Genomic DNA, 70,326 nt, shown 5'->3' on the forward strand with positions numbered 1-70,326 from the left:
AGACACAGGCAGAGGGAGAAGCAGGCTCCATGCACCGGGAGCCCGACATGGGACTCGATCCCGGGTCTCCAGGATCGCCCCCTGGGCCAAAGGCAGGCGCTAAACCGCTGCACCACCCAGGGATCCCTTAAATTTTTTATTAAAAATAAATCTAAATAAATAAATAAAACATGAAAACATCTGTAGCTGATTGTATTATTGTCCCCAGCTATCCACGCTCCCTTCTTGAAAGGGGATTATACAACCCTGCCCACTGCCAGGAGACCTAGGATGCCTCCCTGGGGGGGACTACTCACCCCGCCCCACTGACTTTGGCCTTGAATCCCTGATTGTTTTTGCCAGTGGTTGTGTGTGCCTGCAACATGGTCATGGTCAGGGCACGTGGGAGCAGAGACTTTAAGAGCCATCGCCTATTTCCATCTGATTGCTTGCTCTTGTCCTCTGACAAAAGACTGACTGACATGTCCCTGGTGGGGCCTGTTCCTTTAGCTTTATTCTAGAATGAGGAAGAATCAAGCCATAACCAACCCACAGTCAAAAGGAGCCACGTCACAACCAAACTGTGAAGGAAATGGACGGCAGGCATGGCTGTGAGCTTCAGAGGTGTTAGGACACTTGTTACTGCAGCAAAATCTATAATGAAAGCTGAGTGAAACTGTCCTAGAGACACAACTGGCTGAATAGAAAACGGTGCATCCATACTCCCATGTGTTCATGGGAACACAGCTAGCAAATTTAAAGTTACATTTTAAATTATATTAATTAAAAAATAATAATAAATTATATAAATTATATAAATTATAATTATATTAATTTTAAATTTATACTTAGATGTATAAAGCAACTGGGGTGCTTGGGTGGTTCAGTCAGTTAAGCATCTGACTTTGGCTCAGGCCATGATCTCCAAGTCCTGAGACTGAGACCCACATCAGGCTCCATGCTCAGCAGGGAGTCTGCTTCTCCCTCTCTGTCTTCCTCTGCCTCTTACTCTCCCCCTGCTCAAGTGCCTCTCTCTCAAATAAATAAATAAACAAACAAATAAATAGTATCTTTTTAAAAATATAGGCAGCTATTGAAATTATATGTAAGGATATAAGTAATTGCTCAAAATATCATTTTTAGTAAATAAAGGCAAAATTTAAAACTAAAAGTACAGTGGGATCCCCATTTTGAAACTAAAAATTTTTTTAAAGATTTTACTTATGTATTCATGACAGACACAGAGAGAGAAAGGCATAGACACAGGCAGAGGGAGAAGCAGGCTCCATGCAGGGAGTCCGATGTGAGACTCGATCCCAAGTCTCCAGGATCAGGCCCTGGGCTAAAGGTGGCGCTAAACCGCTGAGCCACCCGGGCTGCCAAAAAAAATATTTTTAGAAAGTATATAACTCGTATATATTGATTAAGGTAAGCTGGCTGATAACATCCCCTAAGAAACAAAAGAATTTGGGGGAGAAAAAGACACCTAAATATTTTCACAGTGTTTATCCCAAAGCGGTGAAGTTAGAGTGATTTTTCTCCTTACTTTTCTGAACTTTCCAACTTGTGTATAATAACCATGGCATTGTTTTATAATTTAGAAAAATAATTATACTGCACAAGTATGTTTAAAAGAATCAGGGATCCCTGGGTGGCTCAGCAGTTTAGCGCCTGCCTTCGGCCCAGGGCGTGATCCTGGGGTCCCGGGGCTCCCTACATGGAGTCTACTTCTCCCTCTGCCTGTGTCCCTGCCTCTCTCTCCTCTCTCTCTGTCTCTCATGAACAAATAAATAAATAATCTTTTAAAAATAATCAAAGAATCAATAGCTGAGGGGCACATGAATGGCTTTAGTCAGTAGAGCGCAGGACTCTTGATGTCAGGGCTGTAAATTCGACCCCATGTTGGGTACAGAAATTACTTAAAAATAAAATATTAAAAAAGAAAATAATTGGGACACCTGGGTGGCTCAGTGGCTGAGCATCTGCCGTTGGCTCAGATCATGACACCAGGATCCCCCGAGCAAGTCCCATTGGGCTCACTGTGGGGAGCCTGCCTCTCCCTCTGTCTATGTCCCTGCTCCTCTTTCTGTGTCTTTCATGAATAAATAGAATCTTTAAAAAAATCAATAGCCAATAGCAGTGCAGAGGGCAGGGAGCCCTGGGAGGGAGCAGGACCAGGGTCCTGGGGGTCTTGGTGGGGCGTGGAGGGAGAAATGGAGAAGCACCAGTCACACTGTCTGTACCCCCAGGCACACATCTAAACTAGCAGCTTCTGAGTCCTGTGAGACTTATGCATGACTTTAAAAAGAGATGAATCGACTACAATATGAAAATAGAAGTGTGTATTCTTGAATTAATAAATATTTAATAATAAAAGCCAAATGTTTAAGTGTTTACAAATTATAACCTAATGTCCAGAAGTCAAATGCAGTGACTACTTGACGGTACAGGTTGCCATTTGGGGGGATGAACAGGATCTGAAACTAGATATGGTGCTGGTCGCACTACACTGTGAATGTACTTGATGCTGCTGAATTGCACACTGTAAAATTATTAAAATGGTCAATTTTATGTGTATGTATTTGACCACCAAAAACAAGCCTCCAGACTCAACTGCAATGCAAGTCATTTTTTTTTTAACTTTATTTATTCATTCATGAGAGACACACAGAGAGAGAGGCAAAGACACAGGCAGAGGGAGAAGCAGGCTTCTCAAGAGGAGCGGATGTGGGACTCGATCCCAGGACCCCAGGATCACCACCTGAGCCAAAGGCAGACAGATCAACCGCTGAGCCACCCAGGCGCCCTGCAAGTCAACTCTTATATAATTTAGATGGAACTCTCATTTAGTGGGGACCTTCAGTGCATCTAATATGATGTGAATGAGACCCCAAAACAAAATTTCCCCAGAGGAGGCGGTGGTTGCTAATGATTCATGTTCTCCTGCCGCTGGATGCTTTGTGGAGTGACAATGAGTGTGTAGCTTTTGGGCGTGAGGTATGGAGCACAACATTGCTCCCTTCACGCTCCGCAGTGGGGTCTGGGGCTCAGATCCAGACCCTGAAAGGGATCAGCCGCCTATTGCGGGGAGACGGGATCAAGAGGGGGCACCCTCCTGCGATGCCACAGAACCAGCACTAGGGGGCAGCAGAGAGCCAGGTCAGCTGGAAGGGCGCCTGGAGCGTCCCCGCCACCCGCTCTCCCCAGGGGTCTCCCGCCGGGACCATCCCTACCACCACGACAGTCGCCACAGCTTGATCTTCAGAAGATGGTGCCATTTTTCAAAGGGAAGTTTCTTTGCAAGTAAAACCTGTTTCAGGGCACCTGGGTGGCTCAGCGGTTGAGCGTCTGCCTCCAGCTCAGGTCGTGGTCCCAGGGTCCTGGGATCGAGCCCCAGGATCGAGTCCCACATCCAGCTCCCCGAGGGGAGCCTGCTTCTCCCTCTGCCTGTCTCTGCCTTCCTCTGTGTTTCTCATGAGTAAATAAATAAAATCTTAAAAAAAAAAAAATCCTAAGTATGTCACCGGCTCCTGCCAGTGGGATATTCAAGAATATTCAAGAGATCATTTTTTACATGTGGCACCTAGCTATCTATCATGTAGAACATTTACTCAATTCCACTACAGCCAGTTTGTGGCTACTTTGGGGGACTCCCCTAATAAAGCTCACATCCCATTTTTGTGGGCTAGCAGTTTAAGATCTTTTTCACCTAGAAAAAAAGGCTAGAAAGCTTTTCACAGCAGGACTGGCAGCAAGAAGGATTTTGCGGTAAAACTGTGAAGGGTACAGACAGCAGCATCCTGAAAAGATTACTCTGTAGAAAGCAGGGACAGTCCTCAGTCTCATCTAATGTGACTTTTTTACTATGTAACAAACCACCTCAAAACTGAGCGGTAAGAGCAGCCCGAGTGGCTCAGTGGTTTAGTGCCACCTTCAGCCCAGGGCATGATCCTGGAGAGCCAGGATCAAGTCCCATGTCAGGCTCCCTGCATGGAGCCTGCTTCTCCCTCTGCCTGTGTCTGTGCTTCTGTGTGTGTGTGTGTGTGTGTGTGTGTGTGTGTGTGTCTCATCAATAAATAAAATCTTTAAAAAAAAAAAAACTGAGTGGTCAATTATTACCACTATCACTACTATACCTGAGGGGCTGGGCTAAGCAGAGTGGTTCTTCCGCTGGGCTTCTGAGCATTCACTATGTGGCTGCAGTCAGCAGGCAGGTGGGCTGGGAGCTGGTAGGTCTGGGTCCCACATGACCCCACTCCCGGACCTGGTGTTTGGCTGGGGTGATGGGGGGCAACTGGGCCACGTTAATCTCATCATCAAACAGGCCAGACTTCTTCACTTAGCAGCTAGGCTCCAAAAGGAGCAAGAGAAGCCAAGCCCTGGTGCAGGAACACTTTTTAAGCCTCTGCTTTATCTTGTTTCCTACTGTCGCCTTGACCAAAGCAAGTCACATGGCCAAGCCCTGATCAGGGGGTAGAGAATAGAGGCTCCATGTTTTGACAGGAGGAGCTGCAAAATACCGTGATCTCCAAAATAATATCTACCACACGCTCTTTCTTCTCTCTGCCACTACCAAGCACATCCTTATACAAGCAGAGGTGGACGGCAGCCCCAGCCTCTCTCCCATCACCCCTCTGATCAAATTTAAGTCAGATAAATGTGCCTTTCCCCAGTTGTGTCTGTGAAACACCAGTCCCATGGAGTTAGATATTATGGGCTGAATTATATCCCCCCCAAATTGGTCTATTGAAGCTCTAACACGCCCCCCCAGTGTGATGTCATTCAGAGATAGAGCCTTTAAGAAAGTAAGACACATTAAAAAAAAAAAAGAAAGTAAGTAAGTAAGACACACGCGCACGCACACACACAGAGTCCTATATGCGCAGCTGGATGAATGTGTGGATGGGGGTTTTGTTTGCTGGACAGAGGATTTTTTTTTTTTTTAGATTTTATTTATTTATTTATTTGAGAGAGAGACAGAGAGCACCAGCAGGGGGAGTGGCAGAGGGAGACAAAGAAGCCGACTCCCGGCTGAACAGGGACCCCAATTCAGCGCTGGATCCCAGGACCCCAAGATCATGACCTGAGCCAAAGGCAAATGCTCAACCGACTGAGCCACGCCCAGGCCCCTGGACTGGGGATTTTTAAGATCTTTTCCTTTTTGTTAAATCAGAACACAGATGTCAGCAGATTGTATTTTCTGAAAAATGGCCACAGCAACATTTCCAGTCCTGCATGCTGTTCCAGAAATTGTCACTCTCTCATGAAATGAGGCCTAACAAAACCAAAATACAGACTCTGGGGGTGCCTGGCTGGCTCAGGAGATGGAGCATGTGACTCTTGACCTCGGGTTGTAAGTTCAAACTCCATGTTGGGCATGGAACCTACCTAAAAAAAAAAAAAAAAAAGAATACGGGCTCTGGAGCCAGACTGCCCACATACAGATCCAGCACCACCGTGTTCCAGCTGTATGATCTCGAGCACGTTGCTCATCCTTTACGTGTCCCTGGATTCTTCATCTGCAAATGGGATGATAATAAGACCATCCTCAGGGGGTTATTTTGAGGATTAAAAAATACATAAAATTAGGATGCCTGGGTGGTTCAGTCTTGCATCTGCCCTCGGCTCAGGTCATAATCCCAGGGTCCTGGAATCGAGCCCCTCACTGGGCTCCCTGCTCAGCGGGGAGCCTGCTTCTCCTTCTCCCTGCTGCTCCCCCTGCCTGTGCTCTCTCCCTCTCCCTCTCTCTCTCCCCCTCCCTCTCTCTCTGTCAAATAAATAAATAAAATCTTTTAAAAAAAATACATAAAACTCATTTTTTTAAAAAGGGACTAATTAAGGTTAAATGAGGTCATAAGCATAAGACCCTAATCCAAGAGGACTTGTGTCTTTACAAGAAGAGGAGGAGGCACCAGAGTTCTGGCTGGCTGTGTGTACGCACAGGGAAGAGTCCATCTGAGGACACGGCAGGAAGGCTGCCAGCAAACTTACCAGAAACCAACCTAACACCTCGATCTTGGACTGGTGGCCTCCAGAACTGTTGTCCAAACAGCTAGCCTGGGTGTTCTGTTATGGCAGCCCACCTAAGACATCAGGGTTCCTTGATTAATTATGTTTGGGAAATGGGTGTTCATACTGATCCGCGCCCTCCTTGGAAATCCATAAGTCTCTGAGGCCTCCTTGCACAGGCTCCGAGCGGTTCCTCAGCCCAGAAGCCTATAGTTTATCACAGTGTTGCCCAAAATCACTCAAACAGGAGATCCTTTTCCTACATCTCCGATCACCGTATGAAGCCACGTTAGTTTCTAGGGGCTGTTGTCATAAACTACCACCAGCTGGGTGGCTTTATTCTCTTCACTGTTTCTAGAGACGAGATGTCAAAAACCAAGATGTCAGCAAGATTGGTTCTTTGTGCTTTGAGGGAAAATTCGCTCCATGCCTCTCTCCAAACTTCTGGTGGCTGCTGGCCACCCTGGGTGACCCTTAGCCTGTAAGATGTGTCATTCACTTCACTTCCACCTCTCCATCTTCATTTGCCAACACCCCCCCCACACACACACACCCATGTCTCATTCTCAATTACAATTCTTACAATTACATCTACACCTTTATTCCCAATAAAGTCATATTCTGAGGTTATGAGTGGACATGTCTTGGGTTGGGGGGGGGGGCACAGTTCAACCTACTACAGAAGCCGAAATAGTAGGTGGCTGAGTGAGTGTGGGCTCAGAGCAGAGTGAGTGGGATGCCTCTAGGAGTCCACCCTCCAGGAGATACACCAGGGAGAGCGCTGTCTCCTCTTGACAGTGCTGGCTTCCCAAATCCCCATTTCCTAAACCCCTTACTGACCGTCCCCCATGAACACTTTCCTGTCTTGGGCACCTCAAGACTTACTGATCTAGTCACCCAAAACCTGATAGGACTTCCTGCTCCTGCTCTTCCTGCTGTGTCCTGAAAGACAGGGCCAGTCTTTTGGGGGAACATTTGCAAAAATGATGTTTGTGTATGGTGGCAATATGGCAGGCAGGCTGGCTCTTACAGCACTATGCTTCTAGGGGCCTTCTCCCAAAGTCTTCCCTAAGCCCTGCTTCCTCCATGCCTCTTTCCTGCCCAGAACCTTCCACCACTGGCTTGGCTTCTAGGAGGAAATGAGAGCTCTTCCTCCCTCTAGGGAGACCCTTCCAGAATCGTCCAGGGGCCACCCCTTCCTGCCTTGGCATCTTTCTCCCGGATTGCATCCCTGTCCCACCTCCCTCCACCTGTCCACTCCTCTGTTTGCCTACAAGCCACAGGGCAGGTGAGTTTCTGGCATCTGCAGGTCCCTGGAATGCAAATAACCAGAAACAGCTCAAATCTCAGAGGGAAGGCTCCGGGAGTCTGTGCATGTGCATTTTTCTAGGGAGGGACCCAAAACTTTTCACTGCTACACCAAATCGTTCTTTCTTGACCTAAGGAGGCTCTAACTGAAAGTTTAGAGCAAGAGAGCATTGAGTAGCTCTCCCTTAGAGCAGTACCGCTGGGGACACCCGCTTGGAGGTGGAAAAACCCCTCACCCAACTCACTTTGTGTTACAGGGCCCAGTAGGAACAGACAGCAGGCACAGCGTGTCCCGACAGGTCAATCATCCCCTGGGTCAGATGTGACACCACAGCCTGCAGGGTGCCCCACGGACAGGGCAAAGCTGGCTCCATGCAGAGTGACAGCTGCAAGCCGGAGGGGTGGCTCAAGGCCGTGTCCCCTCCACATGCACCCCCACTCCCCAGCCCTGTACCCCATAGATGACTAGCAGATGGCTGGGACCGGCAGAGAGCTGGGAAGCCTGAGGGCAAAGCCCTGTGACCCACCCACCCACCCCAACCACATCCCATGGTTTGGCCTCTGACTGGCCCTGTTGGTGAGTTTTGCCAACATCCTAGATTCTGGGAACCTGCACACTCCTGGGAAGGTGCGTTTGGCACACGGGGCTGTGTTGCGACGACATGTAGGTAATTTGTCTCTCAAATGGGGTAATACAGATTTTGCAAGCAGACATCTATCTTTAACCTCTTTGAGAATCTATTTGAGAGCCTAACCCTATGCTCAAGGATTCTCTATTCATCAGCGGGGGCTGCCATAGCAAAGTACCACGGACTGGGAGAGGTCTTGAACAACAGAAATATATTTTCTCACAATTCTGGAGGCAGAGTCAGAAATCAAGGTGTCAGCAGAGTTGGTTCCCCCTGAGGGCCAGAAAGGGAGGGCTGTCCCCCATCTCTCCTTGGTTTTCAGATGCCCTTCATGTTCACATTCCCTCCCCTCAATGTGTGTCTGCGTCCAAATTTTCTCTTCTTATGAGGACACCAGTCATATTGGATTAAAGCCCACCCTAAGGGGCGCCTCTGTGGCTCAGTGGTTGAGCACCTGCCTTTGGCTCCAGTCGTGATCTGGGTTCCTAGAATCAAGTCCCTGCTTCTCCCTCTGCCTATATCTCTGCCTCTCTCTGTGTCCCTCAAGTATAAATAAATAAATTCTTTAAAATAAAATAAACCCCACCCTAATGACATCATTCTAACTTAATTACCTCTTTAAAGGCCCACTGTCCAAATACAGTCTTGTTCTAAGCTACTGGGGGTTAGGACTTCAACATGTGAATTTTGAGGGGATATAATTCAGTCCAGAACAGACACCCAGGAGTAACATGAGGATGGATGGTGGGACTTGTAGGCAGAGGGATCATAGTTTGATTCTGACCTCTCAAAGCTAGTCTACACCAGAGCCCCTCAGGACACTGCATGGCCACCAGGCCAGCATCTGAGGGTCATGGGTGGCCCACTCCCTCCTCCCTGGTCCCTCAGGCACTTGCCCAGAGTCCTCTTACAGCAGCTGGCCGGCCAAACTTGAGGGTGGAGAGGCCTCAGGGTAGACCCTGGGGTGGCCTGAGGGGGTGTACGTGTGGTTTGAGGAGGGCTAAAGTACCCTTTGTTTTGGAGATGGAGGTGGGAGGCAAAGGCTCTCAGTTCAGTTGGCCTTCCAGCTCAGGAGTGGGTGTTTGGGTAGCCCCAGGAATCCTATTTGCATACAGGGCCCAGACTTCCTGGGAGGTTAGGAAGAAGGAATTTATTTTAACTTGCAAATTTGTTCTAATACTTAAAGTGATATTTACTTGTTGCTGAAAGGATGAATGAATCATATAAGTTAAAAATGCACAAAAGCTTGAAAGAAAAAAATTTGCCCATGATCCACCAAAACTAGAAGTCTCCGACGCTGGCTAGTCATATGTCATTTGACAGTATCATGTGCTTTCAGGATCTTAATGCAAGTAATAAATGTTACTATAGAAAATTTAGAAAATGCAGTTCACCAAAAGAAAGCAATTTTATTAAGTCATTTATAATCCCACTATCTAAAAAGACCTTAGGGTTTTTTTTACCATATTTCTTAGACTACTAATACAGTCCAATATTTTCCCATGTTTATTGGTTATTTAGATTTCGTTGGCAAATGGTCATTTCTTGTCTTTTGCATATAGTGTTATTGGGTATTAATAGTATCTTATCAATCTGTTTGGAAGCTCTATATAATAAAAAGGTTCTGAACAATTCTCCCACAAATGTGCCACTTTTGCACATGGACTATTTTGAGCTGAAGGCAATTGAGACACTGTGAGTTCAAGAGAAAGTTTTGCCCCTTCCTTAATTATCTAGAAGATCTAAATTGGGGGTCTTTCCCAGAATAAGAGTCATTGCCAGGGATAAATCTATCTGAGTGACCCACCTGTATGACAGACAAACATCTAATTACCAAACATCTGCTCTTCTTAGTGTCCTGTGAATTGCCCTCTTCCCCTCTGAAGTCCCAGACCCCTATCCCATTCCTTAGCTCAGGATGGCATGCATACCTCATTTTATCTTTCTGTTTTTGAATCTGTCCTGTACGTGGGCTTCCCGCAATTAAATTAGATTTTTCTCCTGCTAATCTGTCTCGTGTCAATTTAATTCCTAGAACAGCCAGAAGAACCTTAGGAAAGTAGAGGAAATTTTTCCTCCCGAACAGTAGTATAGGCATTAACCCTTTGTGTATTATAGCAAATACTTTTACCCAGATTGTGATTTGCTCTTAATCTTTTTTTTAAAGATTTTGTTTATTCTGAAAAACAGAGAAGCAGAGACATAGACAGAGGGACAAGCAGGCTTCTCGCAGGGAGCCTGATATGGGACTCCATCCCCAGACCAGGATCATGCCCTGAGCCAAAGGTGGACATTGTTCAACCGCTGAGCCACCCAGGGGTCACAAGCTCTTAAGTTTCTTAGTGTTTTTAGACCTGTGTCTATTTTTTCCCTTCAGAAATTCTTTACTGGCTTTTACATTTAGAGAATACTTCTCCTTCCCCAAATGAGCTATTTTCTTTTAGTTTATTTATAAACTGTCTCTTTGATTTCTTTCTTTGCATTTGCCTCTTTAAAATCTGGAAGCAGGGCACCTAGGTGGCTCAGTGGTTGAGCATCTCTGCCTTTAGCTCAGGTCATGATTCCACAGGCCTGGGATTGAGTCCCACACCAGGCTCTTCACAGGGAGCCTGCTTCTCCCTCTGCCTATGCCTTTGCCTCTCTCTGTCTCTCATGAATAAATAAATAAAATCTTTAAAAAAAATAATAAAAACGAAATAAAATCTGGAAGCAAAAGTGAGAAATTTACCCAAGGTTTTCCAAAAACCTAACCAGTTGTCCCAGCACCACTTTGTACCCCGGCCCTCCACTGCCCCTGCTCTCTGTGCCCTCAAGGGCAGTCTCAGCTACAAGTCAATCAGCCTAAAGGACCCCACATTCCCTGAGGGCCTGCAGTCCCCTGGCTGCCAGCACTCACACAAAAGCCCTAAAAAACAAACGTGAGTTTTGATGTTGTGGAGAAGGCGAGTTTGCCTTGGAGACCTCCATGCAAATAACTTAAAATTTCCCTATAGAGATTTCCTTCTCCTGAGCCTCCCTGGCTCCACCCCTGGGGCCTGACCTTGCCTCCCTTCTCATGGCAGCTCCCCTGCTGCCCACCTGTAACTGGGCATTCATTCCTGAGGAAGTTCAAAACCCTCATTCCCTCTCTCCTGCACAATTGGCTGGTATGGCTTCTGGCCCAAACCCAGCTTTTTCCAAACAAAGACCTTCAGCTATCAGCATCCACCTCCTTAGAAAGCAGAGTAGCAACTGTTTTATTTATTTATTTATTTTTGTCATTTGAGAAGTCCTTTGGGGTCCCGTCCCCACCCCATGGGGCTTATTAACCTATTTCTTCCAAACAAATCCAGTGTCTAAGTGGAATTCCCCATACCATCTGCTAATGGAGCTCTAGGGTGCTCCATCTCCTCGGTGTCTTCAACATGTAGGAAGTGGGAGTTCTGGAAGATGCAGAATGTGAAGCCCCCCTCCCCCCCACCTCCCGCTTGGAGTGCCGATATTCAGAGAGGCTGTCCTGGGAGCCAAGAGCTAGAACTGAGCACCTAGGGAACAGCCACCCAAAGAGGCAGACCCCCAGGGCCCTTCCCAGGTCCCCAAGGTGGTCTCAGGGTCCATGTGCACCACCCTCCTCAAGGTGGACACCGTCACGGGGGACATATGGGCAGGGCAGCAGAGCTCCAGAAGTCTCCAGACCCACACTCCCAGGAGCAGCCGTAGAGCCAGGGGTGGTAACAGCCAGAGCAGTGACCATGGTGAACAGTGCACATCACAGCAGGTGTAGAGAGTGGGTGGCAGCCATAGAGACCCTGAGATAGGGGAGAGGACTTGTGTTTCCCCATGTGATTGCACAGGTTTATGGAAGCGAATTCTGACCTGCTTTAAAGGGGTGCTGGTTCCATAAGGTTAGCTCACAGGATCGTGTGGTGGTTAAGAGCCCTGGTTATGGGCGTGGCCAGATGGCCGGTTCACATCCCAGCTCTTGCCCTGACTGAGCCACACTTCTCATTTCTGAAATGGGATAATGGTATTTACCACAGGCCTTGTTGGGAGGATTAAGTAGTGCAGTGTCTGTGTGTGTGTGTGTGTGTGTGTGTGTGTGTGTGTGTGTGTGTGTTGAGAGTGAAGACCCAATAACCAGTCATCATTGTTCACTGCTCTGTTAGCTTCCTGGGGCTGCCACAAATTACCACAACTGGGGGCCTTACAACCACAGAAAACTATTCTCTTACAGTTGCAGAGGTCAGCCCGAAATCACAGTGTCTGCAGGGTTATCCCCGCCGCCACCACCACCCCCCAAAGCCTTAGGTTAGAATCCTTCCTGCCTCTTGCAGCTTCTGGAGGTTCCTGGCATGAGATCACTCCCTTCTCCTTCTCTCATATTGTGTCATCTGTACCCCAGGGATTTTAATGTATGGAGGTGACTAGAAGATAACATGGAGAGGTCACTGCCAATGAAAGAATGTATTACTTACACTTGCTGAGAGAAGGGGCATCCCCGCCACACAGGGCCACATGGGAAACCTCAAGCTGGTCAGGAGCAGAAGACAGAAGTGAGAGGAAGGCACAGACCAGAGCCTTAACTGCAGTTTCTTTGGGAAGGTCAAGGCAAGGCAGGGTAAAGAATTTAGGAATGGCTAGTTTGGGATGCCTGGGTGGTTCAGCGGTTTGGCACCTGCCTTCGGCCCAGGGCATGATACTGGGGTACTGGGAACGAGTCTCGCATCGATCTCCCTCTGCCTGTGTCTCTGCCTCTGTGTGTGTGTGTGTGTGTGTGTGTGTGTTTCTCATGAATAAATAAATAAAATCTTAAAAAAGAAAAAAAAGAATGACTAGTTCGAATAATTCCAACAAGCTTTGGGCTATAGGAGTGGTCTCTAGTTGCTGGTACCTGGCCCTGGAATGACTTGGGGCAGGGGCAATATTGGCTTGGTGAGTAAAGAGATAAGAAATGGGTGGTGCCTGGGTGAGTAAGATATAAGAAGATTGGTGGGATGGGGGGTGCCTGGGTGGCTCAGTGGGTTAAGCCTCTGTCTTTGGCTCAGGTCCTGGGATCCAGCTCCACATCAGGCTCCCTGCTCAGCGGGAAACTGCTGCTCCCTCTGCCTTTCCCCCTGCTTGTGCTCTTTCTCTCTATCAAATAAATAAATAAAATCTTTAACCAAAAAAAGGAGGGCAGGGTGGGGGTTTAGCCTTAGGTAACCCATCTGCTCCAGAACAGAGGGTTCCTGGCAAGCTGACTTGCAGGAGACAGAGGTAAATACTCTGGCCAATAATTTGACCCTGTGATTGAAAGATGCTAAACAGACTTACAAAATCTAAGAAAATACAGAATGCTTCTGTCTTATAAAGATACTAGTCATTGGATTTAGGACCTATCTTAATTCTGGATGACCTCAAGACCCTTAACTAGTTAATTAATTTAAAATTTTTTAAAGATTTTATTTAGTTATTCATGAAAGACACAGAGAGAGAGGCAGAGACCGGCAGAGGGAGAAGCAGGCTCTATGCAGGGAGCCTGATGTGGGACTCGATCCCAGGACCCCAGGATCACGACCTGAGCCAAAAGCAGACGCTCAACCACTGAGCCCCCCAGGCGTCCCTCAAGACCCTTAATTTAATTATATCTGCAAAGACCCTTTTTCCAAAGAAGGTTACATTCACAGGTTCCAGGGGTTAGGGTAAGGACATATCTTGGGGGAGGGGCACAATTCAACCCACTATAGATGCCAGTTGACTAGATTGATTTATAGTTCTGTTCCTTAGACTCTGGGCAGAAATGACAGCTTTTGCTTTTTTTGATGAGCCCTGCAGTGTCCCCTCCACAGTGGTGGCTTTTGCTGAGTGCCAGTGCAGGGAAGAATTCAAGGCAGGCTGTGGGAGGGACCCTGTGGGGTGATTTCCGGACCAGTGTGGGCAGAAGTCTCGGGATAGAGAACTCTGAACCCCAGACGGAAGGGAAATGACTTAAGAGCAGTGGCCGTGGTAGCCTGAGGTCCCACGGCATTCTGGAGAGAGGATGGTGGGGCCTCCACAGCTCAGGTTCCTTGGATGACTTTCAGGCTAGGGATGCTGTTCCTTAAGGTGCCTTTGGTTGCTAGTAATGGAAAGCCCTGGCTCAACTTGCTGAAACAACTTGAAAACAAATCATCTCTCATCATAGGAAATCTAGTGGTTGGGTGTTTGATCAAGGTTTTACCCTACTTTTCTACAATCCCCATGGTTCCACTACTCTCTGTGTGGGGACTTTTTTCTTAGGCCAGGTGCCCTCATGGTTATAAGAGGCCCAACTAAATGTGATCATGTACAAGATCAGAGGAGGACTACCTCTTCCTGGGTCTTCTAATGAGTAAAGAAACCTCCCAGAATCTCTAGCAGAACTCACCTCGCTCTCATGACTCCATGGCTAGCATTGCATGAAGGCCTGTGCCTTCAGTGAACCCCTCAGGGAAATAGCTTAGATCATCAGGCCCACCCCTAGAGCTGGACTGGGCCAGACTTTCTCCCTTACTATGTTCCCTCCTCACTATGGGTGCTCCAAATAGATGATTCCCATCACCCACATGCTAGTGCAGCAGAGGGTCTCGGGCAAGCCTACCTCAAAGGGGAAAGGTCCTGGGGAGGGGTGGGGGTGGTTGCTACCAGAATCCCCAGGGAGCCTGCAAAAGCACATTGCCCTGGAGCACACCCCACCCTTCATCATGCAAGCAAAGCTAATTATTCATTCACTACAGCAACTATAGGAATATTATTCATGGGGCAGGGGATGCATTTCCAATGAATGAGGTCTGGGGAGGCCCTGGGAGTCACCACAGACCCTCCAAGGGACTCCAGGGCTCACTTGAAGAGACTCCTTGAAAAAGCAACTCATCCATGAGCCCTGTTGGCAGGCAGCCTGTCCAAAATGGAAGAAGACGGCTCATTGTCATCGTGGACACGCTGTCCAACCCTCCCCAAGGCTCTGTGCTTCCTAAGAGCTTTATCTCCATCACCTCCTTGCATTCCTGCATCAGGGCTGCTGGGCCAACCCAGCTGGAACTAAGGAGTCAGCACAGACCGCCCAGGTGAGGGGGTCCCCTTCAAATGGGTCCCCAGGTCACCTGCAGTTCTGCTCGGCCCCTTCATGATCACTAGAACGAGTCACAGAACTCAGGAAAACACTGGACTCAGGACTACAGTTTAGCACAAAGGAGCTAAATGAACAGCCAGATGAAGAGGTACATGGGGTGAAGGGGGGAAGGTCCCCAGAGCAGGAGCCTCAGTCCCCCTGGAGTCAGGGTGGCCACCCTCCCCACATGTGGATGTGTTCAGCAGCCCAGAAGCTCCCTTAGCCTCCTGGTTTCAGGGTTTTTATGAAAGCTTCATTGTGTAGGCATGACTGATTAAATCCTTGGCCTTTGGTGATTAACTCAATCTCCGGCGCCTTTCCATCCAGGTCAGGGCATGGGGCTGGGAGTTCCAAAGGACTGGTTCCTCGAGATGCAAATCCCCACCCCGAGGCTCTCTAGCCCCCTTATTAGCATAAACCCAGGTAGGATCCAAAGGGGCTCATTATTAGTAACACAAGCCACTCCTACCATGAAATTCCACGGGTTTTAGGAGCACTGTGCCAGGAAACCAGGATGAAGAGCAAATACGTATTTTTCATCATTCCACAGGTAGACTATCATTATCCCATGTTACAGATGGAGGGACTGAAGCACAGCGATTCTAAGTGACTTGCCTTAGGGCACACACATCATTAGAGCAACAGCAGGACTTGAAGGCAGGTGGCCTGCTCCAATTTAACCTTGGCTGCAACACCAATTGCCTTGCTGTGTGGCACTCTGGGGAGTCACAGAGAGTGGCCCTCCTCAGAAGGGAACCCTGATGGTCATCTGCTTCCAAGGGCAGGGCCAACAGCCTCCCTGTTGGGAAAAGATTGTAATCAGATTCAGTAGTGTGCCAGTAAACCACCAATTCACTGGGGGAAAAAAAAAACACCCTGATTGGTAGCTGCTTTCCACAGTGTCAATAATCCCACCAAGGCTGGTTTCCAGCTGGCAGCCTGGCATGACGGAACGCAGAGCTGGGAAGAAAAGCGGCCAGCAGGCGGGTGCAAGCCGACTGCACACCACCGCAGACCGCTGTATGGGTTTGGGGGGCTTACTGGGCACGCCCAGTAGGTCTGCGGTTATGAAGAAGCAGGTGCTCCTGTGTCCGATTCCAACAGCAACACTCCAAGACAGGCTGAAGCTCCTGCTATCCTGTGGCTTTACCCCCACCCAAGGACACCCCTTCAGGTTTGATGGGCGGAGCCTTGCTGGAGCCCTCCTCACTGACAGTTGAGCATCAGCCTTTGGCCCAGGGTGTGATCCCAGGTCCGGGGATCAAGTCCCACACCAGGCTCCCTGCAAGGAGCCTGTTTCTCCCTCTGCCTATGTCTCTGACTCTCTCTCTCTCTCTCATGAATAAATAAAATATTTTTTAAAAATTTCATTCACTTATTTATTTAGAGAGAGAGAGTGCATGCTCATGTGAGGGGGGTTGGGAAGGGTAGAGGAAGAGGGAAAGAATCCCAAGCAGGCTCCCCACTGAGCACAGAGCCCAACCCAGGGCTCGACCCCAGGAGCCTGAGGCCATGACCTGAGCCAAAATCAAGAGTTGGAAGTTCAACAGACTGAGCCCTTTTATTATTTCTTATATGTATTTTCTGATTTTGTTACAATAATCGGAATAGCGTTTGGGCAATTTGCTTTATTTCCTGTCAGCTTTTCCCCAGTGGAGTCTCTTCTTTGTGTCTGCGCTCACCGTAGAGTGGATCTTGTCTGTGTTCCCCACCCAGCATCCATCTGTCTTCTTTGGGGTACAGCACCCCAAAGAATCCTTCAGGGACCTACTCCGATACCACTTGCAGGCCTTCTGTGTCAGTGGGGCTGACCCCATGCCCCCACTGCAGGCCTGACCAACTAGGATGTGGTTGGCAGGCTGTGGAGATCCCTTCGGAGAAGGACCCAGGAGCCCACAGGGCCCAGGCCTGAGGTTCACCACAACTACGTAACTAGCGGCGTCTCTGCGCTGGCCCACAGCCGCTGGCAGCCTGCACACCAAGGACATCCTCCTACAAATCCAGCATCAGGGGCAGCCCCGGTGGCTCAGCGGTTTAGTGCCACCTTCAACCCAGGGCCTGATCCTGGAGACCTGGATCGAGTCCCACATCGGGCTCCCTGCATGGAGCCTGCTTCTCCCTCTGCCTGTGTCTCTGTCTCTCTCTCTCTCTCCCTCTCTCTGTCTGTCATGAATAAATAAATAAAATCTTTTAAAAAAAGAGTGAAAAATTTTTTAAAAATCTAGCATCAGTGAGAAAGGGGAGATAGGAGAGGGAGCAAGAGAAGATGGAGCCTTGACATTACACTGAGCCCCTGCTGTAGGGAAGTTTTCCCTTAGACTTCATAGGTTTCTGTGAATCAACAAATTCCTTTTTTATTATTCTATTGAGCTTAAGCCAGTCGGAGTTGGGTTTCCATTGCTTCCAGCTGAGAGTATTGGCAAATACACGTAGTGTGCGTGAAATAATGTATCCTGCTTTTTATTTTTTTAAGATTTTATTTATTTACTTATTTATGAGAGACGGGGGGGGGGGGGGGCAGAGGCAGAGGGAGAAGCAGGCTCGCCACGAGGAGCCCGATGGGAGACTCAATCCCAGGACCCCAGGATCACAATCTGAGCTGAAGGCAGATGCTCAACCACTTTGCCACCCAGGTGCCCCAAAGCAAGAAACTTTCAAACTAAATTAAGGGGGAAAAAAATTCTTAGATATATTTTCTTATATACGAGTACATACATATATTTCATATAACGAGATAGATATACATTATGTTCTACACCAATGCTGTCTAATATTTATGTGTAAATAAATAATATTTTGTCCCTAAATTTTAATAATCATCTCTGCTCTTTGACATTAATCTCTCTTTATTCTACTTTCTCTTTCCTTGGCACAGATTCTTAAGGCTTGTGAGATTTTTTTTTAAGATTTTATTTATTTGACAGAGAGAGAACACAAGCAGGGAGAGCAGCAGGCAGAGGCAGAGGGAGAAGCAGGCTCTCCGCTGAGCAGGGAGCCCAATGTGGGGCTCGATCCCAGGACCCGGGGACCATGACCTAACCAAAGGCAGGTGCTCAACCAACAGGGCAGCCAGTGCCCCAAGGCATGTGAGATTTAAGCAGGGTAAGTATAAAGTCCAAAGTGTAGAATCAAAAGTCGAATTCCAATAGAAGAGAAGGACTAGGATCTTGGCTTCAAGGCCTATGAAGAGTGCCTGACAGTGTTAATGGGCCACAGGCTATCCATGAGATGATATCAAGGCAGGGGTGGGTGGGGTGGGAGATAGTTTGTGCTCTAGAGTCACGCAGATGCCATTGAGCTTGCTTGCTGTGTACTTAGTCTTTCTAAGTCTTCCAAACTCCACTCAGTACTTTCCGTTACATCTCCCTGATGGAAGCTCTTACCTAGCTGCAAGGAAGGCTGGGAATATATATATATATAAATTTTATTTATTTATTCATGAGAGAGAGGCAGGGACACAGGCAGAGGTGAGAAACAGGCTGCATGCAGGGAGCCTGACATGGGACTCGATCCCAGGTCTCCAGGATCATGCCCTGGGCTGAAGGCAGCGCTACACCACTGAGCCACCGGGGCTGCCCTGGGAATGTATTCTTTTGGCTGAGCACGTAGCCACCTGAATAAAATTGTGATTCTGACACCAAAGAAGAAAGGCTACTAGGATGAGCAACCAGCGGTCTTCTCCACGATTCTTTGACAAGGTACAAGGGTGAACCAACTGGCTCCTCCCACCCCAACCAATTTGGGTTTGCCCAGTGGCCTCTGACATGGCAGCAGAGGTCTCATGAGAAGAAATACTTTTTTTTTTTAAGATTTTATTTATTCATGAGAGACAGAGAGAGAGAGGCAGAGACACAGACAGAGGGAGAAGCAGGCTCCGTGCAGGGAGCCGGACATGGGACTCGATCCAGGGTCTCCAGGATCACGCCCTGGGCTGAAGACGGCCCCAAACCGCTGAGCCACCCAGGCTGCCCGAGAAGAAATACTTAACGAGCATTGAGCCTGGTGCTCAGGAGAAGTGATACCAGCTGTTACCTACTGATGTGATGATTAGGGTCGGCCCCTGTCTGTATTATCCAGTGGCCTTGCCATGCCAGTGATTTGATATTTTTAATATCCCACCCTGGATATAAGGTGGGGGAGAGCTTGTGTTCCAAAGTCAGAATTCAAAACCCAGATTCAGTGCTTATGAATAGTATGACTTTGAATGAGCCACTTACTCCCTCTGAGGCTCAGCTTCCCCACGTGTAAAATGGGTGTAATGCTAGATGCGCACCTATCCAGAGACAGTGGAGTAGCTGGAAGGATTAGGTGCCTGGCTGCTTCTCCCACCTGTGGCGAGTGCTCCTTAGCCGATAACCCGAGGGGAAGCACCCAGGTCTAACGGAATACAACCTGCTGCTCCAGCCCCCTTCCTAACAAAGAGCACAAGTGCAAGGAGGCTTGTCTGGGTCTGCACTTTTCCAAGGAATACTCAGGGGTTTATGGATCTCTTGTTATTCCCTGCCCCTCCAGCCCCCTTGAACAGGGAGAAGATGGAGATTATTCATCCCGTGTCACAAGGAGTGCAGGCGGCGAGCCTGCAATGTGCAGCTGTGCCCACTGTCACACTCAGGCCCCATGCTGGCAGCCGCTCAGATGCCGGACACGGACCTGCATTCCCCCCTCAGCAGCCCTCGCACCCTGTGCCTGTGAAGGAGCAACAGCCCTGATGATGTCAAACATTTGCTTGGCCACACCCTCAGTGTTCTCTTCCCAGCACACTTGCTGAAAATGGAAAGATACTCCAAAAAGGAGGGGGGAGCCTGGGTGGCTCAGTCGGTTAAGTGTCTGACTCTTGGTTTGGGCTCAGGTCCTGATCTGAGTCATGGGATCGAGCCCTGCACTCAGCATTGAGTCTGCTTGTCCCTCTTCCTCCCTCTTTGCTCCTTCTCAAATAAATAAAAGCTTAAAAAGAAAAAAAAAAAAAAAAAGGAAAGATATTCCATGTTCATGGTTGCAAGAATTAATATTGTTAACATGGGGGCACCTGGCTGGCTCAGTTGGTAGAGCATTTGAGTCTTTTTTTTTTTATTATTTTTTAAAATTTATTTATTCATTAGACAGATAGAGAGAGAGAGGCAGAGGGAGAAGCAGGCTCCATGCAGGGAGCCTGATGCAGGACTCAATCCCGGGGCTCCAGGATCATGCCCTGCGCTAAAGGCAGGCCCTAAACTGCTGAGCCACCCAGGGATCCCTGAGCGTTCAAGTCTTTTTTTTTTTTTTTTTTTTTTTAAAGATTTTTTATTTATTTATTCATGATAGTCACAGAGAGAGAGAGAGAGGCTCAGAGACACAGGCAGAGGGAGAAGCAGGCTCCGTGCACCGGGAGCCCGACGTGGGATTCGATCCCGGGTCTCCAGGATCGCGCCCTGGGCCAAAGGCAGGCGCCAAACCGCTGCGCCACCCAGGGATCCCGAGCGTTCAAGTCTTAATCACAAGGTCCTGAGTTCAAGCCCCATGTTGGGCTGAGAGCTTACTAAAAAATTAGCAAAATAATTATTTTTAAAAAGATTGTATTTATTTATTCATGAGAGAGAGGCAGAGACACAGGCAGAGGGAGAAGCAGGCTCCCTGCAGAGAGCCCGATGTGGGACTATGATCCCAGGACTACGGGATCATGACCTGAGCCAAAGGCAAAAGCTCAACCACTGAGCCACCCAGACATCCCTAACAAAATAATTATTGTTAAAATGTCCATAGTGTCCAAAGCAATCTACAAATTCAATGAAATCCTTATCAAAATACCAACAGAGGGGATCCCTGGGTGGCGCAGCGGTTTGGCGCCTGCCTTTGGCCCAGGGCGCGATCCTGGAGACCCGAGATCAAGTCCCACGTCAGGCTCCTGGTGCATGGAGTCTGCTTCTCCCTCTGCCTGTGTCTCTGCCTCTCTCTCTCTCTCTCTCTCTGTATGACTATCATAAATTAAAAAAAAAAAAAAAAAAACCAACAGAGGGGCACCTGGGTGGCTCAGTTGGTTAATCGTCTGCCTTTGGCTCAAGTCATGATCCCACGGTCCTGGGACCAAGTCCCACACTGGGCTCCCTGCTCAGCAGGAGTCTACTTCTCCCTCTCCTTCCACTCCTCCCCACTGCTCATGCTCTCTCTCTCTCTCTTTCAAATAAATAAAATAAAATCTTAAAAGAAAATACCAACAGCATTTTCCCACAGAACTAGAACCAATAATAGCAAAATTTGTATGGAACCACAGAGGACCCCAAATAGCCAAAGCAATCTTGAAAAAGAAGAACAAAGCTGGGCATCACAATCCCAGGTTTTAAGATATACAACAAAGCTTTGGTAATCAAAACAGAAAATAGAGCACTTGGGTTGCTCAGTGGTTGAACATTTGCCTTAGGCTCAGGTTGGATCCCGGGGTCCTGGGATCAAGTCCCACATCAGAATCTCCATGGGGAGCCTGCTTCTCCCTCTGCCTATGTCTCTGCCTCTCTCTGTGTGTCTCTCATGAATAAATAAATAAAATCTTTTAAAAAATAAATAAATGGTGCTGGGAAAACTGGATAGCTACATGCAAAAGAATGAAATTGGACCACTTTTTAACATGATACACATACAAAAAAACCTCGCAAGATGTAAAGAGCTAAGTGTGAGACCTGAAACCATAAAAAATCCACACTTTCTCATTCTTTGCAGTATGGATAGACTGAGAATTTTCCAGATCTTTAAGTTCTAATTCCCTTTAGCTTAATAATTCCATCTTTAAGTTAGTTCCCTCCTTTCAAAGTCTACTATAAACCATCAAAGCAACCAAGCCACACCTTCAATATTTTGCTTAGAAATTGCTTCAAGGGATCCCTGGGTGGCGCAGCGGTTTGGCGCCTGCCTTTGGCCCGGGGCGTGATCCTGGAGACCCGGGATCGAATCCCACATCGGGCTCCCGGTGCATGGAGCCTGCTTCTCCCTCTGCCTGTGTCTCTGCCTCTCTGTCTCTCTCTGTGTGACTATCATGAATAAATAAATAAAATCTTTAAAAAAAAAAAAAAAGAAATTGCTTCAGTTTCTGCTGTTTTCGTGCCACCATAATGGTGCGCATGAGTGTCCTGGTAGATGCTTTCAAGAGCATTAATGATGCAGAAAAGAGAGGCAAATACCAGGTTTTTATTAGGCCATGCTCCAAAGTCATCATCCGGTTCCTAACTGTGATGATGAAGCATAGTTACATTGGAAAATTTGAAATCATTGATTCTCAAGGGGTGGGAAAATTGTTGTGAACCCCACAGGGCAGGTTAAATAAGTGTGGAATGATCAGCCTCAGACTTGATGTACCACCCCAAAGATCTAGAAAAATAGCAGAATAATCTGCTCCTGTCCCACCAGTTTGGTTTCATGGTACTGACAACCCCAGTTGGCATCGTGGACCATGAAGAAGCAAGATGAAAACACACCGGAGGGGGATGCCTGGGTGGCTCAGTGGTTGAGCGTCTGCCTTTGGCTTAGTAGTTGAGTGTCTGCCTTTGGCACAGGGTGTGATCCCGGAGTTCCAGGATCGAGTCCCACATCGGGCTCCTACAAGGAGTCTGCTTCTCCCTCTGCCTGTGTCTCTGCCTTGTCTCTCGTGAATAAATAAGTAAAATCTTTTAAACACACACACACATGCAGGAGGGAAACTTCTGGGATTCTTTTTCTAAGGATGTAATACATACATGTAAATATAATACTTCAATGGGAAAAAAAAAAGGAAGAAATTGCTTCAAATCCTTCCGATTCCATTGCTCACAAACTCTACCTTCCAGAAAACATTAGAACACTATCGCAATTCAGCCCAGTTTTTTTGCCACTTTATAACAAGGTTCACCTTCCCTCCAGTTTCCAATAACACGGTCCTTGTTTCCACCTGAGATCGTATCAAAATGCTTTTACTATCAATAGTAAATTCAGAAAAGAAAAAAAAAAAAAAAGTAAATTCAGGATTATTGGAGGTTCTCTGAGAAAACTGAGGATTTCACTCCAGAGGTCTCCCTTCCTTTCTAGCTTTCTCCAGAATCATCCTTAAACATCTTCACAGCACTGAGCTTCTCTGAGCCCACAGCTCAGACTCTCCCTGCCTCTGCCCATAACCTAGTTCTAGGGCTGCGTCCACATGTTTAAGTGTTTGCTACAACAGCCCCCTGCTTCTCAGCACAAATTTCTGTCTCAGTCTATTCGGACCACTATTACAGAACACCATAGACCAGAGCAGGTGGGGGGGCTGCTTATGAACATTGGAAAAAGATTTAAGTAAACTCTATGCCCAACGTGGGGCTCACACTTACCACCCCCAGGATCAAGAGTCACGTGTTCCACTGACTGAGTCACCCAGGCACTCCCAACAGAAACTTATTTCTCACGGTTCTAGAGGCTGGGAAGTCCAAGATCAAGGCCCACGTGGGTTCAGTGTCTGGTGAGGACCTGCCTCCTGGTTTGTAGATTGCTGCCTTCTGGCTGCATTTCACATGAAGGAGGGCACCAGGCAGCTCTTTTATAAGGGCACCGATGCTGTTTGTGAGGGTCCCATCCTCACGACCTAACCACCTCCAAATACCATTACATTGGAGATTAGCTTTCAACCTCTGAATTTTGGGGTGGAACACAAACATTCAGTCTATGGCACCCCACACCAAAGACAGTCATTGGGATGCCTGGGTGGCTCAGCAGTTGAGCATCCTGCAGGGAGCCTGCTTCTCCCTCTGCCTATGTCTCTCCCTCTCTCTGTGCCTCTCATGAATAAATAAATAAATAAATAAATAAATAAATAAATAAATAAATCTTAAAAAAAAAAAAAAACAAAGACAGTCATTGCCAGGGGCTGTGCAGACTCTCAGCCTTCACTCATTTCAACTCACCACTGCTGGGAAACTGACTCTCTGCAGAAAGACTGGCCAAATCAGAGTCCTCAGTCACCAGCATGGACAGACAGGTACTGGGGCTGGCTCCTTAGAATATTTATGATAAATCGACATCTGTGTCCCATGGTTCCTGTGGGCACCAGCACCTGTACCTATATATATCCACTTTTCTCCCAAAACATTTGCCTCTCTTGGGATGCCTGGGTGGCTGAGCGGTTGAGTGTCTGCCTTTGGTTCAGGTCCAGATCCCAGGATCCCGGGATTGAGTCCCACATCGGGTTCCCCATAGGGAGCCTACTTCTCCCTCTGCCCGTGTCTCTGCCTCTCTCTGTCTCTCATGAATAAATAAATAATCTTAAAAAAAAAAAAAAAAACTTGCCTCTCTTTCATGATGTACCTGCAAACTCAGCTATAGATTGTCCTGCGGACTCAGCCCACTAGGACAGCCACTCCAGAGGCTCAGGACCCTTGCTGTGCAAGTAGCTATGACATCGCCAGCTGCCTACAGCCCCCTGTGATGTCACCACCTGAACAACTTGGCCCGGCAGGGCTGTGGCCACTCTGCAGCCAGAGCAAGTGACAGAGGACCTAGATGACCACCACGCCCTCGAGAGAGTCCAGAACTGCCAGCATCCCCACAGACGGCAAAAGCAGATCCCCGGATGGTCCAGGAGCGGGGTCCCAAAATCAGGTGGGACCAGCGGCTAATGGTGCCATAGCATCACCTGAACAGCAGGATGTAGATCAGGCCTCTGTCGATTCGGTGACCTCCAAACCCACATCAGCATCTGGGGACCAGGACAGCTATGCAGTGGCTGAAGGGCACAGCCAGGAGCCCAGAGAGGCCTCAAACACTCTACAAATGTCCACAAGCCCCCAGGACCCAGCATGGGATAGACAAGGGCAAGATTCCAGGATGATTCAGGGCCTTCAGACCTCCCAACGTGACTCTCTGGCAGGAGAAGAGACCCCACAATCGGCAGGCATCCCGGACAGAGAACAGGAATCAGCCCCAACCACCCCAAGCGCTGAGGTGCAGCCCTCCAGAGCCGTGGATGCCCAGCCCGTGGGGAGCGGGGCAGACACGGCTAGGCAGCCGCGCGGTCAGGACACCAGCGCCACCGAGTCTATGGAGGCGGATCCTGAGCGTCCGGAGCCCGTGAGCCTTGACACGGAAGCTTTGCCAGGAGCTGAGTCCCAGGGAGTGACCGAAGGGGATTTGGGGGAGCGCTCCAGAGACCTGAGGAGGCCTTCAGTGGCCCCAGGAGGCAGTGGCCCGCCCTCGCCCGGCCCCCAAGAGGTGGCCCTGGGGGGGAGGTCCCTCGACTCCAGCCTTTGCATGGCCAACGAGGAGGACAGCTATATGCGCTCCATGACCAGCCTGCTGGGCGGAGGCGAGGGGTCCATCAGCTCCCTGGCAGACGTCCTCGTGTGGTCTGAGACCACCGTGGGCATGGCCTCGGCCCTGCTGGCCTCCGGCCACAGCGCGGTGACAGACCTGCTGCACAGCCCGGGGCCCAGCCTGCGCTCCGTCTCCAGTATCCTGGGGAGCACCTTCTCCTCTGGGCTGATGGCGGGGACCAGCCTGGCCCTGCGCTCTGTCACCCACCTGCTGGAGAGGGTGGAGCAGAGGACCCTAGAGGGCGTCCGCTCGGCCGTGCGCTACCTGACCAGCCACCTCGTTCCCCACCAGGCCCATGCCAGCCCAAACTCCGGCTAGACCCCAATAAGGGAGCCCTCCAGGGGCCGGCTTGGCAGCCTCTGAGAGTCCAGGGCCCCGCATGCCTGCTCCCCTGCCCGCCCCTGCACTGGCCAGCTCTCCCCGGATCAGGCAATAAAGCACTGGAGAGCGTTTATTTTCTAATCACAGAAAGGTGTCCCCCAAGGGCTTCTCGGGTTGTCCCACTGGGGGGCTGGAGGTTAAAGTCCAGAAACAGAATAGCCTAGCAGGACTGGAGGGCCAGGTGTAGGGGTCTCAGACTTGCAGACATTGACTCTGGCTAGACCTCCAACCACGTAAATATGTTCCTGAGGAAGTAAGGCCTGACCCTTCCCCAGGGCCTGCTGGCCTAGCAGGCTGGGGGGTGCCCTACCGGCATTGGGGGCTGTTGGGGGGGACCTGCTGGAGCTCTCTAAGTGGGATTGAGAGGTCAGAGCCAGACCAGTGTGGGTTCACACCCTCATGCTGTTACTGGTCCTGGGCAAGTCACTTCACCCTCTGAATCTCCGGTTCTCCCCAGTAGGATAGATAAGGAATCCATACCATGAGGGTGTTTATGAGATGTAAGGAAAACATTGCAGGGCCTAACACATGGTGTCTGGCACTTAATAAGCTCACACATTACACGTGCTGTTACTATCCTCAGTAGACTGGGGACACGGCAGGAAAAGGGGTCTAGGTAGAGGGACCAACCATCCCTGTTTGCCTGGGATGTAAAGGGTTCCTGGGACATGGGACTTTCAGATTTTAAAACCAGGAAAATCCCAGGCAAACTAGGACAAGCCGGTCACCATAGACCCAGGCTTCTTTATAAATGTCTCTGTTGGAAAGGGAGCACCTGTTGTTGGAAAGCCACCAGCCCACCCTCTGTCTGCATACCGTGCCACACGAGGCAGGTGACTTGGTGAGCAGAGCTCCGGTGGCACATCAACCCCACTCTCGCCCCTGGTGCCTGTGCCAGTCGCACCCTGCACCCCTCCCTGCCTCAGCCCTGGCCGTGGTATCATTCATTCCACCGTCTCCAAGTGGGAGCCCTGGGCTGAAACCGGCTCATCGATGTATTTGCCTGTCCCATACGGTGTTTCTCAAATCCTGTGTTAATTGCTAACACTTAAAAGGCAGGAGATTTTAACATAAAGTGACAGATTAAAAAAATAGATTCCTGCTTCTCTTAAAAAAACCTAGAGGCCTTATTTTTTCAAAGCAACCAGCAGCCCAGCTGCCCTCTTTAGAGAGACCTACCTGGCCTGCAGGGTGATTGATGTCACCTGGCCAGCGCCCAGAGGTGTGCCTTTGCCACCCCTACCCCGCTGATGGCTCCCTCGAGGAAGTGTGATACCAGGCCCCAAGGGGATGCAAAGACAGACCAGGTGTGTCTACCCCCTCTTCTCCAGAAGCTGCTATTTCCAGTAGGTGAGACATGAACTGTCTTCATAGTGAAAGCGAAAACTTCAGGGGAGGAAGATCACCAATTTAGATCCTAGTAATCAGGGTCTTCCAGAGGAGCAACTGAGTCAGATCTGAAAAGAGAGGAGCGGTGGTGTTCTCCAACAGAGGGGACGGGAACACAAGCTGAAGCAGGTGTGGGAGGGCGGTGGGCAGCTCAACCTGAGCTGAACCCAGAGCCGAGAACAGGTGACCAGGCTGCCAGGGTAGACCCCAAATGCTTTCCACAATTTCTGAACCAGGTAAGTGCCACTGTCTGGCAGAGAGAGACTGGCAAGGTGAAGGAAAGATTGGAAGGGACAGAAACCGAACTCAAGCCAGATCAGCTGCTGGGAATAGCCGAAAAGCACCCAGGTGGGAGCTGCTGGACCCAGGCTGGGCCCTGTCCTCAGGGCTCCATCTCTGCAACTTTGCCCCCTGCCCCCGCCCTGCCCCGCCCCAGCAGGCTACTTTCCTGGCGGCTGAGCCATCTTCCTGGAAAGACAGAAGCCTTGTTCTTACCAGCTGTGATGGGTTTGGGCCCCGTGCTCCCTCCGGCACCAATCACTGAGGCTCACGCCCACCTAGGGGAATGGGGGGGGCACCAGGGTCAGCCCGGCAGTGAGGGCTCCCCCTCCACAAGGGCTGCTAGACCAACACCATTTTGCATGTTGAAGAGTTGTAAGAGTGTGCCCTTGGGGGCCCTGCTGCCTCCAATCCTGCTCTACCTCCTATGAACTGTGTTACCTTAATCTCCCTGTGCCTCAGTTTCCTTATCCCTAAAATGTCAATAATAACAGTACCTATGGCATTGGGCAGCCCTGAGGGCCACGTGAGTTTAATGCGTCAAGTTCACAGCACAGTGCCTGGCACGCAGTTGAGTGCTGTGTGTGTTTGCAATCACTGTGATTCTAACTACAGAGGCTTCTATGGAACCATTCATTGCCAAGGACTGACTTTCCCTGCTTGCTCCGGCCTTCCTCTTTACTGCCCAATAAACAGTCATGTTGCAAATCCTCCTGGCAGCACATCTTCTCTGAAGGTGGAACCCCCCACCACCCAGGCATCCAGGTACTAGTGCACCCAGAGAGAAGGCCAGGCGTGCACACTGGGGGCTGAGGGTGAGACATGGACAGAAGTGGGAGCACCCCAGCTCTGGATAAGAAGGCCAGAGCCAGAAAGGAAAGGGCCCAGGCAGGAACTTGGGGGAAAGGCCTGGTTCCCCAAGCAAGAGGGAAGCGGTTCCCGAGACTCAGGAGCAGAGCAGGGGGGTGATCCAGCCTAAGCCCATGCGGGCCTCTGGGTGGCCAAATATGGAACAAGGGAAGCATTACGGGGGAGAAGCAGGTAGTGGGAACAGAAGGTGGCATGGAAGGGGGAGAAAGGAGGAGCAGTGGTCAGAATAATGGGGTGGAGGATGCCTGGGTGGCTCAGCGGTTGAGCTTCTGCCTTTGGCTGAGGGCATGATCCTGGGGTCCTGGGATCGAGTCCCACATAAGGCTCCCTGCATGGAGCCTGTTTCTCCCTCTGCCTGTGTCTCTGCTTCTCTGTGTGTGTGTGTGTGTGTGTGTGTGTGTGTGTGTTTCTCATGAATAAAGAAATAAAACCTTTTTTAAAAATTAAAAAAAAAAAAAGAAAGAATAACTGGGCAGCTGAATGGAGTGAACTCTCTGGTGTTGAGAACTGAAGCTTCGACAAAGTCATTAATTCACCCCCACGGAACTGGAACCCCCTCACTCTTTCCCATTTATTTATTTATTTTTAAGGTTTTATTTGAGACAGAGGGAGACAAAGCAGGAGCAGGGTGGGGAGGGACAGAGGGAGAGGGAAAGAAAGAAGCAGGCTCTGAGGGAGCCCCATGGGGTCATGGTCCCAGGGTCATGACCTGAGCCGAAGGGCCCACTCTTTCTCCTTTACATGCCAGAGCTCACACCTGACAACCACCAGCGTTTCTCCAGGATCAACACCCACCCTTTTGGGTGTTTGTCTGCCGCTGAGAGATCGGCCTGCAAGCAGAGGTTCTGCACAGAGACTTTTAGGCCGGGCTGAGTTCCAGGGGGACGGGCCCAACATCGTGACCTCCGAGCCCCACAGGAGCTGCAGCTTGGCAAAGGGAAGGGCGCAGATCAGTCCTGGCCCACAGCAGAAGAGACACTGTGGCCTCTCCCTGTGGCACAGTGGACACTGTGGTGGGTCGTCCATCCCCTTCAATTAAGGACCTGTTCCCCCTGCTGCTGGGGGCGCAGTCAAGGATCAGCCTTCAGTGCCAGCTCCTTCAGAGAGCTGTCCCCCCCATCGTGGCCAAGTCTGGGCCAGAGTCTACGGTATGACTGTCCAACTCCAGCTCTGGAATGCCTGTGGGGCTGGCCGGCGGTGGGGGGGGGAACCTGGGGTTCACGCTGCAGACTCCACTCCCCTCCACCCGCTGGCTCTCAGATCCTGCGTTCCAGAGAACCCAACTTGTGACCAGTTTTGTTCCCATCTAAGATGCGTGGGGCAGGGGGGTGAAGGGGACCTACAAATTAAAACTGTGGCAAAAGTTCAAAGATGTTTTTTTTTTTTTTTAAGATTTTATTTATTGGGCAGCCCTGGTGGCTCAGCGGTTTAGCGCCGCCTTCAGCCCAGGGCATGATCCTGGAGACCCTGGATCGGGTCCCACATCGGGATCCCTGCATGGAGCCTGCTTCTCCCTCTGCCTGTGTCTCTGCCTCTCTCTCTTTCTCTCTGCGTCTCTCATGAATAAATAAAATATTTTTAAAAAAATAAAGATTTTATTTATATGACAGAGTGAGAAAGCACCAGCAGGGGGAGCAGCAGAAGGAGAGGGAGAAGCAGGCTCCCCACCAAGCAGGGAGCGGGATGTGGAGCTTCATGTGGGGTTTGATGGGGGGCTAGATCCCAGGATCTTGGGATCATGACCTGGGCCGAAGGTAGACGCTGAGCTGACTGAGCCAGCCAGTCATCCCCAAAGATGCTTGGTTTTTGTTTTTTGTTTTTTAAGATTTTATTTATTTGACACAGAAAGAGTACAAGCAGGGGGAGCAGCAGAGGGAGAGGAAGAAGCAAGCTCCCCGCTAAGCAGAGACCTCCATGTGGGACTCAGTCCCAGGATCCTGGGACCATGGCCTGAGCAGAAGGCAGATGCTCAACCAAGTGAGCCATGCAGGCGCCCCTTCAAAGATGTTTTTAAATAGAACCTTTGTTGTGAGAAAAGTTAGAAATTTGATGCCATCTTGAGAATGGTAAAAAGAAAAAAAAAAAGGCTAAATGTTTGTCAGTGTTTTTGTTTTGTCCTTACAAAACAATGTTAATGGTTTCGTCTACAGCCACTTGGCTAATTGGTTAAAGTCACCATGTGATTGTGGTCAAGTTTATAGGTTTGTCTGGACAAGGCCTGGATTCTCTTCAGGAAAGAGCGTCTCCAAAAGAAAGTGACCACAGCTAAGGGCAGTCCCCCCAGGGGGATGTAACAAAGTGTAAAAGTAAACTAAAGTCTTTACATATTTAAATGGGAGGCTGGATGCTCTCGGGGCTAAAAGGAAGCCCCAGTTCCGAGGCTGCCAGGATCTTGAGCGTCCAGCCCCTAAGAGTGGAGGGTGCGCCCTCTGCTGGAGAGAAGGCCGAGGCCCCGCCGCGGGGACGTTGGCTTGGAGATTTGGGAGGCCCTCGTGAGAGAAAGGGGGGTTCAAAGAAAATTTTCTCCACCCACAACACTTCTGACACCAAATGTGTGGGTTTTCCACACCAAGCAGTTCTCCAATTCTCTGCAGACTCCCACCTGGGTGTCCTACTATTCAGTTCTGGCGGTCATTTGGGCTAACACAAACCCTACAGGTTAAGGGGTGAGTCCCACCAGATTGCCCCACTTCAGGTGCCACTTGCAAGTATCGGGTCCCTAGGTACCCGCTCTTCTCTCTGACCTGGCTACCAAGTCAGGGATTCCCACGACTCCCTCCTCTGGTTGGATGATGGGCTACAATAACTCGCAGAACTCAGGAAAACACTATTCCTGGTTTATTATAAAGGATATCATAGACGATACAAATGAACAACCGGATGAAGAGGTACACAGGGCAAGGTCCAGAAGGGTCTCCAGCACAGGAGTTTCTGTCTGCCAGGAGTTGCGGTGTACCGCCATCCCACTCGTGGGAGCCTTCACCAACACAGAAACTCTTCAAACTCTCCTGTTTAAGGTTTTTATGGAAATTCCGTTATATAGGGCAGCCCTGGTGGCTCAGTGGTTTAGCGCCGCCTTCAGCCCAGGGCGTGATCCTGGAGACCTGGGATCGAGTCCCTCGTGGGGCTCCCTGCAGGGAGCCTGCTTCTCCCTCTGCCTGTGTCTCTGTGTCTCTCATGAATAAATAAAATCTCTAAAAAAAAAAGAAAGAAAGAAATTCCATTATATAGGCACAGCCGATTAAATCATTGGCCCAATCCCCAGCCCCTCTTTTCTTCCCAGAGATGGGAGAGGGGGTGCTGAGGGTTTTACCTCTCTAATTCCAGGATTGGCTCCTTGGTGACCAGCAGCCCCCATCTCCAAGAGTCAATTCGCATAAACTCAGGTATCTTTGAAAGGGGCATAGTATGGATAACAAAATATGCTCCTCACATCCCTCTCGCTGCTTAGGGAATTCCAAGAGCTTTAGAAATTCTGTGCCAGGAAGTAGGCAGGGGCGAGGCAGAGACAAAAGATTTTGTTTGTTTGTTTGTTTGTTTGAGAGAGAGAGAGCACAAGGAAGGGACAGAGACAGAGGGAGAAGCAGACGCTGTGTCCCTCCCAGAGAGGAGAAGGAGTTAAGGAAGCCTGTCTGTCCCCTCTTGGCTTTCCTTTGTCCTCACTGTAGATGGTACTGCTCCAACCTCTCCCCCCACCCCTGCAACTAACTGAATGGGGGTCTTCAGATAAAAACTACCTTTCCCAGAAGTTTCCTTTGACCACATGCTTCAGAAAGATCTGAGGCATTCTCAACTGTACTCCATGAATTAAAAAATGCTCCTTTGCAACTCTGAATTTTAAATATCAACCAATGAGGAAATAGGATTCACTTAAAACACCTGGTTTTGCCTCTGACCACCTACCTTTTATTACTACTTGTCAAAATACAGTTTCTGGTGAGGAAAAACACCTCCCACAGATGGCCTCCACCATACTGAAACTGAACAAGATAAGCAAGGTCCTCTAGCAAGGAGAGGAAGTTAGCAGGAGGAGGACCCCTGGCCAAAGATGGGTAAGTTGAGGCAGATGAGGGGAGGGCATGGTGGTGAGGCGGGAGAGAGAGGTTCTTGTCTCTCAGAGCCAAAGAATGAATCTCGAGGACAAAGGGGAGTGAGTAAAGCGACAGAAGTTTATTAAGCAAGGATACAGAAGAAGTTCTCAGGAGTGAGCGGGCTCCGGAAAGGGTTGCCAGGGCCTCCACTGTTTTATTTAGAACTGACCAGGGAGCTGGTGGCCTTAGCATTCTTGTGACGTCTTGGTTTGAGGAAGGACTGGTGATAACATCCTTAATGGCTTCCTTCTTTTTAGGGTCTGATTAGTCTTTGTTGGTCACAGGTGGCTGTCATAAAAAAAAAAAAAAAAAGACACGTCCCCCCCAATACAGCTAGGGCAGGGTGACCTGCTTTGTTCCCTTATCTCTGGTTCCCTCAGCATTTGGGGGATTCCCTGAGCCTCATCCGGTAGCCCCCCATCCATCTCTCCCTACCTAGCCTCACCTGTCCCCAACTCAGGGACAGATCATAATCGCTGGCCCCTGGATGGTTCTGGGCTTTGGGATTCAGCGCGTAATGCCCGGCTACGGCGTGGAACAGAGATGGGAGGGGGCCAGAGCAGCCTAAGAACAAGGCCCAGGCCAGAAACTCAAGCGAGGTGCTCAGGTGCCCCCCCCCCCCCGCCGGCCCTCACCCAGGGGTGGCCTGGTCGGCCGCAGCCGGGGCCAGGAGGCGGGTGTCACGGCGCGGACGCCGGGGTCCGGAGGAGCGAACCCGGGACGAGCCAGGGACGAGCCAGGGACGGAGCCGAGTGGCGCGAGCCGGGCCGGTGTCCCCCCCCTCCCCCCGGCAGGTGGCCAAGCGACAGATTTCCTGGGCGACCGAGTGGCGGGGAGGGAAACCGCCCGGTCCTGCCACCTGCTGCCCGGGGCCAGAGCAGGCGCCCAGGTCGCGCGGCCTCAGAAACGCCGCTGGCCCGAAACCGGGGGCAGGTAGCCGGGGGCGCACCAAGGCCTCGCTCTGGGGGACAAGGGCGGCTGCCGAGGGTCCCCCGGGCCGCGCGGGGGGCGCCGGGGCGCGGCGGGGCGGGCGGGGGGCGGCGAGGACGGCGGGGACCGCGAGGACCGCGAGGACCGCGAGCCCCGCCCCGCCCCGCCCCGCCGTGTCCCCGGCGACCGAGACCTCCGCGCCGGGCGGGGGCCGCGGGAGGGGGAGCCTGGCCCGGTTGCTACGCAACGGCCGGTGACGTCAGGCGATTGAGTTTGGTTCCCAAGGTAACTGGCCGGGCAGCTGGGCCGGGAACTATTTGTGTCTGTCCCCAGAGGGGCTGCGGAGCCTCCGGGGTCTGGCGCAGCCGAGGAAATGCGCCGCTGGCCCGCGGGCAGGCGGGGGACAGAACACAGAGGCCCTTTCAGCTCCCGGAGGCCGGCGACCCGGGCGGGGCGGCGTCTGCGCCCCACGGGAGGACGCCCCTCCTCCGCTCCCTGCCGCCCCGGCTCTCTCCCCACGCCCGAGGGGGAGGCCCTGCACCGGCGGGCTTTGTCCTACTTATAAACGCCCTCCTGGGTAAACTGGGGGAAGAAAGGGGCTTCTGTGTGCAGCGGCCCGGCCCCCCCCCGCCCCCAACCCCGCTGCACACAGTAGGCGCTCAGCACAGCACTCCCGGGCGCTCGCAACCCCACGTGGCGCTCCGATCTCCAGCGCCTCCCTACCTGTCCTCCGTGCCCTGGAGAGCGCATCAGCAGATGGGCTCCATAATCGGAGGGGCGGGGAGCACAATGCAGAAATGAGAGGTCCCCTTGTTCAAAAATGACCGAGGGACGATGTAGGAAACGGGCCCCAGTCCTGCCCACTAAGGACGAACTGCAAGAGGGTGAAAGTGACGCGTATGTGCGGACACTGAGGCAGGTGACATCAGCCATAGAGGAGAGAGGATAAGGTTCAAATCTGGAGTGGAAGAAGGTGAGGAACAAGACACAGCAGGAGCAGAAAGACCATCAGGTGCGCAAAAACAAAGCAGTGACCCAAATGTGGGCCTGAGAGCTGGCCTCAGGTTGCCAGGAGGGCCCCTAGGGCCACAGGGGGCTGTAACGGGCTCTCAAGACAGGCAATGCAGGCTAGCCAGGCCTCTCAGGCCCTTCCCACTAATGGCACCTGGTACAAGAGGATAACATCAAGCCTCCTGCAGTCTGTCTCCAGGGAGCCACCACCACCTCCCCTGGCACAATGGGCCAGACCAGGCTGGATCCAGGGACCTGGATATCTGGGTCCAGGTCTCAGAGAACTGGAATGCATCAATGTCCAGACCCGCTGTTTGCCCAGGAGCCCCGGCCGCTCGCCTGTCCCACCCAAGGGAGGCATCTGCCCCGTCCCTATAAACCTTCACATCTCTTGTCAACAGTCTGCCGACCAGGGGCTCTGAGGACCAGAAACATCCGGTATCTCTGAGAGAGCAGCCTCTGGACTATCTTTCCCAGGCAGTGAATTTCCACAGCCTGATCCTCACTTGAGAAAAGCCTGAAGCCCTCGTCCTCTCCTCTCCTCTGGGTGAAGCAGGCTCCATTCCTAGTTTCACAGACAGGACCTGTTCTAGGATGCAGCCAGGCGCACCTCCTACCCAGATCCGCCAGACTCCCCCAGAGGATTCCTTGGGAACGGGCCCCGGGCCCAGGAACCAGAGCTGGTGCTCAGAACCAGCTACATAATTTGTGGGGCCTAGGGCAAAATGAAAATGCAAGGTCCCTTGTTCAAAAAGTATTAATGTCAAGATAGGGGTGGGGGGCATCTAGCTGACTCAGTTGGAAAAGCATGCAACTCTTGATCTCGGGGTCAGGAGTTCTAGCCCCATGTTGGGTGTAGACAGTACTTAAAAATAAATAAATAAACTTATTTTATTTTATTTATTTATTTGACAGAGAGAGGAAGAGAACACAAGCAGGGGGAGTGGCAGGCAGAGAGAGAGGGAGAAGCAGGCTCCCCGCTAAGCAGGAAGCCTGATGAGGGGCTGGATCTCAGGACCCTGGGATGCTTAACTGACTGAGCCACCCAGGCGCCCCTAAATAAATAAACTTAAAAAAAAAAAAAGGGAATGTCAAGATGGTGACAATAGAGCATTGAAACAAGCTCTGGGGCCTCGAGTGACTGCATGGGTTGTACACTCCCAAACCCGCCCCACCCAACTGGCAAGCCCTAGACACCCAGCAAGGCGTCTTCCTGCAGAGTCCACTCGTTCCCTCTGTCAGGGTCCATCTGTTAGCTTCTCCCCATGCTGTGGCCAACCACTTTGGGGGGCACTTTCTTTTTTTTATAATTTTTTTTTAATTTTTTTTTTATTTATTTATGATAGGCACACAGTGAGAGAGAGAGAGGCAGAGACACAGGCAGAGGGAGAAGCAGGCTCCATGCACCGGGAGCCCGATGTGGGATTCGATCCCGGGTCTCCAGGATCACGCCCTGGGCTAAAGGCAGGCGCCAAACCGCTGCGCCACCCAGGGATCCCCTGGGGGGCACTTTCTTAACCACCCATTCCTCATAAACTGAGCTAGGGGTCCTCAGGCCCAGCAGATATCACATGGAGAGAATGTGTCCAATACCTTCCCATCAAAGGACCAAATCATAGACTACTTCCAGAAATGTTTATTTATGCAAATGCCAGATGTTTGGTTCTCTATTTTCAGCTGAAGAACACTTGCTCTTGAAAAAATATATGAGGCATCTCTGTAAGATGGTGAAATGTGAAGTGTAGCAGCTGATTGATGAGGGTTTGGCACTAATCAACATTAAAACAACATAGAAGAACAAAAGTCAAGGGCGTGTTTACAGCCTCTTAAGGTCTATGTCACACCCAGGGTACATCTCACTTCGCCCTCGGGGAATCAGGGGAAGGAATCTCTGCCTCAGCCCATTGGGTTCATCTTCACCCTAGGATCAATGGGGACAATGGTAAAAGACCTCCCCTGCCTGGGAGCTCCTCAAGGGTCAGGTGGGTCTGCAGCCCCACTTCTCCTTCTTCCTGCTCCTGCCACCTCCCCGACCCTTCCACAGAGGTGACCCCAGGACAGCTCCCTGCTAGACTTCCTGTACACTAGCCTATGAAGTCTCTTACCCACCTGAGGCATCTATGGGCCCCTCCCACCTTTTTAATTGCCCTAGACCGGTTGTTCTTCACTCAACAGATCTTCACTTAAGACCTACTATGCATCAGATGCTGTTCTAAGCCTGGGGGTAAAGCAGAATAAGGCAGGCAAACACCTCTGCCTTCACGGAGCAGACATAAAGCAACCAAAAATACAATGCGATAACTTCCAACTTAGAAGTTCTACTGAACAGGGATCCCTGGGTGGCGCAGCGGTTTGGCGCCTGCCTTTGGCCCAGGGCGCGATCCTGGAGACCCGGGATCGAATCCCACGTCGGGCTCCCGGTGCATGGAGCCTGCTTCTCTCTCTGCCTGTGTCTCTGCCTCTCTGTCTCTCTCTGTGTGACTATCATGAATAAATAAATAAAATCTTTAAAAAAAAAAGAAGTTCTAAACAACAGAATGATACAATAGAGAATATCTGATCTGGGGACAGACTTTTTTTTTAAGATTTTATTTATTTGGGGGGCACCCCGGGTGGCTCAGTGGTTTAGTGCCGCCTGCAGCCCAGGGTGTGATCCTGGAGGCCCGGGATCGAGTCCCTGCCTGCTTCTCCCTCTGCCTGTATCTCTGTCTCTGTCTCTGTCTCTGTCTCTGTGTGTGTGTGTCACTCATGAATAAATAAAGAAAATCTTTAAAAAATAATAAAAATAAATTTTAAAAAAAGATTTTGTTTATTTATTTATGAGCTACATGGAGAGAGAGGCAAAAACACAGGCAGAGGGAGAAGCAGGACTGATGCGGGACTCGATCCCAAGATCCCAGGATCACATACTGAGTGAGTCAAAGGCAGAGGCTCAACCACTGAGCCACCCATGTGCCCTGGAGGCAGTTACTTTAGATCAAACTTCCTCTGGGGACGAGGAAGGTCTCTCTGAGGAGGCAATAAGAGGCCAGGCACTCACCAGTTTGAAGGACAAGCATCATCAACCCAAGCAAGTTCAAAGGCTCTCAGGAAGTTGGGATGTTGGGTTCACAGGAACAAATGGTGAGTTTAGAATAAAGTGAGTGCTGAGAGATGAGGCCAGAGGCAAGGCCAGAAGAGGTAGGGCCTGGAAGAAGAATCCAGAAAAATCCAGAATAATTCATTGGGTGGTTTTAAGCAGGGTAATTATGGCAATTACCTGTTTAAAGCCTCACTCCAGCTACTGGGCAGAGAAGGGATTCACTGCACGTACCACCTGCTGTTTGGCGCATGTTTGCCCTTCGGCTTGATTGCTCCTACCTGGTGTTTGTGCAATAGCCTCTTTGCTGCTTGAGGGTGGAGGCCAGTCCTCCGGACTTGTTTGGATCCCCACACCGCCTTACATCGAGTAGGTGCTCAGTAAATATTTACAAGTCAACTAGCTGACACTTTTGGATCTGCACGGATCTTCTGGAGTCTTGCCTCTCGGACCCGCATCAGTACCACCTGGGAGCTTATAGGAAAGTTAGAATCCCAGGCCCCACCCAGACCTCCTGAATCAGTTTGCGGCTTAGTAAGATCCTCCAGAAATTCGGATGCACAGTAAAGTTTGTGAAGCCATTCTAGAGAGTAGAATAACTGGAGGGCCAGACAAGGAGGTGGGGAAGGCGGGAGGTGAGCCCGGAGGTGAAGCCGGGTGCACAGAGTGGGCTCACTTGAGGAGTCTCCCTTAAAAGTGCCAGCCACCCTGAGTCACTGAGTCTGAGAAGAGCTCAGACCAGTAATAAAGCTAATATCTGGTGCTTTCTATGTGTCAGACACTGGTTTCTCAATCGTTTCCATGAGTTAACTAATTCTGTCTTCACGACCGCACTGTTACAACCTCCCTGCCAATACTGCAGATGAAGAAATCGAGGCCCCGTGAGGCTGGGGTTATTCCAGAATCTTCAGCAGGTACACACGCATTTGGCGGTACCTGGCGTCCACACAGGGCCTGTTCTGATTGGTCGCTGCCTGCCCTACTGATTATTCAATGTTTTGAACGTCGCCCTGGTTACGGAGCTGGACGGAAGAGGCATGATCCCAAGCAGTCCCCCGCGCCGGAGCCACCCTCTAAACCACGATCCTCTGTCCACCTAGCGCCTTCACCACCCAGGGCCAGCACACCTCAGGGACAAGTAATGTGTGTCAAAGTGTTTTTTGCGGGCTATAAAACCGAGTATGAATGCTAAGTGCATAGACTCCTCCGGGGCAGAAGGGAGAGAAGCCAGTGAAAGCTGCAGAAGCTGGGCCGCCAGGGGCCAGAGGAGAGATCGCTGTCGGGAATCCGAAAGGAAGGCCTCGCGGAGTAGTAGCCCCGGCGATCAGCCCTCGGGGAGGCTGTAACTTCCCAGGTACCCTGGGGCACTAACCCGGTTAGGCTGGGCGTGTCTTCAGGCACTGACTGGACCTCCTGGTATTGACCACTAGAGGGCGCTGCTCCCCAGCCTTCGTCCCACCCGACCCCACCTGCTCACCAGAAACTAGGACTTGGAAGGAGTCTTAGCGAGCAAGCACCAGGGGCTCTGAGAAGTGGAAAAGGAGGGAAGGCAAGATGGAAGGAGGACTTATACACGTTGTCCTTTTTTTTTTTTTTTTTTAAGATTTTATTTATTCACGAGAGACACAGAGAGAGAGGCAGAGACAGGCAGAGGGAGAAGCAGGCTCCGTGCAGGGAGCCTGATGCGGGACTCGATCCGTTGACCCAGGATCATGCCCTGAGCCGAAGCCAGACACTCAACCGCTGAGCCATCCAGGCGTCCCATGCACGTTGTTATACACACTTTCAACCCCCACGACACTCAGGAGACCTGAGTCTGCAGGAGCTCTTGTTCCCATTTTACAGATGAGGGAGCTGAGGGCCAAAGATGCTAGATGAGATTCCCCCAAATCGGGAGGCTAGGGAGAGGCAGAGCTGGGTCATCTGAATCCAACCTCAATTCCCAAAGGGACCACGAGTAGATGCCAGCTCCTCTGGCCCTGTCACGTGGCTGGTGTCCCTGCTTCCGTCGATCCTGTATTGAGTGGTGGCCATAACCTCTCTACCGCATTCCCTGCTGTGTGCCAGCAACAATTCCAACAGCCAGCTCAGAAAAATGGCCCCTTCTCGAAACTTCTGAAGTCACGGTCTCCCGTTTCATTGCTCTCTGGCCGTCAGGGATCCCTACCTGCCCCCCAACACAGCAGCCTCCCGTTCTGACAGATTCTGGGGTCTCCCCTGATCCTAGCCTCAAATTCAACATCCCTTCCCCACCCCCAGAGACCCCACAGATTCGGCTTGGCCCCTTGGCACCCTGCGGCAAGGAGCAGCGCAAATAAACAAGGGGACATTTGAACCGAGAAGAGCTGTGGTTGGGGCCAACGACTTTCTTCTCGGCTCCCACCAACTCCTTTTATGGCCTCTGGGTCCAGTTCCTTCTTCATAACAAGTCAGAGCTGGAAAAGGCCTCAGGAGTCACTAGGTCCAACTCGAGCCAACACTTTCCTTTAATGCATAACACCCCCCCCCCACCCCCACCGTGCTGCCTCCCTGTCTGCAGGCAGGTTCACGAGACCAGGGCAGGAAGCACCCCGCGCCGGCGGGAAACTCCAGCCCCGGGCGGAACCTGGGCACGCCGTCGGCCCAGGTGGCCCAGTCCCACACCTGCAGCGCGGGGCGGGGGTGGGAGCCCAACGGCCGCTTCTGCTCAGGCCCCGCCCCCGGCTTGAGCTGCTCCTGCTCCACCCCGGGAGCGCCCTAACCAACAACCACTCGGGCCCCTCTCGCTCGGACCCTTTCCCTCGCTCTGCCCCGGGAGCGAGGGGCAGCTCGCGTGTCAGTGCGCACGTGCGTGTAAGTGATCCTGTGTGTGCAGGAGGAGCGTGCGCGCCGCCGAACACGCGTCCGGGCCTGCGCGCGGGGGTCCGTGCGCCCCCTACGGGCCGGCCGCCCCGGGTGCCGCAGCTGCCAGGTGGCGTGTGCGGCGCTGCGTGTGCCAGGCGGGTACCAGCCCGGGCCACCCTGCCCTCGCCTCGCGGCCGAAAGCATCCGGAGCGTGGGGGCCCCGGGTTCTCCGGCCCCAGGCGCGGGCCTCCCCTCCCGGTCCAGCGGCCTCGGTTTTGCCGGGCCTCCGCGCTCCGCCGGCCGGGAGCGCTCCGGGGCGGGGGCCGAGAGCAGCCCCGCCCGGGCCGGCCGCGGGGGTGGCAGGGCTGCGGGGCGCGCGCCGCCTCTCCCCTGCCGCCCCCGCCCCGGCGCCCCGTTGGGTTTTTCCATGACTGCATCCGGCCGCGGGCCGCCTTTGTTCCCGCCGTCCTTACGAGCTGGCCCGCCTCTCCCCCGCGCGCGGGGTTTTTCCAGGGCCCCACTGGAGCATGGAGGAGCGGCGCCCTCGGCAGGACCCCCGCGATCCCCAGCGGGAGGCCGAGCCCTCTCCGGCCGCAACGCTCCGTCCCCCCGCCCCGTCCCCAAAGCCAAGACCCGCGACCCCCGAGCCCTACATTTGTGCGCTAAGTTGACCCCCCGGCCCGCGCGCCCCGTCTCTTGGGGAAGCGCAGATGGCGCCCCGTGGCCCTGCCGGGGGTGCGCGTTGTGGGCCGAGGTCGGATGGCGGCGGGGTCCGCGGAGCCGGGCCGCCGCTCCTCCGGCTGTAGAAGGGCCTCGCGTTTCTCCCGCGGGGCAGGGGCGCAGGCGGGGCGGTGGGAGGCCGGGAACCGCCCCGGGACGCAGCCCCCGCGGGAAGCCGGGCACCCTCGCGGCAGTGAGCTCCTCTGCGCCGCGAACCCCCTCCCCAGCCTCAGGAAGGAAGGGGAGAGAGGCGGCAAGGGGGTGTCCTGGGGGTGAGGGCGGGCACTGTGCCCGCAGCCCCATCCTGTCCAGCTGCGCCCCGTTCGGTGTGGTCTCTGCGCGGCGGGGCCTTGCGCGCCGGGGAGCCTCGGCCGTTACTCGGCCCTGCTGGCGGGAAAAGCGGAGGGAACCGTGTTTGCCTCCGAGCGAGGCTTGCTACGCCCTAGCACGGGGCATGGTGGCGAGGGGACCGCCTGGGCGGAGGAAGGGGTTCTGGGTTAAGCGGGTGCCTGGCCACGTGGGGGTTTGGGAAGCCCTGGCTGGCCCCTCCCCGCGGCCCAACCGGAGGCGGCCCCACGTGGCCAAAGATCAAGAGGTAGAGGTGGGAGGAGGCCGAGGGATAAGGAACGTCCAGATCCAGGAGGCCCAGGGCTCTCTCGCTGGGGTGGGAGGGATGTCGCTGCAGCCCTTGAGTGCGCTCCTTTCCTCCTTCCCTGGTGCCTTAGCTTGTGTCCTAAACGGTCTCGTGAGGGAACCTGACTGCCCTGAAAGGGTGGCTGGAAGCAGGAACACAATCCAGTTCCCCAAATGGTGACATCCTGGCTTCTCCTTCCTTCTCACTACACCTTGCAAAGGGGTGCAAGTCCTGTGCAAGGTCTTAGATAACAAGGCCTAAGTTGTCTAACCGCAGTTCTCACCAGTCCTACCTGGCCAGGGATGGCTGTGGGTGCAGCAGGTTAGTAGGAGATTCTGCTGGCACTAGCACTCCGTATGCTCTACCTTTTCCTTGTCCATTTGTCCTTCACCCTCCCTGCTCTTGGCCAGGCTGAGAATCTTAATCCCAGGCCTTAACTATTCTGTCTCAGGTCTCTCATCTCTAAAATCGGAATATAATGATTGTGTCTATTTCCCAGGGTGGTGATAGGAATTAAATGAATTTCTATGGGCTTAATATATAGAGCCTGGCACATTGCAAATACTAAACATTTGCTACCGTTATTGAAGGGTAAGGGACTTGTCCAAGGTCACACAGTAAGTGGAAGTTTGACTCCAGCCCAGATCACCTGGTTTCAGAGCCCGTGCTCTTATGCTGTGCTGGTCAAATTTTGCAGTAGCAGAATCGGGAAACAGTACCCATGTACGTAGCTCATCCGCAAAGTCAGGGAAAATCACAGGTGTTGGGGGTTATGAGACATTTTTCTAGGGAAGGGCCACATTCATAATAGTGATGTCTGACCTAGTTCCCACTTTGTGGTTGTTAAAATTGTTATATGGCTTTTTTAAATTACATATGTTAATCAGGAAATTTATGACAAACCGGTAATTACCTTGATGGTAGAAAACTCCAGGTCCTTCTAGCAGTAATGCGAATCCTATTTCATATTTCAAATGAACTATGACATTTCTTTTTTTTTTTTTTAAGATTTTATTTATTCATGAGAGACACAGAGAGAGAGAGAGGCAGAGACACAGGCAGAGGGAGAAGCAGGCTCCATGCAGGGAGCCGGACGCGGAACTGGATCCCGGGTCTCCAGGATCAGGTCCTGAGCTGAAGGCGGCGCTAAACCGCTGAGCTACCCAGGCTGCCCATGACATTTCATTTCATATTTATTTTTTTGCCCAGCATCAAAGCGTATGCTATGCAGGCAGGGAGAGCATTCATAGGAGGCAGAGAACTTACTCCACTGCCTTCTTGTGGAGACAATACGTGTGTCTGTGTAATGGTGATATCTTAAAAGTGCTAACAGGACTAGTTTAATTAGTCGTTTGGGGCACCTAGGTGGCACAGCAGTTGTGTGTCTGCCTTCGGCTCAAGTCCCGATCCTGGGGTCCTGGGATCGAGTCCTGCATCAGGCTCCCCAAAGAGAGCCTGCTTCTCCCTCTGCATCTCTCATGAATAAATGAATAAAATATTTAAAAGAATAAAAAACGGGATCCCTGGGTGGCTCAGTGGTTTAGCACCTGCCTTCGGCCCAGGGCATGATCCTGGAGTCCCAGATCGAGTCCCACACTGGGACTGCATGAAGCCTGCTTCTCCCTCTGCTTGTGTCTCTGCCTCTCTCTTTCTGTGTCTCTCATGAATAATTAAAAATCTTTTTTAAAAATTAAAAAAAATAAAATAATAAAAAACAACTAGCCGGTAATACCTGATGAGGACCCGCGGTGGGCAGACCCAGGTGGTCCCATGATCCTTCCTCCTGGTCATCATGCCTTTCTAAAACCAGCTTGCCAAGGGGAGGTGGGGCTTGTTCTAACCAATAGAATAAGGCAGAGGTGCCGGGGTGGCTGTGATCATGTGCATCTGATTATATAATAAGACATTGCAAGGACCATCTCTCTCTGATCCCTCCTCCTCACTGTCTTTGAAGAAGCAAGCAGATGTGTTGTGGACAGTAGAGAGGGTGGGACACTGAGGTACCAGCTGAAACAGGCGAGAAACTGAGCCCTCTGCCCCACAACCTGCAAGGACCTGAATCTTGCCAATGACCACCATGCAAGCTTGCAAGCAGATCCTGCCCCAGTCGGGCCTCAGAAGAGGCCCAGCCCTGACCCAAGTCCAGCAGAAGACCGTTAAGCCTTGCCCAGACTTCTGGGGAGAAAATGCAAGCTCATAAACGTGTGTTGTTTCAAGATGCTACGTTTGTCGTTGTATTGCTGTATTGCACAGCAACAACAGGGCACTGATGCAGGATCTGTTAGGTGAAAGGTCCTGCATGGGGGTAATAAGAGATTCCAAAAAGTGTAAGGGATCCAGCGCTTCAGGAGCTTCCAGGCAGTCAAGGTGAGAAAGGAAACAGCATGGTTGCACTCTCTGACAAAAGGAAGGTAATGTTTCTAAAGAGGCACTTGTTTCCTGAGTCTAAGAATTTGTCACATGGACTGTAGATTCTGAACAGAGCGCAGAGTCTGCAGGGCCTGGATCTTCCTGTAGTTCAAGATCTGCCCGGTCCTGCCTTCCTGCCTGCCTGACCTCTTGCCACATCACCCTCTTGTTCACTGTCCTCTCTCTGGACTGCTTTTCTGCTCTTCTCCCTTCCCTGCTCACTGCCTCCTCCATTTCCAGAACCAGCTTGGTCTGTGGCTTCTTCTACGAAGCTGTCTTTAATTCCCCAGCAGAACTAACCACTTCCTTTTGATTTCCCAAATCTTTATTATCAAAGGCCTCATATTGTATTATTCGTTTCTGATATTTTACTGAGCATCTACTAAGTGTTAGGCCTCCTGTTAGGCACCAGAGATACTGTCCCAGATATAGCACAGAGCTGTCCTTGGGGCCCCAGTCACAGGCCAATCCTCTCCTGTGCGTTAGGCCAGGCCCCTCCTGCATCCTTGGCACTCAGCAAACCTGGCCACTGTTGGTTGAGTGAATAACAGGCTCTGCGGGCTTTCCCTTGGTATCTCGTGAGAGGTTCCTGGCCTTATGACAGACTTTTTGAGGGGTGAGTCAACTGTCAAATATGCTCCCACGTAGCTGAATCAGTTGGCTATCATGATTTAGTGATGTCCATGGGAATACCACCTTCCACATGTCAACAGAGATGGACTTAGTTTACCTGTAATTGATAAAGGGCTTTGGGGGCTGACTCATTAATAGGTTCAGTGGCATTTTAAGGTTGTTCAAGGCTCCACCGTATGGGGAGATTAGGATCTCCTGTGCCAGTGAGAGGAGGTGTATGCATCTAATTTATCTAAAAATTGAAGGACCTTAGCAGCAAGTTAAAAAGAAAGGGGGCCAAGACGTGACCGCCTTAGTCCTTGTTGCCTGGCACCGCTGCTGGGTGTTCATAAAATGGGATTTTCAATTCCCTGGTAACTAGCTGCAGCCCTAACCGACAAGATTTCGAAGGCTGCTGCCCATGCTGTCAGGTAAAGTTTGGAAATGTTTGAGGGCCTGGAGGGCACAGACTGTGGTGTTTGGCCGTTGCCAGGGGAGTGGCCGGCTCCATCCTTTCACTGGCCCCCCTCCCCAACCTCCTGGCCATCCTGGACAGATATTTGGCCCCTTGTTCTCTGTTTCCTGGAGAGTTTCCTTCCCCAAGCAACCTAGCCCTATGGGAGGGATGGGATGCTGCCCCCAAGTTCCCCCATCTGTGGGGTCCTAGAAGCCCGTCCTGGGGCTGCCCTCCAGATCCTGCATCCTGCTGTATATCAGGATTTCTCTGGCTGTGGCCCATCTTGCACCCGGGGCCTCCATTAATCTCTGCCTAGAATTTCCAGGAGACTCCTCAGATCCTCCAGTGGGAACACCCACCCAATCCCCAGACACCAAACAGGGCTCCGAAGGGTCCTTTTTTGGAGTAAGATGAGGTTCCTGGAATCCGACCAGATTCATTCCCTGGAACTTGTTTACTATGGACTGCGGCCTCTCCTGGGGAGTGGTGGTGAGCCTTCTCCCCAGCGGTGAGGAACCAGCCTTATTTGTTTCCTCACTGCCCAGAGTTTGCCCTCCCTCCCTGCCTTACTCCCTCCCTCCCTCCCAGGCAAAGCGGATGTCCCCTTTAAACTTAAACTGCAGGGGGAAATTATCTTGAGAATGGCCTAAAAAGCTGCCCCTAGGGACACCTGGGTGGCTCAGGGGTTGAGCATCTGCCTTCAGCCCAGGGTGTGATCCTGGAGACCCAGGGTCAAGTCCCACATGGGGCTCCCTGCTTGGAGCCTGCTTCTTCCTCTGCCTCTGTCTCTGTGTCTCTCATGAATAAATAAAATCTTAAAAAAAAAAAAAAAAAGCTGCTCCTCAGCCCCATAATTTAAAAGACCCTCCCGGGATCCCTGGGTGGTGCAGCGGTTTGGCGCCTGCCTTTGGCCCAGGGCGCGATCCTGGAGACCCGGGATCGAATCCCACGTCGGGCTCCCGGTGCATGGAGCCTGCTTCTCCCTCTGCCTGTGTCTCTGCCTCTCTCTCTCTATCTGTGTGTGACTATCATAAAAAAAAAAAAAAAAAAAAAAAAAAAAAACCCTCCCATGAAAGGTGTCCCTTCTAGCCTGTCTCCTACCGCAGCCTCCCTAGAGCTGGACCATTTTTAGGGTCCTATATTCATACCTATTTTTCTGTTTCATCCTTGGAGTTTGGTGACCTGAATTTTAGCCCGATGTCTTGGCTGGGGGCCTGGCATGCCTTGACTCCCCCCTCAGACTTGGCATGAGATTTAGAAGGATTGCCTGCTGCTGTACTCTGTGTGTGCCCAGCCCCAAACTCCACTCCCAGGAACATCACTCCAGAGGCCACAGTGAAGACATCTCTCCAGGCTCTGATCTCTTCCTCCATCAGACATTTCGGCCCCAGGCAGTTTCCAGCTGATGGTGTGGGATTAATAAACACAGCAGGAAGTCTTTGTTCTTAAAAAAAGAAAGTTCTATTTAAAAGAAAAAATAGTTATGCACATAACCAAAAATTCAAAACACCCAAAAAAAAATTATCTCCAATACCCGCGTTCTTCAGATCCATTCTGTATAAGTAACTATATATGGTGTTCCTTATTTCTTCCAGACATTTCTAAGCCCTCACCCCATTTCACCCCCCCATCCCCACCATGGAACAAAAAGCTCTGGTGTTTGCCAATTTTCATGGTGTAAATACTCCCACCATGGCTGATTTCAAGCTACCAACGTGATGTCAGCAAATGCAGAGTTAGGAAGTAGGCATGATTAGCTAGGGATGAGAGCCAGCTCCACTCTCCATAGTAAAATTACATGTACATCATTAAACACACAGCCAGACACACACAAATGGAATCATCTGACACCTACACTTTCCTTCTTACATTGTCCTGAACCAACTTCCCGGGAAGATGAAGCCAAGTATAGCAAGCACCACACCGGAATGGATGTATCAACCCATCTGGTCCTCATTTAAGACAATAGATGGGGAGAGTCTGTCATTGAGAATCGTGTGACAGAAAACTATGAAGGGGCATCAGGTAAACTACAGGGTAAGGGATTTTAAGAACCTGATTAGTGGGGCAGCCTGGGTGGCTCAGCGGTTTAGCCGCCTTCAGCCCAGGGTGTGATCCTGGAGACCCGGGATGGAGCCCCACGTTGGGCTCCCTGCATGGGGCCTGCTTCTCCCTCTGCCTGTGTCTCTGTCTCTCTCTCTCTGTTCTTATGATTAAATAAATAAATCTTTAAAAAAAGAGAGAGAGAACCTGATTAGTGAGATGTCATTTTCTTTTTTTTTTTTTTTTCATTTTCAAAGAATAAAACCTTTGAGTAAATGAGGAAACAATATCTTAATTTCTAATCAAGTACTTAGGGATTAAATGAACCCTTAATTCAGGGCTTGATTTAAATTGCTCTGCCAGGAGTAGGAGGGGGGGAAATGTTTCACCTAGGTCCTTTAAAAACTTCAGATAGGGGCTGAAAGGCACCCTGCCCCCCACCCCTACCCCTACGGGGCTCCCTGTTCAGCAGGGAGTCTGCTTCTCCCTCTCCCCAGCCCCTCCCTCTCTGCTCGAGCTCTCCCTCACTTTCTCTCAAATAAATAAAATTTTTAAAAACAAATAAATAAAACCTTCAGAGGGTTGGTCAAATTTCACAGCTAGAGAGAACTGAGGAATCTAAAAACCTGGAGAGAGGAGCCAAGTGAGCAGAGTCACATGCAGGCGTGTGACCTTGGGCTTCCTTGATCCTCTTCAGAAGCCATGGACAACCCAGCCCTGACATCCGCCAAATTACTCACTTTGGTGGCTGCCCAGGACTCCCTCTGAGCTCCATTAGGAAACATTTGTTTTTTGAAAACAAGCACTTGAGAAGGGATTTCAACTCCCTGGGTTTCTGGGTGACTTCCTCTGTGGCTGGCTTGTCCCTCAGCCTCCTGGCACCTCTGTCAGGCATTCTGAGCTTCCTGCAGTCTTTGTCAGAAAGAGGATAATTAGGGCTGGTGTCCACCTGGGCTCAGTTGGTCTGGGTCATTCCTCGGGAAAGCTGCTTCTCATAGACAGTTGAAGTGAAATTTCAAATGACAGAAAGTAACCTTGGGAACCCAGGGGGGCCTCATGCCGGTCTGGCCTCTGTGAACCCCTCCACGCCCTAAACCCCAGGAATAGAGACAGGAACACAGGTTGAGCATTCCAACCACAAACTGTTAAGTTTATGGGAGAGGAATCACTTCCAAAGTATCCATCCCCGGCCTAGAACTGAGCAGGGGATTCATTCCAAGTGCTAAGATGCACTAGTGTATAAGCTTCGCTACACACAGCCCCCCAGCCGTTGGTGTGCGGCAGGAGCTTACGGGTGACCCCCCAGCAGCACCCCGGGCTCCCTTTGAAGCATGTGGGGGATCCCCTTTAGGAAGCAATCCTTCAGGCCCCAACTCTTCCAGGGATATATCTCAGACAAAGCCATTGCTAATGGGAATATGGGAAAAAATAAAATGGGCAAGTACAGCTAGCACGAGCATACAGAGCTCGGGAGACTGTGAGGTTGGAACCAGATGGCTGGGAACTGTCTTTGGCTCCCTCCATACATGAGGACAATGCCCTCTCAGTTAGTTTAGGGAACAGGAGGAGGAGACCTAGATGGTTATGAGGGCCAGATAACTCAGAAATGACTTCCTTGTGTTTGAGGGAGCTCAAGATGGTGAGCCCACCACTTGAACTGGATTGAATTGAACTGGATTGAATAAATAAATAAAATCTTTAAAAAAATAAACTAAAATAAAATAAATAAAATAAAAGCCACAGGCTGATAAAAGAGGCTTGCCCTGAGAAGAAAGGTCACAATCTTTAGATTTATTCCTCCAAGCTGCCATGTTCCAGGATATGGTTTAGTTTATTGGCAGGTATGTTTCAGAACACCCTTGGGGACAGGAAAAATAGCCATGTATTTCTGGGGGAGTTCAGGACAGAGTAATTCTCAAGTGGATTTACTCACATCGCCAAGACTAGACTGGCCTCATTCACTTAGGCTGAAGGGTAGTAAAGCAGAAGACTTTGATCCTCCCAGTAGATAAACTCTGCACATTCCACCGCCTTCTGTGGGGAGAGCAGAAGGCTCCAGAACCACACTGAGGAGAACCCTCCTAGGGCAGGCCCAAGTGAAACTCAGCGAAGGGGGAGGAGGGCTGGCTTGAGTGGAGGACTCAACAGAGAGAATCAGGGGACCGGCTTAAAGGACCACACGGGACACAAGACGGTCCTGGGGGGATTTGTCATTCAGGGTCAAGGTGGAGGGAAAGGTTGCGGCTGCATAACATTCAAGAATATTGGCAAAAGGACAGATTGACTGGAAGGACACCTGCCTGACTGGCTCAGCAGTTGAGCGTCTGCCTTCAGCTCAGGTCGTGATCCAGGGATCCTGGGATCCAGTCCTGCATCTGGCTCCCTGCAGGGAGCCTGCTTCTCCTTCTGCCTGTGTGTCTGCCTCTCTCTGTGTGTCTCATGAATAAATAAATAAAATCTTAACAACAACAAAAAAGAACAGATTGGAAAATAGGTAAGGAAAATAAATCTCAAAAAATAGTAAATCTGCAAATACCAGATGCTGAGGATATGTGGGAAATGGGTATTTTAAAACTCTGTTGTTGGCAGTATTGCTGCACGGCAATACCCAGTAAGCCGAAAGTGTACATATCCCAGACCCAGACACGCTGCTCCTGGGTGCATCCCCACCGAGGTCTTCAGCACAGGTGTTCCACAAAACAAGCACAAAGATATATATATATATTTTTACAAAGATATTTATTGAAGTACTGTTTGTACTAGCAAAAAAATGTGAAAACAATCTGTCTCTCAGCAAAACAAAAAAACAAAATGAACTCTAACTTGGTGGCGGGAGGTCTTCTATGCTGCAGGTGAAATGAATGAGGTCTTCATATACCAACATGTAGACCCTCAAAAACACACTGCACTAGAAGAGCAGGTTGCAAATAGGGTACACACAGTGATTCCTTTTAAGTAAAAAGTGTCAAAACACATAAAAATGATACTGTTCTGCTTTAAAATGCATTGGGGGGGGGGGCATGGGTGGTGCAGTCAGCGGAGCATCCAACCCTTGGCTTTAGCTCAGGTCATGATCTCAGAATCAGGGATCAGGCCTTGCATCGGGCTTTGCTAGCAGTGAACCATCTGCTAGTTTCTCTCTCCCTCTGCCCCTCCCCATGCTCTCTCGCTCTCTCTAAGTGAATAAATACATCTTTTTAAAAAATTAAAAATGTATGACTCATTTAGGGCACCTGATTGGCTCAGTTGGTAGAGCATAGGACTTCTGATCGTGGAGTTGTAGAGTTGTAAAATCGAGCTCCACATCAGGTGTAGAGATTACTTAAAAATAAAATCTTTAACAACAAAAACAAAATGCATTTATAATATGTAGCAAAGGACAGAAACATACCTGGGGGTGATTTTCACCAATCTCAGGGAAGTGGTTACTTCTGAGGAGAGAAGGAAGGAAAAGCCAAGTAGGGCTTTAGCTATTTTTGTAGAGCTTTATCTCTCTGTCTCTCTCTTTTTTTTTTTTAAGATTTTATTTATTTATTTGAGAGAGAAAGAGTACAAGCGGGGGCGGGGGGCAGCAGAAGCAGAGACAGAAGCAGACTCCTGGCTGAGCAGAGAGCCTGATGCAGGGCCCTAGATCATGACCTGAGATGAAGGCAGACGCTTAACTGAGCCACCCAGGTGCCCCCAGAGCTTTATCTCTTTAAAAATCTGAAGAAAATAAAGCGAAGTATCAGCATTTGTGTAATCTCAGTGTCTACCTTCGGCTGTCTCTCCATATTGCATTGTATACTTGTGGTCGGCTGAATAATGGCCTCAAAAATGTCCCTCCATGCCTAATCCTCAGAATCCATGCATATTCTTTCTACCTCATGTGGTAAAAGAGACTTTGTAAGTATGAGTAAATTAAGGATCTTGAAAAAGGGAGGTTATTCTGAATTATCCTGGGCCCAATGTAATCACCACGTCCTTCCTTACAAGAGGGAGGCAGGAAGGTCAGTCAGAGGGAGGAGGTAGAGTTTGGAGGGATATGCTCTGAAGATGGAAAAAGAGGCCACTAACCAAGGAATGCAAACAGCCCCTAAAAGCCAGCAAAAGCTGGAAAATGGAGTCTTCCCTGAAGTTCCAGAAGAAATGCAGCCCTTCAGCATCTTGGTTTTTGGACTCTGTCACCCATGACTGTAAGAGACTGAATCTGTGTTGATTTAAGCCACTAAATTCATGATAAATTGGTTTAGCATCAATGGAAAACTCATACAGGGATCCCTGGGTGGCGCAGCGGTTTGGCGCCTGCCTTTGGCCCAGGGCGCGATCCTGGAGACCCGGGATCGAATCCCATGTCGGGCTCCCGGTGCATGGAGCCTGCTTCTCCCTCTGCCTGTGTCTCTGCCTTTCTCTCTGTGTGTGACTATCACAAATAAATAAAAATTAAAAAAAAAAGAAAAGAAAAGAAAACTCATACAGCACTTTTGGGGGAGTGTTTTCATAATTCAAAAATTTGTTTGATTTTCTTTTATGAAGGGGAGTAAGAAGTTGTTAGAAGAAGGGGAGTAAAGCCTTAAGCCCTGTCTTCCTGTTCCTCTTCCTTCAGAAGAGGTTTTGCTATTCAGGAACGTTCCTCATCCCAGCTCCTGTATTTAAGAGACTAATGTGCCCATCTCAGGCAGGTTCTGGAGTTTCTGGAAGCTGTGTCTGTCAGAACTTGTCCAGAGCACTGGGGTGAGCCACATACACCCCAGGAGAACTTCTAGAGCAGGTTCCTCCCTCCCTGGAAGGTAAAGATGCCAGAAGCCCATAGAAATCTGAGGTGACCACAGAGATAGACATGAACACTGCATGAGGAGCTCCCCTGATGCTCCCTAGCCCTTTTCCCTACCTCCTGAAGAGGCTGTGTAGACTGCTGGGGAGACTCCAGATGTTGGACAGCCAGACCTCCCTCCAAGGCCAGAGCACTTCTGCAAGATGGGCCATCAACAGTGCTTTGCTGACAGGAGCCTCCACCCCTTGACCTGAATCAGTGCCCTCCCAAGAAGGAGTTCAGCAGGGGGATACAGCTGAGATCTGATGGGTGCAGGCGTGAAGTCTGGCCAAGGGAGCCATTTGTTGAAGAAGTTGACTGGAAGTGACACTGGTAGGAGAGGGGGTTAAAGGGATGTAAGGATCCAGAGAGACTGGTTTTCAGGAAAAGAAACACCTGAGGATATCTGTGTGCACACGTGCCTATGGGTAGGAGGGTGGTGGGGAGAGAGAAGCTGGGCTGGGGGTTGGGGGGGAGGCTTCAGGGTCCAGAGTATGGCAACAGCAGAGGAGTGGTCTTGGGTGGGAGGAAAGATGGTTGTTCTCTTTCCAGATCTGGGAAACTAGGTGGGAAATACATGGACAAGAGTCTAGAAGGACATGACACTCCACCCGCCCTAGAGTCAGCCTGGGGTGGGAGTAGGGGACAACGGAAGATCCAGAGGCTTCACTCCATCTGGGTCATCTGAATTGTCTTACAGTAAAGCTGTATTCCTGCACTACTTGTGAAATTAAAAATAAACTTAAATATATTAAATATATGAACAACACAGACAAAAGCAGCCCGGGTGGCTCAACGGTTTAGCGCTGCCTTCAGCCAGGGGCGCAATCCTGGAGTCCCGGGATCGAGTCCCCCGTCTGGATCCCTGCATGGAGCCTGCTTCTCCCTCTGCCTGTATTTCTGCCTCTCTCTCTCTCTCTCTCTCTCTCTGTCTCTCATGAATAAATAAATAAAAATAAAAGAACATCGCAGTCAGTTATTGAGAGAAGTGGCAGACGGGTGTAGAATTCACGAAGGGGTAAGTTGGGGTTTCTAGATTTGACCAAGCATAGGGGGCACCCCAGGGGGAAAAGCTGAGGGAGAAAAGGGAACACTTGTCAGCCTTGGAGAGGGCAAGACCCCATGGCCAGGGCAAGGTCTCTACTGGGGAGGATCTGGCCGCTGAGGAGATGCTAATCTGAGGCTTCAGGGTCACTGGGAGGCATTTTTAAAGCACAGACTCCACCCCCACCCCCACCCCACACACACACCCATGTTAAGTCAGGAAGCCTTCGAGGGACTCTGGAATTCCCACTGGTTTCAAGTTCCCCCAGAAGAATCCTTTTTTTTTTTTTTTAAGTTTTTATTTATTCATGAGAAACACAGAACGAGAGGCAGAGACACAGAAGACACAGGCAGAAGCAGGCTCCATTCCATGGAGGGAGCCTGATGTGGGACTTGATCCCAGGTCTCCAGGATCACGCCCTGGGCTGAAGGCGGCGCTAAACTGCTGAGCCACCCGGGCTGCCCACCCCAGAAGAATCTGATGAGTAACCAGGTGATGATTCACCTCTGTAAGGGAGGCAGGGTGGAGGACTGCTAGGTGAGGAGAGCTCCAGGCTTTACACAAAGCAGAGAAAAGGGAAGTGTTGGCAAGAACTCTTGGAAACAAGAAGTCCATCAGAATAAACTGGAAGGTTCTAAGTACAACTGGCTTTTCATTGGCTGAGTTGTTGCAGCCTCTCATTGGCTGGGCTGTTGCTGGGCAAGGAGATAATCCTTCTTCCTCCTGCCTGGGTGGTAACACATAGGCTTCTTTCTGCTGGGAATGTAAGGTACTGTCTCTTCCTCTTGGGGTCTGTGATTAAGGACTTGGGGGAGAGTGGGAGAGCTCCCAGTTCTGGCCCACTGACTTCATTTTATTCCTTTCTTTACTTTTTAAATTGATTGGTTGATTGATTGTAATTTCCTTATCCAAAGTGGTGCTCCAAGTCATGACTCCAAGATCAAGAGTCATATGCTCCACTGACTGAGTTGGCCAGACACCCGCAACCAATCCCATTTTTTAAAAAAGATTTTATTTATTTATTTGAAAGAGAGCTCATGAGCAGGGCAGGGCAGAGGGAGAGGGAGAAACAGACTCCCTGCTGAGCAGGGAGCCCAATGCAGGGTTAGATCCCAGGACCCTGAGATCATGACCCAAGCCAAAGACATTTAACTGCCTGAACCACCCAGGTGCCCCTCCATTCCATTTTAAATGAGGTTTCCTTTATTCAGTTTCTCAGGGTAAATCTGCTCTCATGCCACCTTGAGCATCCAGCTACCCTGCAGGGGTGAGGATGGCTGGAGAATCCTGAGCCACATGAAGGAGCTCTGTCCACTCACAGAGGGTAGTTTAGGTGATGTGACAACTTTTCCATAAAAGACCATTGTCCAGGTCGATTTTCCTTTTCAAGAGACCTTCACCCTGGAAGGCCTGGGACAGCCCCTCACCATGGCAACAGCAGGTGGGTTATGGGGAGGCATGTGGACCCCAGTGGAATCTGTTGACTCAATATCCTTCTCTAAAGGACATCCCACTGCAGACATATGGCTCAGCATCATGGCTCTGGTTACCTATAATCAAACCTGCAGGCTTCTTCCCAAAAGCTTCCCTCCTGCTTTTCTGACAACTTCTCTCCACACAGCATCCTTACTCATCTCCACAGCCTCACTCAACCCAAGGTCGCACACATTCAGAATGAAAAACTAAAGAGGAAGACCCTTCCATGGGTCACAGAGCCAGGAAGCAGACTCCATGCAAGGAGCCTGATGTGGGACTCAATCCCGGGACCCCAGGATCACAGCTTGGCTGAAGGCAGGCGCCAAACTGCTGAGCCATCCAGGGATCCCCATCTTTCTATTTTTTAAAAAAATATTTTATAGATTGATTTTTTTTTTTTTTAATGAAAGACACACAGAGAGAGGGAGGCAGACAGGCAGAGGGAGAAGCAGGCTCCATGCAGGGAGCCCGACGCAGGACTCGATCCCGGGACTCCAGAATCACGCCCTGGGCCAAAGGCAGATGCTCAACCGCTAAGAAGCCACCCAGGCGTACCTTTATTTATTGATGAGAGACACACAGAGAGAGGAGAGACCTAGGCAGAGGGAGAAGCAGGCTCCTTGTGGGAAGCCTGACATGGGACTTGATCCCAGAACCCTAGGATCACGACCTGAGCCAAAGGCAGACTCTCAACCACTGAGCCACCTAAGCACCCCTCTTTTCCTTTTTTCTTTTCTTGTATTTTAGTTTTAAGTAATCTCTATATCCAGGGTGGGACCCGAACTCACAACCCCGAGATCAAGAGTTGCATGCTCCACCAAGTGAGCCAGGCAGGTACCCCAGAATATTTCTTATTAACTGCATTTTTTGTTAAGGTAGTAAAATACAGGATAACATTCTGGTATAGTGTGTTCAAAACTTAAATAAATATAATATAAAACAAGCCGGTTGGGGCACCTGAGTGGCTTAGTCAGTTAAGCATCAGACTCTTGATTCTGGCTCAGGTCTAGTCCTTTTTTTTTTAAGATTTTATTTATCCATGAGAGACACACACAGAGAGACAGAGGCAAAGACAGGCAGAGAGAGAAGCAGGCTCCATGTAGGGAGCCCAATGTGAGACTCGATCCCAGGACTCCAGGATCACGCCCTGAGCCGAAGGCAGGCATTTAACTGCTAAGCCACCCAGGCATCCCAGGTCTGATCTTAGAGTTGTGGGATTGAGCACCTTGTAGGGCTTGGTGTGGAGTCTGCTGGAGATTGTCTCTCTCTCTTTGCCTTCTCCCTTTGGCTCATGAAGAAAAAGAAAGAAAGAGAGAAAGCAAGAAAGCAGGAAAGCAAGAAAGAAGAAAGGAGAAAGAGAAAGGAAGAAAAGGAAGAAAGAAAGAAAAGAAGGAAAAGAAAGAAAGGGGGAGAAAAGAAAGGGAGGGAGGGAAGAAAAGAAAGAAAGGGAGGGAGGAAGGAAAAGAAAAAGAGAGGGAGGGAGGGAGGAAAGGGAAGGAGGGAGGGAGGAAAGGGAAGGAAGGAGGGAGGGAGGGAGGGAGGGAGGGAAGGAAGGAAAGAAGGAAGGAAGGAAGGAAGGAAGGAAGGAAGGAAGGAAGGAAGGAAGGAAGGAAACAGGAGGATGGGGTGCTTGGCTGGCCCAGTAGGCCCAGTTGCACCCAGTAGAGCATGCGACTTCTTGATCTTGGGGCTATGAGTTCCAGTCCCACATTGGGTGTAGAGAGATTACTTAAAAAAATATATTGGAGGGCAGCCCCGGTGGCACAGCGGTTTGGCGCCGCCTGCAGCCTGGGGTGTGATCCTGGGGACCCGGGATCGAGTCCCACATCGGGCTCCCTGCATGGAGCCTGCTTCTCCCTCTCCCTGTGTGTGTGTGTATGTGTCTCTCTCTCTCTCTGTGTCTATGAATAAATAAATAAAATCTTTAAAATATATATATATATTGGAAAAAAAATATCTTGGGATGCCTGGGTGGGTCAGTCACTTAAATGCCTACCTTCAGCTCAGGTCATGATCTCCGGGTCCTGGGATCCAGCCCTGAGTCCGGCTTCTTGGTCAGCAGGGAGTCTGTTTCTCTTTCTCGCCCCTCCCCACTGCTCATTCTCTCTCTTTCTCAAATAAATAAATAAAATCTTTAAAAAATAAATAAATAAAATTTTAAAAAATCTTAAAAAACAAAAGCAAACCAAAAAAAGCAGGCCCAAGAGAATTGGGTATATAATCACAAGAAAGAGGAAAATATTATAAACACATTTTTTCAGTTTGTTTTAGCAACAGCACTGCAATGAGTAGTTTTGCAACTATATATTTTGGATACCTTAGAGATTCTTTCCAGATAACTAGTAGAGATAGAACTGACAAGTTAGAAGATACTAGTAATTTCAAGGCTTAATTTCTCTCCAAAAAGCCTCTTCCAATTATTTTGTATTTCTAGAAGTAATTCCTAAGAAAGCCCCTGCCCAACAGTGGGTATTCATTTGCTATAGTCTGATAGTAATAAGAGAAATGTTATTTCAAATGGTTTTATTTTCACTTCTTTGAGTATGAAGGATGTTAATTAAACATTTTCTTTTCTTCATTAGTTTCATTGTTTTGATTCATCTGCTTGCTCACATCGTCCATCTTTCTCTTTGGTGACATATGCTTTAGAAAAGTCCTTTGATGTTGAGGGTATTTGCCTCTGTTGCCACATGTCTGGAAAATTTATTTTCCAATTTTGTCTTTTGCCTTTAAGTATGTTTTATTTGTGGTTTTGGACATATAGAAATTTTTCATTAAAAAATTAAGTCTAGGGGAGCCTGGGTGGCTCAGTGGTTGAATGGCTGCCTTTGGCTCAGGGTGTGATCCCGGAGTCCTGGGATCAAGTCCCACATCAGGCTCCCTGCAGGGAGCCTGCTTCTCCCTCTGCCTGTGTCTCTGCCTCTTTCTCTGTGTCTCTTATGAATAAATAAATAAAATCTTTAAAATAAATTTTTTTTAATTAATTCTAGGAGCGAGCACCTGGGAAGCTCAGTTAGTTAACTGAGGCTAGGTTTCAGCTCAGGTAGTGTGATCTCTGGATCATGAGATAGACCCCCCTCCCCATTCCCCACCCCATCCCTTGTTGCCTCCACACTCAGCAGGGAGTCTGCTTCAGTTTCTCTCTCCCTCTCCCCCACTCACTGTCTCTCAAATAAATAAATAAATCTTAGGGAAAAAAAATGTCTGCAGATGCTAAGTTTCAGTAATGTCCCTTTATCCATGATTTCACTTTCTGGGGTCTTATTACCTGCTGTCAACTGTGGCCTGGGAGGAGGTGACCCTCTTCAGAGATAATGTCAGAAGGTCAACAGTAGTCTAAGGCTATGTTACGGCCCATGTCATTCACCTCACTTCTCATCACGTATGTAGGCTTTTTAGCATCTCACATCATAAGAAGGGTGAACCCAGTACAGTAAGATATTTTGGGTTTTGTTTTTTTTTTTAATTATTATTTGTTAAGATTTTATTTATTTATTCATGAGAGAAACAGAGAGAGGCAGAGACACAGGCAGAGGGAGAAGCAGGCTCCATGCAGGGAGCCCAACGTGGGACTCAATCCCAGGTCTCCAGGATCAGGCCCCAGGCTGAAGGTGGCGCTAAACCGCTGAGCTACCCGGGCTGCCCACAGTAAGATATTTTGAAAGAAAGAGATCACATTCACATAACTTTTATTTATGCTATATTATTTTTTTCAAATTGTATATTTTAATAATTGTTCTATTATTAGTCATTGTTGTTAATCTCTTACTGTGCCTAATTTATAAATTAAACTTATAAAATAAATCACAGGCATGTGTGTATAGGAAAAAACATAGCATAGGTAGGGTTTGGCACCATCCCTTTCAAGCAACCACTGGGGGTCTTGGTAAGTATTCCCCGCAGATAAGGGGGAACTACTGTATAAATGTAAGAATAGGAATTTTTCAAGAGGGAAGTAACTTAATCTGGGAGGAAAGGCTGAGTGTGGCAAGATCCCTACCAGGTTCACACTGGAATTCCTGTCAGAAGTTGGGAATGAGTGGGGTGCCTGGGTGGCTCAGTGGTTGAGCATTTCTGCCTTTGGCTCAGGTTGTGATCCCAGGGTCCTGGAATTGAGTCCCTCATCAGGCTCCCCACAGGGCATCTGCTTCTCCCTCTGCCTGTGTCTCTGCTTCTCTTTGTGTCTCTCATGAATAAATAAATAAAATATGAAGAAGAAGAAGAAGAAGAAGAAGAAGAAGAAGAAGAAGAAGAAGAAGAAGAAGAAGAAGAAGAAGAAGAAGAAGAAGAAGAAGAAGAAGAAGAAGAAGAAGAAGAAGAAGAAGAAGAAGAAGAGGAGGAGGAGGGAGGAGGAGGAGTTGTTGGGAGTGAGGGATGGAGAGATGGAGGGAAAGAAGAAGGCAAAGGGGAAAAGGAACAAAGGAAGGAAGGATCTATATGGCAGGTGAGGGCCTGGCCACACCCAGCGTAGAGATCTGAAGATGTCTTAGATCTATCTTGTCGGGTGATGGAGGAGGGAAGAAGCCTGCTGTGGCCAGGAAGACCAGATTATGTCATCCCCAAGCCAACCCAGTGTCTGAAACATCCAGAGAAAGGGACAGAACCTCCACAGGGGGCTGTCCTTGGACCCACGCGAGGGCACATCCATCTAATCTACTAGACCGGCAGTCTTTTTTTTTTTTTTTTTTTTTTTTTTTTTATGATAGTCACAGACAGAGAGAGAGAGAGAGGCAGAGACACAGGCAGAGGGAGAAGCAGGCTCCATGCACCAGGAGCCCGATGTGGGATTCGATCCCGGGTCTCCAGGATCGCGCCCTGGGCCAAAGGCAGGCGCCAAACCGCTGCGCCACTCAGGGATCCCTAGACCGGCAGTCTAACCACCACACTGGAAGTTCTGCTGAATCAAGGTCAGGGTGTGGAAACCAGGTCAAAGGCAAGTCCTCGGGTTATCCATCCCCAGGGAGAGAGGGGTGCTGCCCAGAGGAGCTTGTTCCTGTTGCTCACCCTACAAAGACTCCCAAGTTGTTTTCCTGTTTACCAAGCTGGAACTTTAAAAATCACTCCAAAGTCCTTAAACTTGCCTTTCTCCTACATCCAAAAGTTGAAAAAAACAAAAAACCCTCAAGCAAGCTTTGTCTGTGATTTGTTAAAATTGTCTTCTGAGTCTTCAACATTGTGTTTAGTGTTTTTGCATAGCTGAATTCGAAAACAAAGGTCAGAAGCCTTCTTTGTAACTTACTGCAGACATTTCAAAAGAACAATCAATCTTTGGTTTAACACTAAGAAGTTACAGAAATAGACCAGTTTGGTCACTGGCTGCTTAAAATGGAAAAGCCAAAGGTTTTCCGGGAGGAAACAAAAGGACGTGAGGAGTCTAGACTCTGACCACTGAGTGTGTGTGTGTCACAGAGTGTGATTGGAAGTTTTGGGGGGCTTGCTCGGCGCTATCTAAATCCGGTGAGCGTTTTGGGGTGTGGAGGAGCAGGATCTTCAGCTGCTCGGCTGTTTCTGAATGAAGGCATTTCCCGGTGGGTGGATTTGCACGGGAAGAGTGCGTGCATGGGGCAGCCGGCTTCGTGCAACCCTGCCTGTGTGGACAGAGGGTGAGTGTGTGTCCCTGGGGCTGGCATTCCGTGTTACCCGGCAACCCAGTGTGTCCGGGTGTGTTCCCCCAGCGCTCTCCCCCCTGCTCAAGTCCATGGGCGCAGCCCGCTTGGAGGGCATCTGGGCTGTGACCGTGCCCACGTGATCAGGTCTGTGACAGCCCGTGTCCGGCCTCGGAGATACACGCACAAAGCTCAAGCGGTGCATGGCTGGGGTTCTCCCGAGCTGCTGCCTTTGGAGATTGTGGCTGAAACGGGGTGTTTCCACTTGGCCACGTGCGTGCAGACCTTCCTGTGTCTGAGTGCCGGACCATGTAAGGCTCCAGGAGGACTCTCTGCCTGTAAGCTCCTGGCCGCTCCGGGGCAGGCTGTGTCCCTCTCTGGGGGCCCGACAGGGGGCACCGGGGGAATTTTGCAACAGCAGTGGCACATGACAGACCCTTTTCACTGTCCTTGCAGGCATCTTTTGAACTCAATACTTGGAACCAGCCCAAAGTCTCTTGGTACTATGGGCAGTGATCCCTCTGGGCAAAAATGAAATGTCTGGAAAAGTAACGAGGCAAGACCTAAGAGTGCCTAAAGCTGGTCCTGAAAGGAATTTTTCAGAAAGGGGGGGAAAAGGAGGGGAATTTAAAAATATTTTTGAACAAAGAAAGTGACATCTTTGAAATAATCAAAGAACTTTCTGGGTTGGTTCCTTTAGCGTTCTGTTCTATTTTGGTTCTCAAGAGATCTCTATTTTCATATTAAGGAGGTGAAAAACTGGGTTCAGAAAAGGAGATGATTTGCTCAAGCCTCACAGGGAGGTGGAGACAAGAGTTGAGACTAGAACCCGATCCTGAGGGGTACCCTCCTCTCCCCGGGTTTTCCCAGCCTATTTCTGTTTCTGTTTCTGTTTACATCCGTGTGTCTCTGGGCGTGTCCCCCTCTGGGCTGTGCACAAGCAGGCTCTAGGTGTGTCCCATCTCAGGACTGGCTGGGTGTTTCTCCACTGCAGGGAAATTCCAGGGGGCAGAGCCTGCCCGGGCTGCGGTGAGACATTATTTCCTTGGGAGGAAACCAGCTCTTGGCAGCCAGGAAAGAAACAGTTTCCATTCTGAGAGGGAAGAGAGGAGGGAGGCAGGGAGGAGGCAGGGAGGAGGCAGGGAGGAGGCAGGGAGGAGGCAGGGAGGAGGCAGGGAGGAGGCAGGGAGGAGGCAGGGAGGAGGCAGGGAGGAGGCAGGGAGAAGGGGGAAGGGAGGGAGGAGGCAGGCTGGATGGAGGAGGGGGAATAGAGGGAGGGAGGAGGGACTGAGCCACCCCAGGGCCCACAGGCCCCAGGCTCCCTGAAGCCTCCAGACACAGGTTTAAATTTAGACCTTCTATTCTGGTTCTTGCAGGCCGGCCTGCCCTGAAGCCATAGGGCCCGCCTGTCTCCCCAAGCACCACTGCTCCTCCAGACCAGGTAGGGGGTGGGCCGTGGAGTAAGCGCTTCTCCTGGAGGGGGCAAGCCCTGTCCCAATAAGTGTGATGTACTCGGGAATGGGACAGAGACCGAGGCCAGAAAGCCAGCACCCTGACTCACATCCAGAACCTGGGGCCCGGGTGTTCTCTAGCCCCACAAACTCCACCGCCAGAAATGATCACGGAGAGTCGGCCACATGGGCACCTGAGATGGGACCTGACATAGGAAACTTGGGCCAGGGAAGGTTGCATTTAGTGCACTGGCAACACGCAACAAAACGTAATGATCATTCCTGTGAAACCACGTCATTGGTCTCTGCTCAGCTGCCCCTCCGGGGTCCGGCCCCTACCTCTTCCTCTCTGCCTCTCACCTGCAGTGCTTTCTCCGGGGGCACCACACTGTCAGCTGACGTGCCACGTATTCCTCTGACAGGTTCCTCTCCAGACTGGAAGATCTGGGAGAGCAGGGGCTTGGTTTTGCTCACTGCTCTGTCCCCCGGGCCTAGAGACGTTGGCTGCGGGAACTCAACATTCGCTATGTGCCAGGCACTGTGTGCTCTAAATGCAGTAACTAATCTTATCCTCACTACAATCCTGGGAGGGTTTTTACCCAAGTAGGAGAATGAAGAAGCCCAGAGAAGTCGAGAATTTGGCCCAAGGACATATGATTTGACCCTGGCAGTCTGTGCTCCTTACACACACCCTTGATCACCATAGTGACTTGGCCCTTTCCACCAGCCTGGCGCAGCCTCTGCTGGGGAATCTACTGCTCTCGCCGAGCTCCCTGTGCCAACCTCAGGAACACTGAGCCAAACCCCTCGCCCCTGCAGCCCACCCAGCCAGCCTGGCCGTTGGACAGGGAGAAGAAGTGCATTCATACTGAGGGGATCCAGAATCTCTCACTGTGAGGAGTTGTTTTTCCTGAATTCCCTGGATCTAAAAGCAGAGCCTCTCAAAAGAATTCAGCTGTCATAAATCCCCTCCCCAGGAGTTGTGCAACAAGGAAGATGGACTCTTTTCACTGGAGAGACGTTTGCTTTGGGATAAGAAATCACAAAGACAGGGGAGCCTGGGTGGCTCAGTCGGTTAAGCATCTGCCTTCAGCTCAGATCACGATCTGGTGTCCTGGGATCGAGCACCGCCTTGGGCTCCCTGCTCAGCCAGGAGCCTGCTTCTCCCTCTGCCCCTCCCCACTGCTCATTCTTTTTTTTTTTTTTTTTTTTTTTAATTTTTTTTTTTAATTTTTATTTATTTATGATAGTTACAGAGAGAGAGAGAGGCAGAGACACAGACAGAGGGAGAAGCAGGCTCCATGCACCGGGAGCCCGATGTGGGATTCGATCCTGGGTCTCCAGGATCGCGCCCTGGGCCAAAGGCAGGCGCCAAACCGCTGCGCCACCCAGGGATCCCCCCACTGCTCATTCTTTCTCTCTCAAATAAGTAAATCAAATCTTAAAAAAAAAAAAAAAAAAAAAATCACATAAACATATTGTCACAAGACTACCATTCCTCCCATTTTCCTAAGGGCCCATTTATCTTCCCTAAAAGCCATTTGTTTTCCCAGAAAAGCCCCTTTCCCCCTCCTCCTCCCCTATTAGGATGGTATAAAAGCCCTAAATTCTAACCACCTCCTTGAATCACATTTTCCTGAACTCACATGCATGTATGTGAATTAAAAAATCTGTCTTTTCTTTCGCAAATCTGTATTTTGCCAGTTTAATTTGCATGTTCCCAAGAACTGGTTTTCTTCCCAGACAATGCTGAGTTTGATCTGGAAGGAGATACGCTGGTGGTGCCAGTTTTCAGATAGAAGGGGACACGCTTGCCCTGACCAGGATGGATTTGTGCTAATTTTTCTTCCACCTGGTCACTCTACATCCGAGGACACTATAGTCTCTGCAACTGAGTTTCTTTCACACAAAGCTAAAGTATTCAAAACTCCTTCAGTCTCATCAATATGCTTCCCGCTGAAAGGCTCACCAGGAAGAGCCACGGCCCCAAGCTGCGGTCGGCTAGTCTTAGAGGGCAAAGTGAGTGCTCACTCAGGAATTCACCAATGTCTGCAGGGCAACCCTTAGCTCTGTGGGCCAGAGAGGATCCCTTTTGGCAAGACTGACTCACAGTAATCAAAGTCACCAAGTGCTGATGTAAAAACCAGAATGCCATCTTCTTATTTTGCCAGGAAACCTGCCTGGCCAAGATGCTTCCATTGGCAGGTCTGGACAGTCTCTCTCTGGCAGGAAACCATACTACACTGAGATTTCTGGGTGGGCCTGGGATCCATTGGTGTATCTCAGTGGCTCAAAGCAATGAAAGGGTCAGACGTCCATGAAAAGCCCCCTGCCAGACATATGATTTGTTAGGAGAAAGCACCTATTCCTCAGCTCAAAGCTTTTTTCAGAGGATGACGTGTAAACACCAATAAACTCAGAACTGCTCCCAGTGGGAAGAGAGGGCAGCCCATCTACCCAGCCCACCCCCAGGGAGCTTTGGGGAGCACTCATGCCTCTGAGCATCTTTCTGAAGTGTCCCCAGCCAATGGCTGCTGGCCTGCCTGACACACCTGGGAGAGAAGCTGGAGAGGAGAGTTGGTTGGTTGCCAGAGATTTCCACATTAGGGGAGTGACATTTATTATACAGAACCCCAAGGTCGGCTTGGGAAGACAAGGTTCTTGGTTCCCTAACACCTAGATTTGGGGGCTCCACGAAGAGTCTTCTACCCAAAGACCAACCTACCTCTGACCCCCAGCCCCGAATTTGCCTTGCAGCCATTTTTAGAGTTAAGATACAATAGTCCGGTGAGGCCTCTTTTGAAATGCAAATCCACCTAAAGAGGAATACAGACCTATTGAACCCAGGATCCTTGGACTTTTGTAGGTGGGCAAATGAGTTCTAGAACTATTCTGAAAATTCTGGCTCTGTCTGGGTACTCCTGTTTCTATGGAAAGACATTCTTTTTCAACAGACTGCTGGGAAATGACCAGAGAAATAAAAAGGGAAAGAACCAGGAGGAAACTATTTATATGTAGATAGAAGCAATTTCCAAGACAATATTGTTAAAGTAAAAAGCCAGGTGCAGACCTGGAGCCTAACATCTTAGGATTTAAATAAGAAAAGGGAGGGTTCCAGCTCACCTTCCTTTTGGCTTTTGATGTGGTGAGCGGCTCTGGAAGGAAAGAGAAGCTGGTGAAGTTTGAGGTCAGGGGACAGGGAGGGAGAGAAGCTTCTTACCATCATCTCGTTTACGACTTTTGACTATTGGCCCCGGTGCTCAAAGAACAATTGGTGTTTAAAAATTCATGTGGCCTGATACTAAAGTGCAGATGCGCCTGCCTCTAGCTCTCAGACCTAGTTCTGTGCTGGGCCGCTCACCTGCTCGCAGGGCCTCCTCACCAGCCAGGTAGCACCGCACGTCCGCATGCAGAGACCCAAGGACCCTGGCAAGGGACCAAGTGGCGAGTGGGAACGGCACAGAGGGGCCTCCAGCCAGTCTTGTGGCACAGTTCGTGTCTCCGCTTGTACCTCATAATGCCCAGGGGGACTAAAAGGACAAGCATTGAAACAAAGCCACTGAGACAGGGAAATGGAGGACTCCATTAAAAATCTGTTTTTTTTGGGGGGATCCCTGGGTGGCTCAGTGGTTTGGCGCCTGCCTTTGGCCCAGGATCGAGTCCCACGTCGGGCTCCCGGCATGGAGCCTGCTTCTCCCTCCTCCTGTGTTTCTGCCTCTCTCTCTCTCTGTCTATCATAAATAAGTAAATAAATAAATCTTTTAAAAAATTGAAAAATAAAAATCTGCTTTTTGGGGCAGCCCGGGTGGCTCAGTGGTTTAGCGTCGCCTTCAGCCCAGGGCCTGATCCTGGGACCCGGGGTCCAGTCCCACGTCGGGCTTCCTGCATGGAGCCTGCTTCTCCCTCTGCCTGTGTCTCTGCCTCTCTCTCTCTCTCTCTCTCTCTCTGTGTCTCTCATGAATAAATAAATAAAATCTCAAAAAAAAATCTGCCTTTTGCTCTTTTTCCTGCTTCCATCTTGCTAGGACTTGCATCCCCACCTCACTCGACACATGCCCCATGATGCAAATAGTGTATGTCCTCCTTATAAAGAGCAAGGAGTCCATGATTTCTCTGGAATAGTTCCACCTAAGGAAGGGCCAGGTGAGAATGACCGGAGGGAGGCCACCATATCCATATTCCAGACCACCAGCGAGACATCTCAACACCAAGACCCCCTGGTTCCAAGGAATGACACCCAGGCCCTTTGTTCTAACTGGACCCTGGATGCCTGAGAAGACCCATACACCAGACCACCTCCTCAATAAAAACCCCAGACTCTGAACACAGACAGGGCTCCCTCCTCTCCTTTCTGAGTCTCCTAGACACTCTGCACCTGCATACTCTCTCTCTCCCTTCAGTAAATTCTGCTTTTGTCTTCTGCTGGCTCACGTTTGATTTCTATCCTGGGAGAGGGCGGTTACCCTCTTGTCTGGTCCTGCGGGAACCCTCCGGGTCCCCAGCCCTGGCCCAGTGGCATCCCCAGCAGGGTGCCATGTGGGCCAACCCCAGCAGATGGCAGCGTGTAGCCGGCCTGCTGTGGAAAGGTGCCAGCTACACACAGCACAAGAGAGGGGGGCGGGAGAGAGGACTGGCTGGGTGACTCTGAGGGTGGCAGGCTTGGTGGGCAGGAGTAAGCAGGTTCCGTCATCTTTTCTGTTCCATAGGCCACTCTGGAGTCTGGTGAGGCCTTTGGATCCTTCTCAGAGTGAGATTTTTATTTGTTTGTTTATTTGTTTTGAGGTAATCTCTATATCCAATGTGGAGCCCGAATTCACAACCCAGAGATCATGAGTCACAAGCTCCACCGACTGAGCCAGCCAGGCACCCACCCTTTAGAGTAAGACTTTTAAATGCATAAAGTAAAAACTACTCACTCGAGACTACAAAGGAAGCAAATTATATTGAAATACAATATAGTGGTGGGTGGGCCTGGTAACTATTATGAGTTTGAAGTCATGATGAGAGTAGATGATATTCGACATTGGCAACAGCTGTAGTGTGATTTTAAAAAGAGCTGTGACTCCCACTAGGGACAAAGTCCCAGGAACGGCCTCTGCTACTGTGCTGTGATGTATACGCACACAATTGAAGGAAATGCTAGATTTCAATGAAAGATTAGCGAAAATAGACATGTAAATTTTTCCCTGCCCAAGAGCATGGACTCCCAGAACCTTCCTCACAGGCTAAGAAACTGAGGAGTGAAGGTTTGAAGGAGCACCAAGTGGGGAAGAACAGATGGATTTCTAGCCCATCTCCCCAAACCAGTGTATACTTCTGCTACTCAAAGTGAGTGTCAGCTACATTCCTCAAGCCCATTCACGTTGGATAAGACTGTGTGTGACTGTATCTAGTCAATGGATAGTAAGAGCACCCAGAGTTATTCCGTTTCTCCTCCCTGGACCAAGTTAACCCTAAACAAACAAATGAGCAAACAAAAGAAACAAACTCATTTCACTCTTTCTCCAAAAAGAACCCCATTTGTTCTAGTACATTGTTCACGGTAATGTATGGTGGAGTCTGCCTCAATTGTTCTGAGTCTCTGAAATATTATGTAAAGCTGAACCCACTGCTGATCTTCACTAAAAACAAAGCATGAGCAGGAAATAAACCTTTGTTGTATTAATTACCTGAAAACAACAACAACAAAAAAAGTAAGTTGGCAGAAACAAAAGTAAAAACAACAAAAATGGGAGTAGCAGGGACACAAGGGAGACCCCTGGGAGGCCCAGGGAGGTGTGGGGACTGGTCTAGTTTCTGCCAGGATACTTTGCCCCAGCTGGAAGCAGGTGTGAAGTTTACAGGAGTGGATGCCCCGCCCAACACCTCCAGGCCCTCTGGTGACAAATGAAAAATCAGGGCCTGGCTGGGAAGACTAGTCAGGGCTCCTCACCCCTCATTTCTCCATCTCCCCTTCAACACCTCCCCAGTTGACTTCACTCTTGGGGAGACTATGCCTGAGTACCTGGAATCGGGAAACCTAGAAATCCTCCAGGAGCTTCCTCCCTTCAAAAAATAGTTCGTTTCACCTCAATGGCCAACAGGGAGGAGATCGAGGGAAGCTCTTTCCTCTGCTAATGCTTCAATCCTAACAGACACTCCAAGTCTTACTAAAAACACAGGGGTTCCTGGGCGGCCCAGTTGGTTAAGCATCAGACTCTTTTTTTTTTTTTAATATTTTATTTATTTGTTTGTTCATTCATTCATTCATTCACGAGAATGAATGTCTCAGTTCATGAGAGACACACAGAGAGAGAGGTAGAGACACAAGCAGAGGGAGAAGCAGGCTCCATGCAGGGAGCCCAACGTGAGACTCCATCCCAGGACTCCAGGACCATGCCCTGGGCTGAAGGCCAGCGCCAAACTGCTGAGCCACCCAGAGATCCCCATGCATCAGACTCTTGACTTCAGGTCAAGATCTCAAGGTCATGAGATCAAGCCCCACATGGCTTCGGATTCTCTCTCTCCCTCTTCCTCTGCCCCTCTCCCTGCTGGAGCTTTCTCTCTCTCTCTCTCCCTCTCTCAAAAAAATAAAAAGAAATCAAAAGAAAAGCACAGGCCCAAGGGAGGTGGGTGGGAGGATGGGGTACCTGGGTGATGGGCAATGAGGAGGGCACTTGATGGGATGAGCACTGGGTGTTATACTATATGTTGGCAAATTGAATTTAAATAAATAAAAAAACCATAATGAAGAAAGAAAGAAGAAAGAAAGAAAGAAAGAAAGAAAGAAAGAAAGAAAGAAAGAGAAAGAAAAGAAGAGAAAAGAAAGAAAAGAAAAGAGAAAGAAAAGAAAGAAAAAAGAAAAGAAAAGAAAAGAAAAGAAAAGAAAAGAAAAGAAAAGAAAAGGAAAAGAAAAGAAAAGAAAAGAAAGAAAAGAAAAGGAGAAAAAGAAAAGCACAGGCCCAACATGGCAACACAAGGCCAAGTTACCGAACTGGGCTTAATACCTAACCTAACTGCAGTTTGAACCTCCCCCAGAAATGGCAGCCTTAGCCTGTCTCTCTAAAGTTTTTTATTTTTTAGTAATCTCTACAACCAACGTGGGGCTGGAACTTAGGGCCCTGACATCAAGAGGCACCTGCTCTTCTGACTGAGCCAGTGCCACCCCACCCCCCAATTTTCTTTAAGCACCAGTGAGGTAATCCATCACCTGGGCCCTCTGCATTACCCCCACCACAAGGAACAGGAGACAATCCTCCTAAAAGACCCCCTCCCCAGGGAAAGTACCTTGCCTGAAGCAATCCTTTCTTCTGTTTTGCTAATAACTTCCTCACCCCACCCACCTTCCTATAAAAATCTTCCATTTGGTACAACTCTTGGAGGTACCCCTCCCCTTGCTAAATAGGATCCTGCCCAGTTCCTAAATTACTGAATAAAGCCAATTAGAGCTTCACATTTATTCAGTTGGGTTTTTGTTCTTTAACAGTCTGAACCTTGAAAAACAGGGCAGCCAGATGCTCAGTTTACCAGCAGTCTTGTTTTATGTCTCTGTACTTGTCCTTTCAGTTTGCTTATTTGGCTTGTTTTTTCACTTTGTGTTTTAAAAAATTTAAACACATATGAAAGTAAACAAAGTGGATGCCCATTTACCCCCTCGCCCAGATTCTACAGTTACCAATCTTTTGCCACACTGGCTTTGTCTCTTTCTAGCATAATTATTAGTAGTGCCCTCTTTCACTCCCCAAACTCCTGCATTGGACAACTAAATGTGGTATCTGATCCTAGACGGGATTCTGCACTGGAAGGGGAAAAACTGCTATTAAGAACATCTTCGGGCAGCTCCGGTGGCGCAGCGGTTTAGCACCGCCTACAGCCCAGGGTGTGATCCTGGAGACCTGGGATCGAGTCCCACGTCAGGCTCCCTGCATAGAGCCTGCTTCTCCCTCTGCCTGTGTCTCTGCCTCTCTCTCTCTCTCTGTGTGTCTCTATGAATAAATAAAATATTAAAAAAAAAAGAACATCTTCGGGGGGCGCCTGGGTGGCTCAGTTTGTTAAGTGTCTGCCTTTGGCTCAGGTCATGATTCCAGGGTTCTGGGATGGAGCCCCACCTGGGGTTCCCTGCTCAGATGGGAACCTGCATCTCCCTCTCCTTCTGCCCCTCCCCCTTGCTTGTGCACTTTCTCCCTCTCTCAAATAAATAAATTAAATTTTTAAAAAAGTCTTTGGGAATGTCTGGGTGGTTCAGTGGTTAAGGGCCTGAATCTTGATTTTGGCTCCAGTTGTGATCTCATGAGTCACGAGATTGAGCCCTGTGTGGGGCTCCGCGCCAAGCATGGAACCTGATTGGAACTATCTCCTTCTCCCTTTGCCCTACCCCACCTTGTGTTCTCTCTCTCTCAAAATAAAATAAAATAAACAAAAAGAAATATCTTTGGATCAATTGATAAAGTTGAAATATAAGTAGAACAAATACAAATATTATGTCAAAATTATATTTAGTGAAGATAAAAAAATTTTGGTAATGTAGGATAACTTTGTTATTCTTAGGAAATAAATAAGAGTAAGGGGCCATAATATATGCAACTAGCTTTTTTTTTTTTTAAGATTTTATTTATTATTTATTTATTCATGAGAGACACACAGAGAGAGGCAGAGACACAGGCAGAGGGAGAAGCAGGCTCCATGCAAGGAGCTCAATGTGGGACTCGATCCCGGGACTCCGGGATCATGCCTTGAGCCCAAGGCAGACGCTCAACTGCTGAGCCACCCAGGTGTCCCTGCAACTAGCTTTTAAATGTTTCAGGAAAAAGTATGTATAGGTGTGCCTGGGTTGGTTGAGCATCCACCTCTTAGTTTTGTCTCAGGTTGTGATGTCGAGACTATGGGATTGAAATCCGAATTGGCTCCACACTCAGCAAGGAGTCTGCTGGAGGTTCTCTCCCTCTCCCTCTCC

General features: G+C 50.0%; 1 protein-coding gene and 2 long non-coding RNA genes across 10 annotated transcripts; 1 reads left to right on the forward strand and 2 right to left on the reverse strand.

The window, feature by feature from the left end:
* The first annotated feature begins 24,427 nt into the window (after positions 1 to 24,427).
* On the forward strand, positions 24,428 to 25,750 carry TEX44 (testis expressed 44). Its single transcript, XM_077869206.1, has one exon. It carries the CDS (start codon positions 24,487 to 24,489, stop codon positions 25,612 to 25,614), a length of 1,128 nt encoding a protein of 375 aa, XP_077725332.1. The 5' UTR covers positions 24,428 to 24,486; the 3' UTR covers positions 25,615 to 25,750.
* Positions 25,751 to 31,031: 5,281 nt separating this feature from the next.
* On the reverse strand, positions 31,032 to 33,393 carry LOC144296200 (uncharacterized). 8 transcript variants are annotated; one of them, XR_013363357.1, is made up of 4 exons: positions 32,742 to 32,934; positions 32,476 to 32,594; positions 31,529 to 31,690; positions 31,032 to 31,409 (listed from the first exon to the last, which is right to left on the reverse strand). It is a non-coding gene; the product is annotated as an uncharacterized LOC144296200 (long non-coding RNA). The 8 variants fall into 8 exon arrangements; XR_013363356.1 differs by lacking the exons at positions 31,032 to 31,409; positions 32,742 to 32,934 and adding an exon at positions 32,942 to 33,159 and having other exon boundaries at positions 31,676 to 31,805; positions 32,403 to 32,594; XR_013363354.1 differs by lacking the exons at positions 31,032 to 31,409; positions 31,529 to 31,690 and adding an exon at positions 33,256 to 33,393 and having other exon boundaries at positions 32,366 to 32,594; positions 32,742 to 32,870.
* Positions 33,394 to 35,750: 2,357 nt separating this feature from the next.
* Positions 35,751 to 38,241, reverse strand: LOC144296203 (uncharacterized). Its single transcript, XR_013363361.1, has 3 exons — positions 37,608 to 38,241; positions 37,288 to 37,434; positions 35,751 to 36,168 (listed from the first exon to the last, which is right to left on the reverse strand). It is a non-coding gene; the product is annotated as an uncharacterized LOC144296203 (long non-coding RNA).
* Between the last annotated feature and the right edge of the window lie 32,085 nt (positions 38,242 to 70,326).

This window comes from Canis aureus, chromosome 24, assembly GCF_053574225.1.
Source record: "Canis aureus isolate CA01 chromosome 24, VMU_Caureus_v.1.0, whole genome shotgun sequence".
Classification (NCBI taxonomy): domain Eukaryota; kingdom Metazoa; phylum Chordata; class Mammalia; order Carnivora; family Canidae; genus Canis; species Canis aureus.

Excerpts from the sequence above, each read along its gene's own strand:
- TEX44 (XM_077869206.1), top strand. The coding sequence starts at position 24,487 with ATGACCACCACGCCCTCGAGAGAGTCCAGAACTGCCAGCATCCCCACA.